Source organism: Cibotium barometz, chromosome 15 (genome assembly GCF_041138505.1).
Source record: "Cibotium barometz isolate CiBa-2024 chromosome 15, ASM4113850v1, whole genome shotgun sequence".
Classification (NCBI taxonomy): Eukaryota; Viridiplantae; Streptophyta; class Polypodiopsida; order Cyatheales; family Cibotiaceae; genus Cibotium; species Cibotium barometz.
The window spans coordinates 59,642,437-59,714,525 of record NC_141060.1 but is presented as its reverse complement, the minus strand read 5'-3'; the positions used below and the strand labels follow the sequence as shown (position 1 = coordinate 59,714,525).

Sequence of the window (72,089 nt, the reverse complement as noted above, 5' to 3'; positions counted from 1 at the left end):
AGAGAGCGATCGAGCACTGTGTAGCGGCACGGCGGCAGAGAGGCGGTAGAGCGGCGACGGCGGCTCCTTCTTCACTACGACGCGGGAATCCTTCAAGGCGGTGGTTGAGCGGTGAGTGACATACCTTTTGCATTCTATTTGAGCTTGCTTCCCTGGTTGTATGCTTGCAGCCATTCGTGGCTCGCATACGGTGTTCGGCAAGTCCCCAGCTAAACGACCTGTGCGGCAAAAGCGCACATATCCTCATGCCTTATGGGCTCTTACAAGTTCATGTCACGGCTAGTTGGCTTCTTATAAATCTTGTATGAAATGGCTCACTCACACAGGTTCAGTGAGCTATATTAACGACTCACATCCCACGGCTCATGCCTTGTGGGATCATGAAATTTTTAAAAATACAGGCTCGCAGATTTCTAATTTTTATAAAATAGGCATACCTCAGCTTCGAAGTGGGGATTGGTGCCTATGTGAGGCTATGTATGAGCTTCAATGCTCATTATTAAGAAGGATAAGGATATTTCTTACAAATTGATGTTGGTATTGATCGTATGACAAGAAAAACCTTTTAGGACATGGGTAGGTGTGTCTTAAAAGGCAATTTTAATTGATTAGTGTACAATATTACATTCAAATAGCATAGGCTCTTGGCTCACCCTTCGGCTAGGTAGACTCATGTCACATCCTTGTAGACTCACATCTATTGGGCTCACATTTGATTTTTATGGGATTATTGGCTCATGAAGTCCCCTCACACCAAGGGGTGTTTTGGCCTGGCTTTTTCAAGATTTCTTAGACTTGTATGTGGTGTGTTTTAAGGTTCCTTATCCTCATTATGGGTGTTTAAGTGATTAAGTGTCTATGATTTTTTTGGTTGATTTTAGATGCTTTTTGCTACTAATTTCAATAATATATAAACAAAATCAAACGAAATAACATCCACAACCTAATCCCCACATAAGTGAAACTTTAGCTTATATAAACAAAATCAAACAAAATCAAAAGAAATAACATCCACAACCTAATCCCCACATAAGTGAAACTTTAGCTTATATTTTCGAAGTGATAATCACTCCTAATCACACTAGCTAAGCCACTTCTTTGCTCTATAAAAGCAATCTAATCCCCACATAAGTGAAACTTTAGCTTATATTTTCGAAGTGATAATCACTCCTAATCACACTAGCTAAGCCACTTCTTTGCTCTATAAAAGCAATCTAAGCTAGCAAATCACCAATGCCTCTATAGAGCCACTTCTTGGCTCTATAAAACCAATCTAGCAAATCACCAATGCTTCCCTTCTAATCTTACAAATAGAATGCCAAACCTAAAATGAAACAAGACTCAAACAACAAAAACAAAGGCATCCAATACTCCAAAATCGATTATCTTTTGGGGTGTGATCTCCTATTCGATTCTTGCCAATTCATCAGATTTCTCAACAAGCACACAAAGTTTGTCTATAATTGAACCCAACATTATGCAAAATGATGCTTTGTGACGGGGACAAGCATTCAAATACAAAATAAAGACTCAAAATTGTCAAATTTCCTCAAAATGTTCTTAAAACCTCTTTACCTCTTTCCAAAACCTTTTTTGGTGGAAAAGATAGGTTTTATTTCTTTTAAAAAATTTACATCATGCATGTCTTCAATATAATACAAAATCTCGAAAAAGAATTTACTATTCTTCTATTTTTTTCCTTTTCTTAAAAAAATGTACACTATGCATGTTTTCAATACAATAAATAATATTTTGAGAGACTTTTTTTTGTTGTTGTATGAGACAATTAAAACTAAGAGAATTTTTCTTTAGATATGCACATATTAATTATTTTTTCAAAAAAAGCTTAAAAAAACATATTGCAAGTTGTTAAGTTTTATGTCAAGTTCTCGAAGAAACCAAGTTATTTCAATACAAAAAGTGTGGTATATTTTTCAATGTCTAAAAAAGAAAAGAAAAAACGGAGGATTTTTTTAAATGGCTTGGCTTGGCTGGTGGGCTGGAAATAGGGTCCATAACGTGTGGGTACAATCGCCTGCCATATAGGAGTGTTGTGCGGCAAGCCATATAGCCACGAAAGAGTGCGAAAGGCGGGCCCACTGTTCGCATTTGGAATCCGGATAGTGACGAGCCTGCACACCATTGGTTGCGCTTGATCGTCTGCGGATACCTTCTACGCTATTTAAGAGAACAATGCCTCTACACTGCTCAAAAAACCTCCTCCCACCAGCGAGTCTGCGACATCTCTGAGTTCTGGAATGGCTGCCGCCACCGCCGGCCTGTCCTCCGCCGTTTTCAGCGGCCAGCAGCTGCTGAGGCCCGTCAATGAGCTCTCCAGCAAGGTGGGAGCCGGGGAGGCGCGCGTTCAGATGATGGCGCCCAAGAAGGCCTCTACCTCCGGCAGCATCTGGTACGTAATGTATCTGTTTGTGTGCAGCAGAACGTCAGTGCGTGGTTGAAATGTTGCATCTGATCCATTCCTCATCGCATTGCAGGTATGGTCCAGAACGCCCGCTCTACCTGGGGCCCCTCTCCGGCAGCCCGCCTTCGTACCTCACTGGCGAGTTTCCGGGCGACTACGGTTGGGATACGGCCGGTCTGTCGGCTGACCCGGAGACATTCGCCAAGAACCGGGAGCTGGAGGTGATTCACGCCCGTTGGGCAATGTTGGGCGCCTTGGGCTGCGTAACCCCAGAGCTCCTGGCCAAGAACGGCGTGAAGTTTGGCGAGGCCGTGTGGTTCAAGGCCGGCTCGCAGATCTTCTCGGACGGCGGCCTGGATTACCTTGGCAACCCAAGCCTGGTCCATGCGCAGAGCATCCTGGCCATCTGGGCGTGCCAGGTGATCCTTATGGGCGCCGTAGAGGGGTACCGTGTGGCGGGCGGCCCATTGGGGGAGGTGTCCGACCCTATCTATCCGGGCGGCCAGTTTGATCCCCTGGGCTTGGCCGACGATCCCGAGGCCTTTGCTGAGCTGAAGGTGAAGGAGCTGAAGAACGGGCGCCTGGCGATGTTCTCCATGTTCGGCTTCTTCGTTCAGGCCATCGTGACAGGCAAGGGCCCCATTGAGAACCTCTCCGACCATCTGGCGGACCCGACCGTCAACAATGCGTGGGCTTACGCCACCAACTTCGTGCCCGGCAAGTGATTGAGCTTAAATTGAAGTATTGCTCATCTCATTATCGTGTGTGTATAAGTCCCTGCAGACTAGTAACATTCTCTTTTGTTCTTGCGCCTCCTTTGTTCATAAGCCCAACGGTTCTCTTAATTTTTGAAAGGTCGTTTACCCACGTGGAGACACCTCATTCGTTTTACTCCCATGCGAAAGCGAAAATTGATAATGGATGCCGAGACGAATGCCTTGCTAACTGAAATATAGCAAAACATTAATACCACGAAATCGTTTTTATCGCTTATGTTGCTACCCAAATCCTACAACACCAATGCTTCCTCATTAGATCATGTCAAGAAGATGAATAAAGCTTCATCTCCACGAAAAAGGATACTTTCACCATAAAACGCATGTCTAGATTTTCACAGCATATCATTACCTAAATATACAAATTATCCAAAGATGGGTGGGAAAATATTTCCTTACATCTCAAAACTATTATGAGGAAAAAATTTTAATTTGGTGATTTTGCTAACCTAGATAAAACATGAATGTCGAACCTCAAAACTCATAACTCTCCCACAAGAACCTTCATCTAAACATTGTGGATTCTAAAAAACTTGTTGCACACTATGATCTAATTCCAAATGACTTGTTGCACACTATGATCTAGTTCCAAATGACAAGTTACACGCCTCACACATGTATTATCTTGTTCCAAAGAACTTGGTACATGCTCATCATGGAAACTATGAAGGTATTACCAAAGTGTAGTTTCCAAAAAAATTCACAATATCTAGGAAAAGTGCACAAAGGAAGAAACCTCAACATCAATAGTACCAACTCCTTATCCAAAAGGCATTAAGTAGAGGGACTTTTTGGGGAGGAAAGGAAAGAGTAGTCTAGGAGAAAAGCACTCTGGTAAAAGTGCATAAAGGAAGAAACCTGAACATCAATATACTAACTCCTTATCCAAAAGTCATTAAGTAGGATTTTTTGGGGAGGAAAGCAAAGTACACTTTAGGAGAAAAAAAATAGAATCTTTAGAAAGAGCTATGAATGAAAAATGCATATCATTAAGTAGAGGAGCTTTCTAGAAGAAAAGTAGTATCCTTTAACCTTGATCATCATAGAATTCATTCAATCTTGAATTTTCATTGTCACAAAATGATTCTACGAACTTTGGTTAGTGACCGTCAAGTTAAATGTATTGCTACTGAAGAAAAATTTGAACTTAAATTTGCTTCTCCAATCTGTAATCAAAAGCACAAAGAATGTGCAGTTCAAGAGGTTACTCAAAAGCACAAAGAATGTGCAGCGCAAGGGGTTATTCAAAAGCACAAAGAATGTGGAGTTCAAGAGGTTAGTTTCCAATATGTACTCAAAAGCACAAAGAACGTGCAGTGCAAGGGGTTATTCAAAAGCACAAAGAATGTGGAGTTCAAGAGGTTAGTTTCCAATATGTACTCAAAAGCACAAAGAATGTGCAGTTCAAGGGGTTAGTTTTCATATAAATTCTTTACTCAAACTACCCCAAACATATTGGAGTACATATTGCTTCCAATATGTACTCAAAAGCACAAAGAATGTGCAATTCAAGAGGTTAGTTTTCATACAAATTCTTTATTCAAACTACCCCAAACATGGCATGTACATGTTTGTTGTGAAGGGAATTCACCTAGGATGACCTTGCAGTGCAGTACAACGGCGCACCTAGGATGACCTTGCAGCGTAGAACAACAGCCTAAGAAACACCATAGATCAAAGGTCATGAGATTATATCCATGCCATGGGTAGATTTGAGCTTGTATCATTTTGATTTTCATGGACACTTCAATTCTAACATCTATTCTAGGAAGGTTTAGATCAAGGTCAAGCTAAGGCATGTAGGTCAAGCTAAGGCATGGGTTTCAAGTTATAAATATTCAAGCTCCATGAATTCAAGCTGTGAAGACTTAAGCTCCATGGGTTCAAATTGTGAAGATTCCATTTCTAACGATAACTTCTATACTCGTGTAAGAGCTATGTGAATGTAATCATTGGGTGTTCTAAGGTGATAGTTTGTAATGTTTGGTCAGTAGTATACTCAAAACTACTTATCCAAAAGCCACCTAAGGATGATTTCCCTAAGGTCTCATCAAGAATAACATGGAACTCACATCCCATATTTATTCCTTCAATGAGAATAGTGAAATGATTGCAAATATAAATGTACTCCCCAAATTTAAATGTATTTTCTACTAGCATCTATTATAGTAATGTGTCTAAGGTTGATTGAGTTTTTGTCCCAAAGATACCCAAGTTTCTCCCTTATACAAACTTGTGACTAGATTTAACACTAATCCTCATTGGCTTCAAGACTAATTACTGCTTTCTTTTGCTCAGCACTTTTTCCTTTTGGAAAATTTGGAAATTTTTTCCCCTTGTGACTAGATTGAGGCCTAGGGGATGGATTACCTGCAAATGCTTCCTATGACCACACAACAAAGGCCTTTCATGTACACTTAGTCCACCGTCATAGAGGGCAAAGAGTAACCATAGAAGTAGTGCGGAATTTCATTAGACTATCAAGAGTGGGCCATGCGTAGATCAAGCACAATGCCAGAGAGGACAACATTGTTCAGCCCGACCAAGCTAACCAAGCCTCATTGGACAAATGTTAGGTTGCCATACTTAGTTACATTGGCAAAGGCAAATTGCACATATTTCTCTTTTCATAAGACTAACATATTCACTAAGGTTGACCATGGAAGTAGTGCAGAATCCTTAGACTGTCGAGAGTGGCCCATGTCTACATCAAACACAATGCCAAAGAGGCAGAGAGGACAACACTATTCTCGGCTTGACCAAGCTAACCAAGCCTCATTGGACAAATGTTAAAGGCAATTTACACATATTTCTCTTTTTATAACACTAACAAATTCACTAGGATGCTCCTCAAGCTTTACAGAGCCTACAAAGAACAAGATATAGAGGCCATTGTCCAGAACTTTGCAAAACTAGTCTACAGAGAGCTAGAGAAATTGCTTACATTGGAAGGCTAGTACTTGAGTGTAGGTCTTTTGTTAATATTCAGGACTAGGAGCACTCCAACAACTACTTACACCAATGGAAAGACTTTTGCCCACGAAGGGAAAACCCCTACACAAGCCCCACAAGGCATAAAGGCATCAGAGTTAGTAACTCCCCTATGAGGGCAAAAAGACGAAAGGACCAGATGTGCGAGAGATTAGAGAAAATCAACACAACATGAAATGGATGAATGAGTGTATGTACAATGATGAATGTAATCATGTACAAGAGGTCCTTTGATGTGAGGTGACTATGCACTATCTCAGCATCGTGTAGAGAATTGTGTTGTCTTTCTTCCTCTAAATCTAGGAGCTCCTGTATTGTGTGCTCCCGGGATTCCTCCATTGGTAGCTTTTCTTGGATGGCTACTCTCAAACTAGGAACCACAAATTCCATGGGCATTACTACCTCCACCCCGTAAACTAGTTTGAATGGCATTTGCCCCATTGAGACTTTGTAAGATGTGCGGAATGCCCATAGGGTAGCATCTAGCTTCTGGTCCAAATAATATTTGTTGGCATTTATGATCTTCTTCAAAATTTTGGTCAGAACCTTGTTGGTAGATTCTACCTAGCCATTGCATTGTGGGTAATAGGTTGACTTCTTGTCATTGATGAGGTACCTTTCCATCAACCCTTTCATTACCTTGTTCATGAAATGTGTGCCCTAGTCACTGACTATTTCCACTGGCAATCCATGCCTAGCATTAATATCCTTGAAGAGGAACTTCACGACCTCTTTTGCAGAATTGCTTCTGCATTAGTGCACTGCCCACTGTTTTGTCTGAAGCATCTACATATACATGGAATATTTCATTCTAGTCTGGGGTGGTCACCACTCGTGCAATTGACAGCATTCTCTTTAGCCATTGGAATGCTTTTTGACACTTCGGATTCCATTCATACTTTGCATATTTCTTAGTAAGTGCATACAATGGATTGGCCACATGTGCTAAATATTTTAAAAATAAGGCATACCACTTAACCTTACCAAGGAACCTCTCTAGTTGCTTGATGTTCTCTAGAGCAGATATTCTGGATATGGCCTCGCTTTAGCAGGATCAGTGTTCCTGATTTTACTACAAATGTACACTTGGGTTGATTTAGCTTGAGCCTTGTATCCTTGCATCTGTGCAAACACAGCCTCAAATGATAGATGTGCTTTGCCTTATCCCCAAATACACTAAAATCATCCACAAAGGCTTTCATGAAGTCTATTAGGTAATCATAGAAAATCTCTTGCACCATTCTTTGAAAAGTAGAAGGTGCATTTTTTAGGCCGAACATCATGAAAGTCACCACGAAGACACCCCATTCAGTGATGAAGGTTGTTTTCTCCCTGTCTTCTGACACCATTTTTACCTAGTTGTACCCACTGAATCCATCCAAAAATGAGTACATTTCCTTCCCTGCGACCTCATCTAGCAAGGAGTTTGTAAACAGAAGTGGAAAGGGATTCGAGGTAGTTGTGGCATTCAACTTGCGATAGTCCACACAGATTCTGATCTTCATGTTCTGTTAGGGGACTACCACAATTGGGGATATCCAAGCAGCTTTCTCTACTGGCATAATGAAACCTACTCTCAGCAGTGTGTCAATTTCTTCTTTAACTTGTTTGGCCTAGTTAGGGGTCATTCTGTATCTCTGTTGTCTGACTGGTATGGCTCCTTCTCTCTCAAATTGATGCTGTGCTGGAAGAATTTAGGGTCAATGCCCTCCATGTCCTCATACAACCAAGCAAAGACATCTTGGTATTCTGTTAGTAAAGGACACCAACTTTTTCTTGAATTCTTCTTCCAATTCCAGACTAATCTTCACCGGCTTTTCTTCTTTTTCATTTCCCAAGTTCAACTCTTGTAGTCTGTCCATGCTTACTTTTGCGGCATTTCCCTTCTATTTCTCTTTTGCTTCTGAACCCAATCATGGATCTCTTGCATTTCCTCCTCTTGCTCCAAATTCTGGGCCCATTCAACCTCATCCAAGGCTTTCTCCTGCATGGTTTTGCTTAGTTTTGCTCTCCTTTAGCCCTCTGGTTTTGTGGAATTTGAATCTTTTTTCTTCATTTCTTTGCTGCTTCTTCCGCTTTTCCATCTTTTGCTTCCGCGTAGTCCCCCATCACTTCATCTACATGTAACATGGTACAAGGAAACCAAGTCGGGATGTTCGCAAAGTATTATGTCCTCCTCCTCATCATCAAAGCCTTCGGACATATTGAATGTTTCTGCATGAATTGGCCTTTGAGCAAGTTTTACTGAGCCCCTTACACTGGAAAGGTCAACATGGACTTTTTGCTTCCCCTTTCTGATGGAGATTCTGTTTCTACCAGTCCTGCTTCACTTTGTCGTGTCTTAACCAGGGCCTTCCCAATAACACCTAGTAAGACCCGATGTGGTTTTCAATGGTTATGACCACTAGGTTGACCTTGAAGTCTACTTTTTTATTTTCATTTGGATATTTTTGACAATTACCTTAGGAACCACCATTCTATTATGTGCCATTCTTTATGTTGAATGGAATGGGTTTCCATTTGAGACCTAATCCTACTGCAGTTTCCTCCGTAATGACATTTACTCTCTAGATCCACCATCCAATGCTGCATCATTGATGAGCACATTGTTGAGTTGGATTGTGACTTTGGCCACTTCATCGTCTCTAAAAGCTGGGGGTTCCTTAGCTTGCATTATGTTACATTCCATAGTTTCTTCTTTTCGGAGTGTTTCAATTCTTTGCTCAGTCCTTCAATGCTAGCCATCAAGATTTTATTCTTGAATCTCAGGCATAAATCTAGCACTTGTCTCAATAGGACCTGTCTGTCTAGCAGCATTGATACTACATTGATTTGCAACAACCAATCAGCATCCTTCTTGCTTTCTTCCAACATCTTTCATTGTTGAGCTCTTCGGGCATCTTGTGCAGATTCTCGCTTACTTCTGGAAGATCTGCGCGATGACTTCACATGAGCTATCCTCCTTCTGCTTGCCTGGCCTTCTTTCTATTTCCTTAATGGCTTGAATCCTCACCTTCTCTTGCTGGTCCTAGTCCATGGTGAGTCCGAATTATCTACCAGAGTTATCACTATCCCAGATTCATTAGCTTTAGCCCTTGTGACTACCTAGATGTCTTGAACCTCCATCTGTATTTCATCCGACTGCATCATATTGGCACTTGTTTGGTAGATTTTCTTTGAGTTGCATCAATTCCGCCTGTCTTTCTTCATCATGCTTTTTCTTCATGGCACATTCCGCCTTGGTGTGCCTAGGTTGTTGGCAATAGTAGCATATGAATGTGGTAGATCCACTGGCATGTCCTTGGCTTCTTCTTCCTGATGAATTTCTGCGGCCTCTGCTCCCATCCTGGGGGTCTTCTTTTCACTCCTTCCATGTTGTTCACCATGGGAGCTCTATTTTTCAGTTCCATGTACTATGATTATACATGTTATAACAAATGGTGCACATTGGTGACACTGTGCATTCCTCCTTGAGGTGGCCTGCATGTTTGCTTTTGCTCTTTTTCATTTCTTGTCAGCTGCTTCTTTGCCTTCGTGGTTTTCTTCTTTTTGTCCTTCCTTTTCTTCACTTCCACTGGAGTGTCCTGTGCGGTGTCGCTTGAATCATCCTCCTCAATTGTGACACTTTTCCTAGGCTTCCTCTTTTGTCTTCTTTCTTGGCTTCTTTTTTCTACCATTTTGGCCAGCTCAACCAGTTTCTCAAACTCCTCTTCAGTTTCAGCCTGCTTTGTGTTGACGCTGCTGCATGGATGCCCAACTTAAGCCCTTGGACAAACCATTTTGGCCAGCTCAACCAGTTTCTCAAACTCCTCTTCAATTTCAGCTTGCTTTGTGCTAACCGCTACATGGCTGTCTGGCTTAAGGCCTTGGACAAACCAATCTGCAACTATTTGCATTGAGAGTCGGTGTTGTTTTGCCACTCTCAACCTCAAGCTTAGCAGTTTTGTTACATAGGCTTCTACATCCATGTGTTCTTGTTGTCGGGGAGTTCCCTCATTTGGTCACACAGAGTTGAGTTGCTGACTTTATCTTGCAGAATCTCCCCAGAAAAACAGTCATGACCTCTTCATTCATAAGTCTGGAAATAGTTGTCTTGGTATCTTGAAACCCACTCCGTGGCTCTATCTTTGAAGGTGTTCATGAAAGCATCTCTGTGGATTTCACTCTCTGGCTCTTCCACATCATCCTGAGGTCTAGCCACTTTCTAGTATTGCTCAAACTTCCTTACATGCAAATCTGCATCTTCCCCTTTCTCTCCTGAGAACACCAGAAATTTTTTGCTAATGATGCCATGGCTCCCTTGAACCTTTTCTGGGGGTTTTGTTATTGTGGTTGTTCTTCTAGATTTTGTTGCTCCACCCTTCTTGGGCTTCCTGAACCTTGACTGTGCACAGCTTCTAGCTCTTGACACTCGTTTTCTTGGTCCAAATTATTCTTGAACCCTGACACTCCCTCTTGCTCATGTGGTGTTGTAGAAGTTTCTTCACTATGTTCCTGGTTGGAAAGGTGCAAAGATACTCCCAACTATGAGCTTCCTAGAGGGTTTCTTCTTGGAAGGCATTACTTTTCTCCATTCTCAGGTTCACAATCATGTGAAAGGCATGCCTAAATCCATTTTTGCTGGTTGTTGAATTGTGTGGTGAAAGGCTCTCCGCGCGACTTCCCATAAAATTCCCTCCATGTTATGGCTTCCCGCAAACTTGTTTTGGGGATTTATTTCTAGGAAGATTAGTTTGTGCGGAACCATAACTTTCTTTTCTCAGGATTTCCTTAGCTTGAAGATACAAAATGCTACTCAACGGAGATTTTTCCACTTCGCCGCCATGATTTTCCAAAAGGAAAGATTCCCGGCCTAGTTGTGGTGGAGGTTTCCCTTAGTGGGGAGTTTTTCGGCAAAGTTGCAGTAGTGTTCCCCAGCAGGATCGCGCCAGGTGTTTCTCACTGATTTTCCTCTCAGCAAAATGGCAAGACAGTAGAGTTTGGGGTATCATTCCGGTCAAGCAATGCCATAAGAGACATGTAGCCACCCGCCAGAGTTTCTGGATTCGAACACCAACTCTAGAGTGGTCATGGGGACACTCAGAACACAACTCAACTTTGGAACTTTGCACACTCACTCTGCTAAGTCACTCTCTCACTCTGGCACACAACATGTTTCTTAAAACAGAGACACAACATTTCGATTAAACACATTACAGAGAGTACATAGAGATGAAGTGAGTTGCAATATTGCTCTCTTTGATAAATGTAATGCTTCCAGAATCGGTACAAGTTCATCAGTACAAGTTCAGCACAGAGCAACTTCTCGACACAGGACTAAAACCTCTATAACCATAGCATGTTTCATATCACTGGCGAACCATTAGTTATGACTATCAACAGCATGCACTTCTACAACCCTCATCTAGCACTGCTACTCGCCTTGCACCATCCTTTTAAGCTCAGTCTTCTTGATCTTAGCAACAGCTACTCTAGTGGTTACAGCCCGCCCAGTGCCAGGTATATAAATTGACTTTGAGTGTTTGAGACCCTTTGCAGAGGTAGACATGATGCATGTCTCGATCATGGATCAGTTGTGTTTGTGGCGTGAAGAGTCTACCCAAGATGTTGTCATATGCGGCATTACCAAAGTCCATGACTATAAATGTGAGGTGGAATGTCATATCACAGACTTTTACTTTGAGATCATGTGCTAGTCTAAGGGGTTTGGCAGATTTTTGGTCCGCAAGCTTGATCACCAATGTGGTGAGATCAAGGTGTGGTTGGCCCCAGTTTTCCTAGCATGTTCTTGTGAGGATGCTGACGTCAGCACCTCCATCCAGGACACCTTTGACCACATGTCTGTTTTAGAAAATGGGCAAGGCTACGTTGGCGTCATCACCTTCAAAGTAGTGGCCCAACGCATTTACACGATTTTTTGGTGCACCTTTAGGTTGTGGGTTGTGGCGATGTAGTAGTTGAGGATGATGTCATTCGAGGAATCTGTGTTAGCTCCTTCCTCCACCGACGCTTGTAGTTTTGGTTCCATCCAATCCCTTAGGTTATTCCATAAATTTGAACTACCTTTTAACAAGGTGCTAATGGGCATTTGAATTTAGGAGGAAAGGAAGGTTGAGAGGTCGGCTAGGTCGCGTTGATGAGGATCTTCATGAGGTGCGGAGCCTTGATCATCATAAGGTGGACCAGCAATAGTATATGGAAGTTGAATTTGGTCCTTATTTAACGAGGGTGAAGGTCAAGATTTGGTTGCTATAGGAGGATAAAAATACCTCCATAAATTTGGTGTAGGGACCTCGTGAGTCTCTGTCGGACTCTGTGTCACTGTTTGCATAATCGAGTTGTTCAATGTGAACGTGGGATTTGGACTTGGCCACAACCGGAGGATTAGGAGGCACATGTGGGGCAAGAGCTTTGTTTGTCAATTTCATGTTGGTGAACGGATCTTCCTCAGCCTTGAGCATAAGTGGGGGATCCTGCCTTGCTTGGTGTGGAATTTCAAGTTCTATGGGGGACAGCGCGCACTCAGGTACCTGGTCAAAGGTCACAAAAATGGGTGGCAACTCTAGTTGAGCCTATTATTACTCTACCACTGCTTGGGCCCCCTGAAGACATTTCTTCTCAAGGATGGCATTGGAAAATGTGGCTAGCCGTTTTTTTCGTTTGGTGAGTTTTTGGAAGGCTGCATGGGGGAGTGGCAGTTTGGCATGATCATCGCTCCCGCAGGAGGAGGATGTGGTCGTTGTTGAGCTAGTGCGGATGCTAACCTGATCTTCTCCATGGCCGATGTGCTTAGAGCATTGTTTCTTTTGGGATGTGGCCTTCTTTAGCTTAGCCTGCAACCATGTGACGACATTCAATGGGACAGTCGAAATCTTCCCATGTTGAATGCTCAACACGTTGAGGGATGGCATGCCTTTGACTATGGAGTGAGAAACTGATTACAAAGGGCAATCCTTATAGTAATGATTGATTCCACAACTGTGACATTGTGGTGTCATTGTAGGCATTGGCATTCAACCACTCTATGGGGTCCTTGTGGCAGAGGAAACACAAATGAGGTGGTTTCACAAGTGTATCTATAGTGTGTGCATAAGAGGTTTAGGGTCCATGTGAGGCAGTAGCAAAGGGAGATGATGTGTTAGGAGTGCCTCAGGGATGGTAGAGCGCATGGGCTCCATAGGTTTAGCAATGGACCTAGTTTAAATCTTTCCACGAGCAATAGGGTTTGCTTGGAGAGGCAAATGTTAGAATGGAAAGATTGGCACTGGAGAAGGTCTTGGTGGCACTTTGTGTGAGTAGTTAGTTTGGGGTGGTGCCACCAGTAAGGCTTGGGGCCCAGGAGGAGAGGAAGGTAATATTACAAATGAGATTTGGTTTGTCATTGGCGTGGTGGCCAATTGCGTGGAATAGCTTTCTTGCATGTTGTCATCAAGAAAGATCGCCCATTTGCAGGCCTGATCAAAGGTGGAGGGGTCCTTGACCAATATATGGTCGTGGTGGCCAATTGCATGGAATAGCTTTCTTGCATGTTGTCATCAAGAAAGATCGCCCATTTGCAGGCCTGATCAAAGGTGGAGGGGTCCTTGACCAATATATGGTCGTGGAGCCTTGGATTGTGCAAGCCCATGCCGAAACGGTCCATTAAGTGCTTGTCACTCAATTTTTCTCTCTTCACAACGCGAATCAAGGTACTTAATGTGTGCGATGTAGTCGCGTAACATTCCCTCAGGTTTTTGTTCCAATCGGAACAATTAGATAATGGGGCACCATTCGGGCCCGGAGGGTACAAAGCCAAGTACGAAGGCCTCTCTCGGTGCTTTGAAAGCGCCTTTGTGCCAAGAGTCCAAGGATTGGAACCATTGCACTGCCTTGCCTTCAAGGCTAAGTCCAAGGAGATGGACTTTGGTTACATCGTCGAAAATTTCAAATGCCTAATAGATTTCATTAAAGACCTCTATGTGGAATACGGGGTCTCCAACTCCATGGAATTTCGACAAAATTTTGAAAATTTTCAACCAACATAGGTTTTGTATGTGATGTTTGTGGGTGCAAGTGTTGTTACACTCCCCTTCCTAGAGCTTATGCTAAGCTCGGAATGTCAAGTTGTGGCGCAAGGTGAGGTGGTACAAGGGCAACGGATGGGAATAGATCCGTGGATAGAGAAGAAGGTCCGTGAGTGTGCTCGGGGCATCTATCCACGTTAGGGTAAAGACTTGCATGGATTTTGTGAGTGTCTTCAATGTCAAAGAACAAATTTGGAAGCATCACCCAACAAAGAATAAAGATCTTCTAAATGTGGATTGTGCGTTGTTGCTATGTATAGTACCACCTACATGAATACAATGATGTACACCATGTATGTTTTCTTGCACTGTTTCATCTCTATATTGTTGGTTTAATCTATGCATGTATTCTACTTCGTTTCTTCATTTGATCTGTATCCCAATCTCTTTAGTTTCTTGCTACTATACATCTACATGTATATTACCATCTAATAATGTAGTATGTTGGTAAACCATGTATGTTTACTTGCATTGTTTTCGTATGTGCATACTTCGTATGATCTCTATTTGTACCATGTACGTATCTTACTTGGTTGCTCCCTTTGATCATAGTTTAGAAATATATCATGCAACTTTCTATACTACTATTTATGCAAACTATTGTGTTATCTTGCATATTTTACCTACCTTGATGTATCTTTCTATACTAGAATGTATGCATACTATTTATTGTGTATATCTTGCTTGGTTTGGTATCTGCATGTATGCTATATGCATCCACATGTTGACACATCATTGGTTTCTTGTTCTTACATGACATTTTGGTTGTTTAGGACTCAATCATTAAAGGTATGCTTTGGATTGAGCTTACAGGTTTCTTCTTATAGTTGTGTCAAGCAGATCTTTCTCCTTTGGGAGAGCATGGTGGATCTAACTATGTAATAATACAAGAAATTTTTCCCTTATAGGAGGGGCCTCACTTTACCCCTTCTTGCGGTGTATTATCTCCCTCTCCCTCTTTTCCATCTCTGGGTGTATGTGTCAAGTTTCCCTTGGGACGTTGACTTTGAGAGTTGGTATCACTGAAACTCTCAAACTAGGATCCATGATAGCTATCTAGAAATTTTTGTGCAAGTTTCCACAAGGGTAAATTCTATGACATGAGAACCTATTGTGTGCTCTTTGCATTGTTTATATGTGCACTGCACTTCTTTTTATAAATTTAGCTTCAATTTTTTCCCATACAAAACACTACTACCCAAGCACACTAGTTTGTTTGATTGTAGGGACTTGGAAAGAGAGAGAGGTCTACTACAAAAAGCAATCAATTTTTTAGAAAAGCATGCTTCTACGTCTTATCTGGCTTTTAAAAAACAAGATGTGCTATCTTAGCAACCCATGTGCAATATGAAGGTGCTTTTAACATTCCCAAAGAAAAAGGAAAAAATCTTTCGCCACCCAAGTATAGGCACAAGTGAGTGGTCCCTGGATCTTTAGACATTCTGGTCTTGGTTCCCTTCTGATAATATAACATAATTAAACTTATCAAAAGAGCTATATTCTTAAACATGGAAAACAGTTCCAACTATGGAGACCATTGATAGCAACATAATTTTTCAATAAACTTTCTGATAGCAAAAATTAAAGACGGTAGCAATATATTTTTGCAATAACCATTATGGTAAGGGAAAAAAGAAAAGAAACCTTATGCAACATTTATATCTTAATAACGCAATCCAATACACTTATCAGATGAGACAAATATATGAATGGTTCGTTGTTAGCTCACATGTAGCCTGGCTGAACAACAAGCAATAGTTTTACTCAAGTAATTGAAGTGGGCTATTCACATGTATGAGATTGGATTTAAAAGTCCACGGTTTTTGAATACTAGCAAACTTTTAGCAAGCAACTCGGAAAGTTTGAGCATTATATTAGGTATCAACAGTGTTACCTCTAACGTTTTAAACCAACACATTGTTTTACACGATGGCATACGTCTCATTATGGTCTTTGTATTGAGCATGTAGTTAGGAGAGCTCGTTTTCATTTCAAAGAAGATAAATTAATGCACATATCAACTCTGGTTTGATAGGGTGTACATAAAAAGCTATGGATGAAAGTACGCTGTACGCTATGGATGTACGGACAGGGTACTGTTAATGCCACATACAATATGCTTAAAAATAAGATTTATCCACTTCTTACATGTTACAAGTGAGGCATCAATATCTGGAAGTAAGGATGTAGTTGCATTTTAGATTTTACAAGTGAGGAACGGGTAAGGATGTAAACACAGTTTTGACCTCAAAAGTGAGGAAACAAACTATTTGGTGTTCCTTTACAAGTCTGCCAAAAAAAAAACAAAAAAAAAAAGCCTCAAGATTATCATCACTCACTGCATGTCTACAGGCCTATCAAGCTCACATCTACACCCAGACTCCCATATCATTGCTCTCGCTAACCGTGTGCCCAACCATCTAAGTAGCCTCAAGTCCATACCTTCTCCAAGCCCACCTTTGATAATATATCTTAGGTTAGGTGAGAAAAGAAATATACCGTTAAGGCACCTTGTGTGAGCATCTCTTGGCTTTTTTAACAATACAATTGATCAATTATCCAAATCCTGGATGCAACAAACTGGCCGAAACGGCAGCAAATGTAGCAAATCTTTAGCATTACCATGGCTTCAAGATACAAAATCAAGCATAATCAAAACATTCATGAGAGCAGGTGTCAAAAACCTCAGTCAACACCACCATGAATTGAATCTCCTGCCTATCTCATCAATGAGCAGATACAGCATTAAAAGACCAAGTCCTTCCATAGACCAATCAGTCGTCCACACACCTCACTGTCACATTCTGTTCTCTTGAACCTCTTGCAACTTTCATTAGCTGTCCAAAAACTGTGTCTCAAAATAGTCCCAAAATCAGTCCTCACACTCATATCAAAAGGCTCTCCAACATCATAGATGCTCACTAGCAAATAGAAATTGAAACTGCCCTTGCATAAGTGGCTTCAGGAAGGATCATATGCAACGCTAGAAGGCTTTCCTCCCCAAAGACCACAGCATTAGGATGACTTCCACAATCAAGATTTCATAAGTGGCTCAATGAATCATCATAAGCAGGACATCATAAATTAACCTTTCTTGTGCTTCCTGCAAGGTTCTTTAGCTGTTTTGGTTGCTAAGACTTGAATACAGAGAGGCCATCAAGGCAGGCATTGTGAAAAAAGTCCACGATTATACATGTAGTTGAAGGCAAGAAGGTTGGGCATGAAATTCCAATACCAGGCTAAACGTGTAAACTAGCTTCTTAATCCTAATTCGAGTGGCCTACATCATGATCCCTGGTTATGCACTGGAAGTACACTTCAGAAAACATCCTGAGAAGGCGAGGAGGAGGTTCTGATGAGGATAGCCCCACTCCTTTCCTTTCAAGCCTGAAACGGTTGAACAGCAACTTTGCGCACAATTCTCCCATTATATAAAACCAGCCCACAAGACTGGCAAGCACTGTTGCATGTCAAATCCATCCGTCTATAAACCAGGCCACAACAGTGGCAGCAAGGCTCCTTCCATTTCCTTTTCAAACATGTCCTAACATGATATGGTCCAATTAATGACTACCTGCAGTATACATCTGTAGTTCTAACCTGAAACTATTATCATCAAAGATTACAAATGCAGAAAGTTCTGAAGTACTCAGAGTGGATACATCGTGAAGTTCCGTGTGACCAAACTTGGGATGGTGACATTTAAAGCTTCTACACGCATAGGAGAGCCAAGGTCTGTCTTTTCGAATGTGGCTTCAAAATGGGGAAGATCCCATGAGCATTTCTTCAAGCTCCCGGAAGCCTTGATACACAGGTTCTACAAGGCTAGGTGGAAGAGGAAGCCTCCGAACTTCAGTCATATACCTGGCAGGAACACGAGACTAGTCAGCTCTTCCACATACGATCTTGCTTTTCACTACTGATTGCTTTCAGCCCCAAAGGCCATGAATACCTGTTTGCAGCAGTGGTAAGCTTGTCCTTAATTCCCTGATTTGTAGAAGCTATTCGTCCAAAGCTAAGAGCTCCTTTGAAGGCCAAAGCGGTGCCGCCTACAGTGGTACCAAAGGCTGACAAGGACCATTCTCTCATGACAGTGAGAACAGACCGCAGCATGCGAAGCCGCAGTAGTGGAGAGGGTAAAACAGATCCTGTACCAAGAAGGCGATCGTATACCCTCTGCACAAACTCAGCTGCATCTTTGCAGGCAGCAATGAGCGCTCTTGGGATGTCCTCGTCTCCAACTGCTTCTTTCCCAGAAGCTACACGTTCCTGCATTCATTTAACCTTACATAATCCTCACATACTGAACGAAGTTTTCAAACAGAATATACACTGAACATTCCTGGCAAGACCTCAAATGACAGACAATGCTTTCTCATAGTAACACAACTCATGAAACTAGCTTGTGAGAGAAATCATACCTGAGCAGCTTTCTCAAGCTGCAGGCAGAATGTGTCAAGAGGCAGGCTGCCACCATCACCAGGAAAAAACCGAGGGCCAACTCGCCTTAACACAGTACAGGCTTCAGCAACTCCCCCAACAAGTAAAGCCTGATCTATGAGCTTGGTCCATGTATCTTTCATCACATTGTTCTCAGAGTCCCGTGCATAGTTTGAGAAGTGCAAGATTTCTAAGCACACCTGGAATGCAAAACCTTCTTGTAAGAAGCTTTCATACAATTCCTTAGCCAACACAAAAATGTCAAATCTTTTTAGTAAAATAATGTAAATCATCACGACAACTTGAAAAATATAAATAAGAGCCATTCAACATGGGCGATCCAGTGATAGGATGTCACAGGTAGATTTTCCAAAGGTACCAATCGATAGATATTTTCCTGAATCCCTTTGAATGAAAATTCTAGGAGATTCGAAGGCACTGCTGAGACAGGCTGTATGCTAGAGGAAACTGGGGTGCAGTAGACAATTAAGATAAATAACCTTTGTATGCATGGGCTAGATCCAGACCCTTTAAATAGCCCCTTTAGAACAGTAGTGCATGGTAGGTGCTAAAGACCATTTCCCATCCACCGGCCAATATTTAAGTTGTCCTAGACCTTAACCCCCTTGGCATCCATTCAAGCTCAACAACCCAGGGACTGTCCTGAATGTAACTTAAAACCATCAATCGAATTCTTTATATTTGAACTGTTTCTGTTGTGCAGTGAGACAGTCGACTCAAACTCTAAAATCTTGAGCCTCATTGGTTCTTAGATATTCAAGTCATGCAACATCCAGAAGCTCCTCCCATGGGCACTACTAAAAACTTAATCCCTTACTATAAACTACGTTTCAGCTTAAAACTTTCCTTTGTAAACATGTGACACCATTATTGGACCCCTTTGAAGCCATTACAAATATATATATATATATATATATATATATATATATATATATATATATATATATATATATATATATATATATATATATATATATGTATATGTATATGCGTATGTATGTGTATATATGTGTATATGTATATATATATATATATACATGTGTATATATGTGTATATGTATATACATATGTGTGCGTGCACACGTGTGTGTGTGTGTGTGTTTATATACATATACATAGATATAAATAATTATATGTGTACTATGTGTGCACGCGTGTGTATGTGCATGTATGCAAGCGTGTGTTTATTTATATATATATATATACATGAATATAAATAAAAATAAATGTTTAATATTTATATTTAAAATTATATATGTATTTACACACACACATATACATATATATGTTTATGTTTATGTATGTATACATATATGTACATGTATATATATATATATATATATATATATATATATATATATATATATATACATATACATATATATGTATATTTCATTGATCAACAAAGCAGCCAGCCTTATTCAACCATAATACATGATTTACAAGATCTGTTTTTTGTCAAAATAGGCTACCTGTTTACTCTCATCAGATCTATATATATATATATATATATATATATATATATATATATATATATATATATATATATATATATATATATATATATATATATATATATATATATATATATATATATATATATATATACCTAGATGAATCCAAGAACATGCCCAAATTCACCTTTTAGGAATGTGCATGTTATATACTCATGGTAGTCAGCCCACAAGACTCTATAACTATCAACTCCATTATGCATAGTATCGACAGTATATGCATGCAGATTACAACTGAACTTTCTCAAGGCTATACTTTTAACGTGAGCCTGCCACAAAGCTGCAATGCCTTTGTCAATCATTACATACTGCAGAATTTGTGACCACAAGAACATTATGATGAAGAAAATATTGATGCATACAAAGATGTGGAGTAGTGGCATGTTAATTTTGAACAATCTGGATGGTTGAGCATGATGCATCAGACATCAGGTCAGGTAGGAGACCAGCTGATAGTGCTAGAGACATAATACCACATGGAGCAAAGTGCAAAGAGGCTTATCACAAATAATATGCAGCGATGGCCGCAGGGCGCGCGGGGAGGGGGGGGGCTGTAATTTCCTGACACTCAATGGGGAGAAGTGTGGTTGGCTTCGTTAGTCTAGCAGCACAAGGGCAAGAAGATTCTAATGATGCAATATTCAAGCCATAGAGGATAGCCACAGTTCTAGTGGGAGTGTCGTAGACACAGCTCCCTCAAGAAGAGTCCTGAGCCACGAAATCGACCCGTCAATGTTTCAAGTGTGACTCCACCAAGCACATCACAAAATATTGTCCGTATTCCGTCCACGTCAAGACTTACAAAGAAACCAGCGGATGACCAATTCTCGCTTGATCCAACACTTTCCCTTTGTCCAACCGTCCATGAAGAAACAATGCAGGTCGTTCAGTATCCTCCAGTAAGCCACGGGAAGGACACTCCAAAAAAGGACTTGACAAAACTCCGCTATCCAAACCCTAGCCACTAATGCAACAGCTCAGCTGGATCCCAATACCTGCTTGCACCAGCTCCAATGCACCCTTACAGAAGCAAGCAGAACCAAGAGCAGTACTCATAAGAAGTGTTGCACCAAATCTGTATATCCATCAGTATTGCTCGGCACCTATATGCCTAGACCACCCTTTCTCTATAGAACATACTCCAAGTAATACATCTGCTGATACATGGCAGTAAAGACTCCAGTTGTTGTCAGTACAGTCTCCAAAAAACTTGTGCATCGTCAAGACACACCCACACCGGTATATCCTCCCAAGGTGAAGACAAATCCAGTGACATGTCCTCGTGTGATGCCTTCATGACATCAGACCCTGAAGATACTCCATCCAATGCAAATGGAGGGTGAGAAAAGTCCTCCTGTACAAGCCTCCGAAACTGAAGAAACCGCAACTGAGGCCAAAGATTCTACAACTAGAGCAAACGGCAACTATTAAGACACTACCGCAGAGATCTGGCTGGAAACTTCCTCTATTTCACACTCATCGTCCGGAAACCTCCTCCTCAGACGACTCCAACTATAGAATATCCTCCTATCCAAGATCTAGCAAAAGTCCCTCATGTGGAGAACACTCTCGATCTAAACTACCACCACCAATGAAACCCCACATATGGACCACCATGTAACGTGTGGAAGCTTACAAAAAAGGATTATACTTTGACAAATACTTTCAGCCCTTTGTTCATGATGACGAATAGCACATTGTAGAGAAGATAAGAGTGCAGAGAGAGAGAGGAGACACAAATGCCCAAGATTGGGTCCCAAATACCCTCTGAAGGAGGACTCAATTGCCTTGGAAACCTTCCCTTGGCTGGGATAGCATTCAGCCGCAAGGAACTCCCTTGATCTACACTTTCCACCTTGCTTGGCCCCTTGTTGGCTTGTTCTAGACCTTGGTCGTCCGCACTTGCAAAGAGAATAAGATGATTTATGTTCTATGCTGCCCATCACTTATTTATGCCCCGTTTATATACCTAGATGAATCCAAGAACATGCCCAAATTCACCTTTTAGGAACGCGCATGTTATACACTCATGGTAGTCAACCCACAAAACTATAATTATGCCCCATATACGCTAGTCGGTTTGCTCATACTACTGTCAGCTGGGTAAATCAGCATTTATTACGTCGCTTTTCACACACGTGAGCATTTGCTCCTCTTGTTGCTGGCTGACACATTCTAGGCTCGCCGACAGGGCTTCTTGGTGCTCATAGGGCTATCCCGACTCCCATGTCACATGTGCTAAGGGATGGCATCAAGCCTTGGCTTGGCCTTGGTGGCTCTTGGACAAGCCTTCCATGGCTGTCCATGTGACAGACTCCAATAGAGCCCATCTCCTAACCTAGACTAGTGCCCGTGCATCTAGTTGGAAACCTAATAAATGTTAGAATTAGTGCATCTTTGTGTATGTGGGCAAACCCTATTTTTTGGGGATTTTATGTACTTTTTCTTGTTTAGTTGGTCATGGACCTATCAGCCTGTTTTAAAGCAGTCGGCCAGGCCATATACTCACTATATAAGGAGTCCTCCCCATTGCTCACTTCAACCAATCCATTCCTTGCACAAGTTCTTTAAACTCTTGCGAGCTAATTGCCATTGTAAAGCTTCAAGCTAATATAAAAGGTGATCTTGTCCACAAGCTCTCTCTACTCTCTCTTGTTCCTTTGTCACCTCCTAAGGTTTTTAAAACATGTGTCCCCTCTTAACATTTATCCTCCCCCCCCCCCCCCCCCCCCCCCACATGGGGTTATAAAAGGGAAACTTCAAAATAATACCTAGAGTCCTCTAGACCACAAGTGTGCACAATTAATAAATGTCCTACACACTTACCTAGAGTCCTCTAGACCACAAGTGTGCACAATTAATAAATGTCCTGCAAACTGACCACCATGCCCAATGTTCGGATACGCTGTACAAATTTATAGGGTCGTGACATACCCCCCTCTTGAAAAATGGCAAGCGTCATCAATTGCATCCTGGTGATACAGCAAGACACCCAAAGTGGAACCACACTGATAACGAAGGCTACCCAATATAGTAAGATATCAGCCATGTGATCCAACTAAAAGTGAAAAGTACAATATGGCAAGATCAACGTCCCAATCTCTCTGAGCCATACATATGTAGCAACATTCTCTGCAAACCAATGGTGTAGTAATAGTGCAAGTTGTGAACCATACATAACCATAAGCAGATGTATTGTCAGCTGTTAGTATCTTCGGGTGAGACAAAAGCTGCACCAAGCGACCTCTAGATGACATCTAAGCATGTCTGTATCAAGGAAGCGGAAGTGCTACCCCCCTCTTAAGCATCAAGCAATGCTCCAGACCTATGCTCTGCTGAACTTGAATGAGCCGTAGCAAGAGTCGGCTCCAACTCAAAGGCATTAAGATAAAGCTACAATACCTGAGGTGAATCTGCTAAGTCACCCTCCTCTATCCACTTCGCATCCATCGGTGAATAGTTCTTTAACTTCACAAGATAGCGACAGGAAACTTAATCTCATACCTTTCTTTCCTTATGTGCCAATATCTGCTCGGGAATAAGAACCTCATCAAGTTTCTCAACTTCCGGCTAAGCCTCATCTGATACATCCTCCGGAACATCCCCATGGAAAGGTCTAAGTAGACTCACATGAAATGCATTGTGAATCCTCCAATGATCTAGTAGATTCAAACGATAGGCCACCTCACCGATCTTTTCCAATACCTGAAAAGGTCCATAGTAGCGCATGCTCAACTTAGGGAATTCAAGTGCTCTTTACCCTTCATCTTCTTGAGCCTAGCTTTCTCAAATCGCAAAAGAACCCAATCACCCAATGCAAACTCTAATGCACACCTGTGACGGTCTGCTGCCTTCTTTTGCTTTTGTTGAGTTCTTTGGAGTGCCAACTTAACTCTCCTATAAGCTTCATCCATGTTCTCCACATACTAGTCAGCTTGAAAGATCTTATCCTTTGTGTGCAAAATGGGTGGTACCTTCTTCGCTCCTTCAACGATCTCAAAAGGCGCCTTGCCCGTCGAGGTATGGATGGTGTTGTTATAAGCGAACTCCACCAAAGGAAGATACTTTTCCCATTGTTGCTTGTGCTCTGGCACGTAGCATTGGAGAAGATCTAACACTGGAGTTAGCCTCTTCCAACTGCCCATCTATCTGTGGATGAAACAATGATGAAAACTTAAGAGTTGTACCCATGTTGTCAAAAAAGGTCAAAACCCTCTCCAAAATAAACTCGTCATCCGTGGTGGATCACACTCACTAATGATAGACGAAGGCATGCCATGATACTTGAAGATGTTCGCCATGAAAAACTTCACCATGTGATCAACTTTGATCTTGTTACACACGGGAATGAAATGAGCCTGCTTATTGAACCTGCATATGATAGTCCAAATGCCATCATTCCCCGTTTGTGTATCCTCGAAAGATCAAATATAAAATCCATGGCAATGCTCTCCCATGGTCTATCTGGATTCTGGAATAGGTAAAGGCTAAAGTAACCTTGGTGTCTTCTAACGGTCAAACTTCACCTTCTGACATACGATGCATTGCCTAACAAAAGCATCAACTTCTCTTCTCAAGGCCGACCAATAAAAGAAAGCCTCCATTGCCTTTACCGTGGCCTCTACGGTAAAGCATGACTTTCAATCATAACCTTGAGTCGTAGCTGCCTGTTAACACAGTCTACCATGCATCAACAAGAAGCCATCCCTGAGAGTATAATGATCATGCCGCTGAACCTCAGACATCTGATCATAGACCTTGCCAAAATCCTCATCCTGGGCATGCTGCTCTTTCATCTCATTAAGCTCATGATGATAAGCAAGTGAAACTGCTGAGACTAGTGGCTTGCGTGACAAAGCATCTGCCACAACATTCTTTTTGCCTTCCACATATACAATCTGAAAGTGGAACATAGAAAAAAAGTTGGCTCATCTCATATGCTTCTCAGAAAGTTTAGTTTGCGTGAAAAAATAATGCAAGGTCTGATGATCTGTCTGCACAATGAAATCAACCCCGAGCAAATAGTATTTCCATGTAGAAAGAGCATGAATTACAGCCAACATCTCTTTCTCATAGACCTGTAAATGCTTCTCGGCATTCTGTAATATACGACTCTCATAGGCTATCACATGTCTTTCCTGCATGAGAACTGCCCCAATGTTGTTCCTGCATGCATCACACTGGACAACAAAAGCTTTTCGGAGATCTGGTAGTACCAATACGCTGGTAGTACCAATACGGGATCCGAATTAAGCTTTTCTTTAAGCTTTTTTAAGGCTACAATTTCTCGATCAGCCCATCGAAACGGAGTTCCCTTCTTTGTTAAGGCATGAAGGAACAAAGCAATCCAACAAAATACCGTATGTACCGCTTGTAATAGGACATAGTCACATGGGACAGGAAACGGGGACGGGGAACGGGGACGAAAAAGATTGAGAATGGCCATTCCCTGTGACTATAGAGTGACATGGGACGAGAATGGGAACGGGAAGATGCTGCCATCCCCAACATTCCCAAGATTGAAAATGCACATTCCCTGTGACTATGTAATAGGAACACAATCCCAAAAAGCTGCATACATCATGCATGGTCTTCAAATCTCACAAATTGAGAATTGCTCCCACTTTCGAAAGATCCATATGGACTCCATCTTTTGACAGGCAAGAAGTGTATATCTTCCAAGAAGAACTCACTCTTGACCAACTTATGCTTATGGAGTTCTTCAAACACTGTGGCCAAATGCTCCCTATGCTCCTCCTCTGAGCGTGAATGCACAATCATGTCATCAAAGAATGTGCCCACAAACGCTCTCTGAGGCTAGAAAATCATGTCCATCATCTTGTTAAAGGTGGCGGTAGCATTTGTCAAGCCGAAGGGCATGACCAAGAACTCATATAGCCCAAAGGTGGTCCGAAATGTTGTCTTATGCACATCCTCGGATCTAATTCATATTTGATGATACCCACTTTTCGAGTCTATCCGACTAAAGACTATGGAGCCTTATAAGCGGTCCAATATGTCATCAATTCTCGGAATAGGAAATTAATTCTTGATGGTGTTCTTGTTTAGTGCCCTGTAATCTATACACATGTACCAAGAACCATCTTTCTTTTGCACTAAGAACACAGGCGAGCAAAAGGGTGATGAGCTAGGTTGAATCAACCCGTTTTTCAACAACTCTTGTACCTGGCTCATAATTTCCTCTTGTTGGGCTACACTAACACGGTACGGCGGTCTATTTGGTGGAGTACTCCCCAGAATAAGATCAATAGCAAGATCTTCTGGCCTTTCCGGAGGAAGTTCTCCTAGCAATGACTCGGAAAAACAATCCAGTCGTGTCTTTATCTAACATAGACAAATTACATTGAGATTCATCTTTTGCATCCTTTACAAAAACCAAGTATGCGGAAAGATGCTTTTTCATTACTGATGAAATGGCCGAAGCCGATACAATAGGAACAGATTCCCCTTTAAGCTTTACATCCAAAATGTGCTCTTTTCCTCTATGAGTCAAAGTAATCTTCATGTTGTACGTATCCACCACCGCATGTACTCTATGACATCATGGCATACCCAACAAAATATCACACCCATCAAGTGGCATGATATAGAATTTCTCACTATCCACATAACCCTGCACATGAAGCCTCACCTTACCAATAATAGAGGTAACAGATTCTGCATACCCAAGACAAGCCATATTAGCCTCATACAAAGGCCCCATATCCTCTACATGGATCCCCAATCTGCCAGCCAAATCTGGTGAGATAAAGTTGACTCTAGCACCTATGTCAAAGAAAATCAAAGCATTCTAATCTCTAACTTTGCCCCATGCTCTGCACAACTCAATCTCCTCACCACCTGGCTGTTCCCCAACAAGATCAGGAACTAACCCTACAGAAGGCTTTGCTTTCTTAGACTTGGGCTCCCCTTTAGTGTCAGAGTCCTTGTTGGACTTACGCTTGCGACAATTGAAAGACATATGTCCCTCTTCGGCACAGAAAAAGCATTTCTTGGCATCCAACAAAGCCTGCTTCTCCTCAAGAGTTCTCTTGGGCATTGGTAACATCTTACGCCGCTTCTCCACAGGCACTGTTGCATCCCGAGATGCATGCCCTGACTTCTCAGTTTTCTTGCCAGTGCTTTTGCTGCCCTTAAATCCACTTGAAACCCCAATGAGTAATGCATTTGCCGTCATGGCATTCTCTATCATTTGCGACATATTTGTTACTCGAGTCTTAATATAATAGTCACGCACTTCCTTGGGCAACCCACAACAATACTTCTCTACCTGCTTAGACAGTGGCATTGCATGATAAGAAGTAACAGGGAGTAAAGCTTCCCAAAACTTCTTGTTCTAATCCTCAAGATTCTGACATTTCGATGCATCCAACTTATGCCATGCTGTCATTACATCCACCTCAAATGCAGAGCCACACGGAAGAGAACACTTGTTTAAACTGTACCCAAGTAGATGATGCTATGCCTTGCAAAAGAAGAGTGGACCACCACTTCAATGCATTGCTCTTGAGAAAAGTCGCAGCTTTTCTCACTTTTGAGGATTCCGTGTAATTTCCGCCAGAAAAAGCAACATCAAACTGCTGTAAAAACGTAAGAGCCTTGAGCTTGTCTTTGGCCCCACTGAATGTGTCAAATTTCACCGCAGCTCCCCCTTCCTTATAATCCTTCGGCTTACCCATAGGCGTTAGACTATCGTAAGAACGTGGCTTCACAAGATTGCCACCCCCTGCATTCATGCCCATACTAGGGTCAACATTGCCAATTCCCACACCTTGCATACCATGCAATCCTGATGATCCTCCCATGTTTCCAAACATACCACTATGCATACTGGGCTACATGCCCCCATACATGTTTCCTTGCATTCCGGGTTGCATGCCCCCATACATATTCCCTTGCATTCCAAGCTGCATACCACCATACATGTTGCCTTGCATGCCAGGCTGAAAACTAGCTCCAAAATTCTCTGCATTCCCATGCCTCCTTGAGGGTAATCCCCAGTCATAGATTGAAAAACAGAACCACCGCCAAAATAGCCTGGATGCATCGATTGTTGCGGAATAGGTGGCTGCCCGAAAAAGGAACACCATAAGTGTTCTGCATGCTAGAAAACTGTCCAAAAGTAGGATCCTATGGTAAGGCACCACTATTGCCCTGAGGTGGGTCTTAGAACGCACCTTCTTCTTCTTCTTCTTGTCACCATTTGGCCACCCAAATGGTTCACTCTTGCTTTCACACTATGTACATATTGGATTGGTGTCCATGGCTTATGGAATATGCCTATGCAGGTGGTTGACACGTGTCATGCTGTATAGTTGGATATGATATTCCGCTGGGACTTGATGTTATCATGCCCGGAATATTTGGAGGACTTGGCTTTCCGCTGGGACTTGTGCCTTTGTATACATGCCCGGAAACGCCTGGAGGACTTGGCTTTCCGCTGGGACTTGTGCCTTTGTGTACATGCCCGGAAACGCCTGGAGGATTGGCTTTCCACTGGGTCTGGTATCGCATATACTTGCCTGGAAACGCCTGGTCTTATATGGTTTCATGAACGGGAATTGCTCATGCCAATGCTGCATTGCATAGCATCTTTATGTGCTTGCCTGCAAATGAAATTGCATGCTGTTTTCATGCCTGCATGACCTATGTGTAGTTCCGGGCTAGGGGACGCCCGCCCGTGAACCGTGCGTGTGAAACTATCTGCTGACATGGTTGTGTGGCATGTGAACAGGTGGTAAGTATTACCCAATCTAGGCTCAAATAGCCCTTAGGACTTAGCCAATATTTATAAGTGAGTGCGTTCCCATTTCATTAAAGTTTGGGCGCCCAAAAGTCACTTATAAATTATGACCGCTTCCAAGTTCACACTCACTGAAGTCCCGAGGCGGACAAGACTCAATGTCCAGGACCTGATCCTCCCTTTTTACTCATAAATGGGCATCTCCCCATGTCCCTTCACCTGATTGGACCCCAATTCACTTACTTATTAAGAGAAATTCGTGTTTTCTCTTCATGAGGATTTTTGGAGGCTGAAAACTCTGTTTTTCCACCATTTCTCTCCATTTCCAAGCTCTCCATAGCCATACCCAACTTGCTAGGGTGTTTTCCAAGCTTCCAAGAGTGTTTTCAAGTGCTAATCACTCTCCTACTCACTCCCAATGACTGAAATTCAGCAAAACAGCTCTCATTTTTGCTGTAATTTCTGGTCTTTTTGCTGAAATCCCTAATTTCAGCCTTCCTTTCTCAAGTTGAACCATAGGGGAAGCTTTCCCAAGGTTCCCTTCATCCTCTTGAAGACTTTTGTCGCGAAGGATTGCGGCAAATCGAAGATATCAACACTTCTAAAGCTTCCAACGCGAAGGCTTCCGCTTGCAACAACTTCTATGAAGACTGGTAAGCTAATTGGACAATGTGTTGTCATTACTTACTCAGTAGAAGGGCAGGACTCCTTGTTTAGCCGCCCTGTGTAGTATTTCTCTTGTCCTATGTGCTCTTGAAGATGTTGCTACCTTGCTTGGTAGAACATAGAGCCAATGGTAGAGAATATGGGCACTGAAGTCGGGCCGGGCATCAAGGCAGCTCCTTGGTGATCTACATCGACATACCATTGTTTTCTAAATGCTGAATTTCATATGCATTGGCATGGAGGATTTGGCAATGGATGCCCGTGAAGCTATGTATTGAATTTCTCCAATAGTAATACAATTTACTCAAGGGAGGGGTCGGCCGTTCCGGCTCATTGTGTGCCTCTTGTCAATTCAACAATTTACTTCTTGTATTTGAGCAAGTGTCCTTCAAATCTTAGTGTATTTAAGTGTATTGATTAGCATTGTGTTCAACCAAGTTACACTTAGGCTCAGAAGGGGCCCTCATAAATTCAGCAAACTTCTCACTTTGTGTGAGTTGCATAAGCACATCAATTGCCCTTGCCAAACGGGCTTTGAATTGGGCATCATCTTCCTCTTTACTCTGCATATCTTCTGGCTGTGTTACATCCTCTTAACGTGCATCTTTTGCAGCCTGTTCTCCTACAAGTACATCCTTGGATTCAGTCCTCTCAGGAGTGGTCTCTTGCTCTTCCTCATCATCATAGTCATAGTCATCCTCATAGTCTGAAATCTTGCTAAAATTTTCAGCGACGACTTTCCTCGAGACAACCATGAGCTCACCCCCTTGAGAAAGTTGGTTATGGTCACGGCAACGGAACCTTGAAACCAACCTCTGGTAGAAACCAAAATGCGGTAGACTAACAGTCACCCAAACACAGTTGTAATCCAGCAAATAAGACAAATAAAAAGGGAGCTAGAGTGCTTCTACACAAGAAGAATAACGACACCTGTTGGCCCCAAAGCTTGGCGCCCCTTTCGGTATTTCGATATTCAATTCAATAGAAGAGTTTAACTGAATACATCATGACCATTCATGGCTCATACATATGCATGTCCAAACTGCCAATCCTCTGGACCTAGCATAGAGGTTTCACACAGCCATGTGCCTCAAAACACTACACTATTATTCACCTCTAATCAGCCAAGATAGTGTCAAAAGTGCACAGCGGAAAGCGTGAGACATAGGCATAGAGAGAAAGAAAACAAATCTGCATAATGATGAAGAAGCAATGATACAATCAGCCCTGTGCAAGGAGTGGTCCCTGTAGGTGAGGGCATGATGAACAACTACTCCCGTAAGGGAGGACCCGGGCCTGGAAGCCCCTGTCAAGGTGAGTACAAATGAGAAGGAGATTCATGAGGCCCTGCAAACATAGTCAATTTGCCCATGCACGTAGCCAAAAACACAGCCATGAAACAGTTCATGAACCCTTCCTGAAACATTTAATTGTTGCTCTTGTTTCTGCCCTCTCGAGCTGCAAATTCCTCCTCTCACAAGGAACCGAGAGAAGAACCCCCGAACAGCTCTCTAAGTGAAAGAGAGAGAAGCTATGTACTCCTTAGGCTCGCAAGCGTGTGACCAGAGCAACCATCATCCTTGCCTCAATCTCCATCTTTACCAAGATCGAGAGAGAGAGAGAGAGAGAGAGAGAGAGAGAGAGAGAGAGAGAATGAAATGATATATTAACGTCTTCAAAAGGCTAAAATGACCTATGAGACCAAAAAGGTTACAACAATTGGTGGATCTGATACAATGTCTATGTAAGAAAGCTAAAACAACTAAACAACTAACTGAAACTGAAACAACAACTATGGGGAAAAGTAAGGTACTAGGAGCTCCTAATGGATAACATCTGGGAAGGAAAACTCCAGCAACAAAGGTAAGTATCATATACATCACTATCCAAAGATGTCTCTCATCGGTCGATGGCGGATATCCTCAATGTCCTCCATGGTGAGTACTCTGACTCGACGTCTCCCATGCCGTGCTAGTATGGTCCTGATCTTCTGTTGTGGTCTCCGCCGGTGTCGAGATGTGCCTCTCATCTTGGGGCGCCTGGATCGCCCCAGCTCTATAGCCCGATCAATCAGTGTACCTCTCGTGTGGCTATACTCTAGGACTAGCTGCAATGCTTGCTGGCCTGACTGCTCAATCTCTGGTCGAAAGAAGTCTGTAATCTGCCTCTGTAGGTGTCTCTCCCTCTCTGATCCCCTCCCTCTCAAGAGACCCTCTCTATGTCTATGCAGCTCCAGCAAGTATAATCCGAGGCATCTTTGATCCTGGTATCTCATGACTCTGGAAAGTGGTTCGAAACCCTCTCTGAACAGGCAGTGAAAACGACCTCGTATCTCATAATATACTGGACAGTGACATGTAATGTAACTCTGTCTCTGGCTCCATCTGGCACAAATGACAAATCCTGGCCTCAGTTGGTACTCCTCTGAATCTGCCAGTCTCAATCTCTAGCTGGTGTGAGGATGTGCGCATCTGACCAATAGCACACCGTACCCCATGAGAAAGATGAGTATCCATGTAGCTGGGTCTAATCACAAACCCATCCTCCGTGAGCTGGAGAAGATGATGTCTATAGAAAGCCATCTTCGTACCAAGTTCGTGTGTTGGCTGTATCCATGTCCTCCTAGTGTCCAGCTGAGTCAAGTCCTGCCTGATAAGTCTGGTAATCTCTGCCCGTGAGAGAGAGAGAAAGAGAGAGAGAGAGAGAGAGAGAGAGAGAGATAAAAGAAAGGCTTCAGCCTTGTGCCTCCTTCCAAGGGAAAAAAGGCGTGAGAAAATCCTGCACCTGCTCTGTCTGCCTCCTGTAGCCCTCTGTGCGCCTGTGCATGAAAGAACCCTGCAGCCTGCCACTTGCGAAGAGAGAAAGAGAGAAAACAGCCTGCAGTCATGCGCTTCCCCTCTTTCAACCACCTGCAGTTCAATAGCTGGCCGCCTGTATTCGTTTTCTGCAACCAGCCCGCTGGCTTGCCAAGAAGGAGAAAGAGTAATGAGTGCTTACTCTTCTACAGCCGCCTCTCACCACCGAGAGAGAGAGAGAGAGAGAGAGAGAGAGAGAGAGAGAGATCTCGTACTTCCATGGCACACAAAAGAGAAAAACACACCCGGCCCTTATGATGAAAGAGAGAGGGGTTATATAGTGGTTGGCGGCCTCTGTCCAGCAGCGCCACCCCCCCTGTTTCGCCTGCAATCTGCCCAACTGGCTGCCCGACTGGTCGCCAGTTGCTGGCTGTAGCCTAGCCTCCTGGTGCCCTTTTTTGCTGGCTGCAGCCCATAGGCGCAGCCGCCTGCCTGCCTGTACCACATGTACGCAGCAGCCTCACCACCTGTAAACCATGCGCAGCAGGGCCAGCCGCCTGTAGCCCAAGCGCTGCAGCACCCGCCGCCTGTAGACCATGCAGCAGCAGCGCTCAGCTGTAGCCCTTGCACCCAGCACCCGGCACTCGTTGTAGACCACATGGTGACCACCTCTCTAGGGGATGCCAATTATACTCCATGCACCACCCTTCGCCTATTTAAAGAGGCGATTCGCTTTTCTCAAAAATGCCAAAAGCAAGATTAAAAACGCATGCTAAACAATAAAATCCCTTGTCCCCTTTCACACTTGGGCTGGCCACCATATATGGGTTTCCTTTTCATATCCAACTTGATGCCATTCACACTGTCCATCCTATGCCCATGCCCGTGCCCACCTGCTTGTTGTCCAGAGGGAAAAACACAGGGTCGAAACATTCGCTGTACAAATTCACAGGGTCGTGACAGTTGACACTAGTCTCCTACTGGAAGGGGCCTTACCCATAGTGGTCAAAATTGTTTCTCATGTGTGATTGTCCATACCTTTGTACAGCTGATGACGACCGTCTCAAGAACTTCAATACCTCCTCTCATAACACTCTTCCCTGCTTTAGCCATGGTGATGATACCTCTCTCGACTAGAATCATGACGATGCCCACTCTCACAACGTCTCTTTGGATTATAGTCAGCAAGATGTCTGCTTCGTGTGACGGTATTGAGAAGAGTCCTCTCGACGATGGACACGGAACATCCTCACACCAACTGTCATGTCGACTTTTTGGCGAGAGTTGCAACCCTTCACAAGGAGGAAAGGTGGGTGGGACAGAGAGCGGCCTTACACAGGAAATACCAAAAAGAACCCAAATAGAGACTTTTCCCAAACCCGACCTTGTGCACTCTTGAAATCTACGGGCTCTACCATATCCAAGTAGTCAACGCACACTGGTGCTAAAAAAGAAAAAAATTGCAAGTTCACTAGGCTCTGATTATTGATACCAACTGAACAACACTCGTGTCGATGTGCTAGGATTTGAGAGTAAAGTGCAATGGTATCAACACACGGAGCGCACATAAGATTCCTAAAACTACTGCTCTTCTATTATGTACAAGAAACCGTTTACAACTGAATTCCTGCAAATACTGGAGAGATGGCTGAGTGAAACAACAACTGCAGCCCTGTGAATTGCTGAATACTTCTGGCTAGCACTTCCCCTACAAAGAGACGCTATGTGAACTCCATTGCTAAGAAATGCAGATGATTATGACGATTTGCCCAAGCACATATATATGCATCCTAGGTGGTGGTCCACTTGCTAAAAGGCTGTCAGCCTGTTCACGTCATCAGTGCCACATCATCACCTGCCATGTGGACCTACGCCTGCCCATGCAGCTGCGTCTTGCATGCACTTGATGTCCAGGTGTACACAGTATGGTCCCTTTAATGATTCGGCCTATTGGACCAGGGATCCAACTGCTGTCCAAACTGCATATGCTCTGCCCGACATGCCCACAACCTGCCCAGCCTGCCCTGTGTGTCCAGCTGCCTGTTTGGGCTGTGTGGACTGGCTGTCAGTGCTAGTTCCAACTGCTGTCCAAACTGCATATGCTCTGCCCGACATGCCCACAACCTGCCCACATGGCTGCCCAGCCTGCCCTGTGTGTCCAGCTGCCTATTTGGCCTGTGTGGACTGGCTGTCAGTGCTAGTTCCAACTACATGATGGAGGTGGATCACAACTCAAGATATGAACATGCCCACATACTAGCAATCCATCCTAGAAGATTTTGGCAACACATACAGGATGTCATGGAAGATTCATCATCTTCTGAGATACCGGCTTGTGCCAAGGTGCACCTGCACCAAATGCCAAGTGAATGGGAACTTGGGCTCATGCACGACCGATTCTTTCTCCCTAACATTTTTGAGGGGATGAAACTTGCCAACAAAAGGCAGCTGACACACTAAGTATGCGCTCCAAATTGTCAATGGGCAAAGCAAATCAATCGTGCCGTTTATAAAAGGCTTTCTACAGGATTGGCAGGATCATTGGGTAAAACCTCTCTATAAAGGGGGGTTTTGAAAATAATGCTTTCTGTACTTTTAAGATATTTACATGAGTATGCAGAATGCTACCAGCCTTTACTAGAAGATAAGCTGTCAGATTTAGACAAAGGAGGGGATGTCACAATCCTTCTTTGCTGAAACGGTGAGTGAATCAGGGCTTCCCACCACTTTGATTGCCCTCTGTGTAGATAAACAGCGAGCAGGAAATAATGACTATGACATTAAGGAATCAATGGCTGCAAGTTGGGCACTTTACACTCTCCTTACTCATGTATGCAGACGGTGTGGTTCTTTTTGCATTTGCCTTGTATATCCAAAGCTGGTGCCTTGGGTCAATATCCTTAAAATGATGAACAAGTGATGTATGCCTAGTCGAGCAGTCATAGTGCTGATTCAACAGACGTTCGCACTATTTCAAATGCATTTAGATTTGCGGAGAGGATATCCAGCCTTTTAGGTTTGGCACAGGAATTTACTTCTCATGCTTCGTGGGTAGAAAGACAGATCTTGAATCACTTAAGGGCAGTTGGCTATGCTCAGTGCTCATTGCCTCATATATTTCATGAGGGACATTTGTCATTCAGACTCGTGGGCACACCCATGCTCACACACACATTGGGGTATCCGATTCTAATAATCAATTGAAAGCAGCCACTGTCCATACCCACACGCATGCTGGAATATCCAATTTTGATGATCAATCGAAAGAAATTCAGGTTACAGACATGTAGTGAAAGAACTCCTACTTACCTCCCACATTTCAAAAGGGACTGCATAATCATTGTAAAGCTGTGATATACTCTTTAGATCTTGCCCAAGATCCTCTAACTTTTCCTTGGCGGCAACAAAGAAAGCCTCTTCTGCAAGATGCTTCTTGCTGGGAAATGAATCCTTCATACTCCTGTCATCTGAAATATTCCCCTGAGCTGCTTTACTTTTCACAATCAGAAGCTCCAGCTCTTCTTTGATCTTGATCTGGAATCTTAGTACAGCAAGCTTCCCTTCCAGCAGCTCCAATAAACCACCATCAGCAACATCAGCACCAGAGCTCATTGTCCCGACTCCTATGGTTGCACTCCTTGCTTGCAAAACAGCACTACTGAGGTACTGAAATCTATTCATTCACCAGAAAAAGGTCTTCTTAAATAAGAAATCTCAAGAGTCACAACCTTGGTTACCTTCAGATGGGCAAGGGAAAGGGGGGGGGGGGGGGGGGGGGGGGGGGGGCGCAGGGTGGGTAAAAGTAGCTACCTCTGTTCTAGAGACAAAAGTCCACCTCCGTCTACCTGCCTTCTCTCTGCCAATCGCAAAAGCACGTGGGCAGCAAGAACATGTTGCCTGTGATGAACATAATAGCGTGCTAAAAGCTCCAGATATTTAGCCTGTTCTGCTGTTACTGGTTGCCTGGAATGGTTAACAGAAGGTGGCGCAGATGGCATTGCAAGCTTCTTTCCACCTGAACCTGTCTGGAAGCATTTTGCATTTCTATTAATGAGAATTTTACTTCAGCATTTTTTAAAAAAAGAAAAATAAAAAAGAACAAGGAACTATAATCAGTATCTTCATGTCCTAACTTCATACACTAAAAGGAAAGCTAAGAGTAATATACAACATGCTCAGTCTGAGTACCCTCTTTCCACCTGAACCTGTCTGGAAGCATTTTGCATTTCTCTTAATGAGAATTTTACTTCAGCATTTTTTTTTTTTAAAGAAAAGAAAAAAGAAGGAACTATAATCAGTATCTTCATGTCCTAACTTCATACACTAAAAGGAAAGCTAAGAGTAATATACAACATGCTAAGTCTGAGTACCCTTAATAGCATCTATACACCCACCTCTCCCTAAGTAGTGAAGCTGGCAATAATCTCCCATGCTGAATCACTTGCTAAGCCTGGGCCCTGAAGACCTGAAGAGAGAAATGGTTTTGGAACAAAGTCGTCTCAAGACCCACGTGCCAATAAAGAACACAATATGCACACAATCCTTCATAGATCAACTCTGGTCTTTAGAAGGCTCTATGTCTCTTTTGGAGATCCTGATAAGGTCTTTGTCTCTATTTCTTAGAAGGTTAATTTCTCTCATCATGAGAAGATATTCATTTCTCTCTTCATACAGAAAATTCTTAGAAGGTTATTTTCCTCTCTTCATCATGAGGATCTCATGACTTCCGTTTTCTCTTCATGAGGCCCATATAACAAGCCTTATGTCTCTTCACAAGGCCCTTCGGAGGTATTTATGTCAATATTATAAGGTCCTCTTAAGTGTTCAAATTAGTACATCCTTTGAGGATTTTGAATTGGTCCTTCTATGGTTTCATGTCTCTCTTTAAAGAGGTCCATAGAAGGTTCATGTATCTCTTTGATTTCTCTCTTTGAGGGGTTCTTCAGAGGTTGACTCTCTCTTTTTGAGATGTCCTTAGGAGGTCCACACCTCTCTTCCTCATGCGGTCCTTATAGATTGTCCACACATCTCCTATCTCTCTCTTTGACAGGTTCATTTACGGTTCACAAATTTCTCTTTACAGCTGCTTAGGAGGTTCACACCTTGTGAGGCTCTTCACGATGTTCATTTCTATCTTCATTACCACCCCAGAAGTACCTTCTTAGGAGTTTTCTATTCTCACTTTAACTGCTTATTTGATTCAATTAAAGAGGCCCATTTTACCCCAATAAAAATTTGAAAATTTTTCGCATACCAAAGTAACACTAAATTAAAGGAAAACACCATACAAGTGCATGAAACATGAAATATGGTCCATCATTAAGGATCTATAGCAAATGGTGACATGTTTGGCAGTGAGCTAAACCTCCCTAAGCCATCTACAAAGGCCACTATTCAGTCTTGATACCAGAATACCATGCTGCTCAACCATGGCTACTAAGTAAATGAGATGGTCAAAGCCCAGATATTACAGGGTAATACCCAGGAACAGGCCCAGCTTCCAAGTCCATCTGAAACCGTCTAGGCACCTGCTTGGGTAGTGTCCCAAAAGTAACTCGACTTTACCCTATGCATTATCCGATATGGAAATATTGGTGCATACAAGCAGGTAGCCTATTTGGTGGTGTACCAAACCTTCCTAAGCCGTCTACATACTACAGAGGCTACCATCCAGTTTTCATACCAGAATACTGTGATGCTCAACCATGGGTCCTAAGTAAATGAAATGGTCAAAGCCCGGGTATTACACAATCAGGGTGGTCCAATGATATATCTCCCCCCCTCCCGGGTGGGATCTCCCTGTCCACCCAAAGCTGAACAATACACAAGATTCCACCACAATCTCTGAAAATAGATGTCTGTATAACAGCTCTCATCTAAAAAGCTACTGAAAGCAAACTGCATCAAACGAAAGACTTCCTTTACAGTAAACGTGAACTAGCTTAAAGAAGAACATTACTGAAATGAGCCAAAGAGCAGGTTTCCAGCATACCTTCAGTATTTGCCTGCTACCAGCATTCTGTAAGAATGGAACCAAGTCTGGGCCTGCAAGTTCCAGCAGCTCAGACTCCAAACCAATCTCAATCATTGTTTGATAAAGGAACTCGTGAAAGGCTCGATCGGGCCACCTTACACTCAGCTGAATTATCTGCCTTGTATACTTGTCTCGTAAAGCCACGTCTGAAACTGGATGCTGCAAAGATCCAAACCCTGACCGGAGACCCCTTTGGGCACCTTCATCTTTTAGATGCCTTAAAGCATTCCCAACTATTTCATAACATTGTTGGCGAGCTAGAATGGCCATTTCACGCCTATTCTCATCAATATGATCGTTAAAGGCATCTTCGTTTGGATCCAACGCCTTTGCTTTACGTAGTGGCAACTCAACAACTGCCTCATAAAACCTGTTTCAAATAACTTTTCAGATAGGCACTAATACATAATGCATAACCACAATTACAGTTTAGCTAAGATGATTAAGAAGGGCAATTGTAAAGCTTCTTTTTACCCCTATGAAAAAAGACTTACTTTTTCAACCTTATAATTCACTCTATAAAGCTTCATTTTCAGAGCCATTGGGAACATCCGACAAAAAGTCCCAGCCTAAAGTTGTGAGTGTAGAGTGCAGGCCAGTCATGCGCAATGGCCTAGCCTCATATTGGGCTCAAAAAATGTATGGCTTCTCGTATAGCCGTTACTGATATTATACTTCATACAACCTCAGGTAGCCTTAGTAAATATCCATCTGCTGACGATATCAAAATTATGCATTCACACCTGACGGCCAACCCTCCTACACAAAGATTCATTGAAACTCTGCTTTCTTCTTTCATGTAACGGATGCATCAGCTTTTGTAGCTGCCGACAAAGAAAGAAAGTAATATTAACATCTATGAAAGGCCCCAAGGGTCTATGAGATACAATGGTACTATGGATAAACCAAGCCATGGAAAACTGAAAGAAAAGGTGAATAGAAAACATCTAACACTAGCGTATGTACAAACTGATCTGATGGCAGAGGGAATCTCAGGCCTCTGTGGTGGGAGCTTCCACACAGCTTGTCCCACTAGGCATAGTTGCAAAGGAACGCATTTCATTCATTTTTTTATGAAACAAAACGTTTCAAAAACGTTTCTTTCGAATGAAACATGTTTCTTTCCCTCCCACTTGTTATCAGTATAATTTGGGCGTTTTTTACCCAAGAGGCTAGTGATGAGGATATCGAGGATGTTGAGGATTGAGTGCCCAGACTCCGAATTGAGGACTCTAGTCTTTGGGACTATCAGGCTCCTCTAGTTTGTCATGCATCTATCAACATGCTTTACTTTGTGTATTTCAAACTTCAATTTTCTTTTTTTGTATTAACTCAAGATTCAGACTTTTTGTGATCACTTTGAGTGCTCAGTGGACTCTCGCCTGCTTTATATATTGTTTCTTGAGTTTTGAGCAATTGCCATTATTGATGTTGCCAATTTATTTATGCCAATTGGTCGATTGGATGCCCATTGTAATTGGGTCACCTTGAATCTTTAGTTTTAACTTGTAAACATGTTTTAATGTGTAAACAATGCCTGTTTAATATTCTTTTGCAGGCAAGGCAACATATTTTTTGCATATTATAAACTTATATATAATTTATGGAGCCTGTAACCCCCCTTCTTGAAATGTCTAGGATTTGAAAGAAACGTTTTGGATTACTTATAGCTCCTACACGGTGAGGACACATTCAGATGGAGAGCCCTCCATACCCTCAAGAAGGTATAGGCTAAGCTAAGTACCAATACCACGATCAAGCCTCCCTTTAGGAATAGACAAACGTTGGACCACATGGGAATGCCAACACTGGACCTTGACATTGGTAAAACAAGGTGAGGAGAGAGCGATAAAAATTAACGAAAACCTCTCCAACTTAACTAGGATAAATGTAACTCACCCTAGTTGTCTCACAGAGAGACAAAGAGAGAGAGAGAGAGAGAGAGAGAGAGAGTAGGCCACAAAGCAGATATGTGGAGAAGATGTAATTGTTGGAGAATGCACAGGCGGAAGCATAAACCAAACAAGAGAGAGAGTAGAGAGAGCTTGTGGACAAGATCACCTTTTATAATAGCAAACAGCTTTACAACAGCAATAGCTAGCAAGAGATGTTGAACAATGTGCAAGGGATTGGATGGTGAAGTGAATAATGGGGAGACTTCTTATATAGTGAATATGGGAACTAGTCGACAGCCACTAGGAGCTGTCCGATTGCTCCACGACCAACTACACATGAGAAAAATAGATAAATGCCCATAAAAATAGGCTTTGCCCAAATACACTAAGATGCACAAATTCTAACACCCCCTCTGCAGCTCAGTGTGTGCAAGAGTCTGAAGAAGATAAGTTGATGAAGATGCAACCATGGACCCTCTAGCACTGCGAATATTGGAATCACGTTGGAGAGAGCACCCACCAACCTATTTCCTCGAAACAAAATGCTGCTACAAACAACAAGGAACCTTGCTTAGCTACGAATTTCCACACAAGTGTGCAATGAACTCCAAGAATAGATGATGAGCTGCTGGACACACCGCGCCCATAATCCCTAATAGTGGACTGAAAACACATCACGTCCCAAAAGCCTCGACCAATGAACTCAGAATAGATCCAGTCCATAATTTCTAATACACCAAAGATAACCATGTCCTGCTAGATGTCTAATGCTTGGAACTCCGAATCATGATTCTCATACACCAATAAGTGGAGCTGCAATCAGCCCCCTCTCCCACCCATTCCACGAATCTCCTCCGGCTAGAAGCACATGGAAGGGATTACATGTATACTAGAGAAGTACACCATCTAGGTCCTCCTGAGCCAGAAGCACCCTAGGAGCCCTAGATGTGTTACTAGAGAAATCTGTATCACTATCGTTTGTCGTGTCTTTGCTCTTATTCTGAGATGAAGACTTGCCCTTGGTCTTGTCCTTCTTCTTGGACAAACAATCCTTGGACAGAGGTCCTCTCTTTCCACAAGATAAAGAGCAACTCTAACCTTTCTTCTAAACTGAAGTAAGTGCCTGATCAGAACTACTAAGAGACACCTTTATCTTACCCTAAGAAACGAAGACAGACTCTTCCTCCAAGAGTAGATCATCAAAATCCAACTGAGTGGTTGTGACCTGGCACCACAAGGCTTGAGAAACCACATCATACTCCGAGGGAAGCTTGGTGAGGATAAGTGCAACAAGCTGCGCAAAGGACAAAGTAGCATCCATTGCGAGTAACTAGTCATGGATAACCTTGGCCTTCATGAGAAACAATTGCATAGAACTGCCTGCAAGAACTAACAAACCGTAGAGTTGTCCTTGCAAAGTAACTGCCCTCATTGACAAATCTCAAGCAAAGAGATCGTCCAATTTAGACGTACCTTATGAGCATTGGTGAGAGTTTGCACGGTCGGTGAGACCTCCTCTGTGATGGTCCGCACAAGCACTGATTGCGCCTTCGAATCGCAATTCTCCCGATCTTGTAGTTCCGCAAGGAATTCATCCTCTTGATCCTGAGTCCACCTCCTACAGCTCTAAGGACGGTAGGGCTTCTTCTCATTGCCCTGAACAATCTCCCACAAATCCTTGTGGATGAACCAAATCCACATTTGCAGCTTCCAATGAGCATAGTTGGGTCTATTCAACTTGTCATCCTTGTTCGTACAAGGGGGAGTCATATCCACATCAACAAAGTACACAAATCTCAACTCTCCAAAACTCCTCTCAAGTGCTTTCCAACGAAGCGAGGCACCAGGCCAATCAGCCCCCTCTCAAACCTGAGAGAGAAAGAGGCTAGATAGCAACAAAACAATCCTAGAACCATCAAGAACCTCCTACCGGAAGGGCAGGGACTCGTCCAGGAAGAAGAAGATGTAGAGCCACTTGTCTGGCAACACCTCATGCAAGAAACTCACCACCAATAGATGCTGAAGCAGTAAACGCAGCCAAAAAACTTCACAACCTGACTCTGGGGAGCAAACCGCAGCCTTGAGGGCTGGCCGACAGTAAGAAGATGGTGGCTGGACCAGAAAACGCAGCAAGGTACAGAAATGCAGCCACTGTAGAAGGCTGATCTGCAGCCAGGAGAAGCTATGGAAGCAAAAAACGCACAGCACAGTTGAGGAAATCGGCAAGCAGATTGCAGAAATGATGGAGCAGCCTGAAGCTAAGCTAATGATACCATGTTGGAGAATGCAAAGGCGGAAGCATAAACTGAACGAGAGAGAGTAGAGAGAGCTTGTGGACAAGACCACCTTTTATAATAGCAAACAGCTTTACAATGGCAATAACCAGCAAGAGATGTTGAACGATGTGCAAGGGATTGGATGGTGAAGTGAATAATGGGGAGACTCCTTATATAGTGAGTATGGGAACTAGTCGTCAACCCCTAGGAGCTGGCCGACCAACTCACTGAGATGCACAAATTCTAACAGTAATCACCACCAAATTGCAAGGTATACTGTGGGAGCCTTTTAGGATGTTTTTATCCTCTACTAATATTACTTGTTCTCGGTTTGCATACACGATGAACGGTTAAGCGTTGCTGTTGAGCATGTAACAACATACCTGATTTCCTCAAGCCTCCGACATACATGTTGAAAAGCTAAGCATTGCTGCTGAGTATGTAGCAACATACCTGATTTCCTCAAACCTCTGACAAACACTAAGAAGATCTGCTGATTCTGGAACTTTTCCAAGTAGCGCTAGGGCCTCTCTTGCCAACCTTTCTCTCTGCTCTTCATCCACTGACTCCCTAGCCTTCTTCAGAGACTCCACCGCTTGGTAAAATGTGTAATCGGTTTCCTGATAAAAGCTTGGGCATCCGTCCCTCAGTTTTATGCTGATATCGTCCACTGTGCCTTGACCATCCAGCCCTACGTAATACTGCCTTGGCACATGAAATTGATGTTAACAAGTCATAAACTTCCAGTAGCAGTAGCAGTTTATAGCATGCTGGATAAAAGAATTGCCCTCAACTTTTCTAGAAAGAAGATTACCTCCATCAATGCTGCTACAAGACGAGTAGCAATCTGTTCTCCCTCCTCTGAGCACACTAGCTGGTGAAAAGTAAGATGAACCAGCTTGCGGCGCATGTTGCCATCAAAAACCTGCACTAACCGTGCCACATGATGCTGAGAAAGCAGTTGCAGGAGTAAAAGTGCCTCACCAGACCTTCGAAGAAGCCTCCGAATAAGCTCCATACTCCTCACCTTCACATAACAAAGACTGAAAAAAGTTCAACCCTTCAAGTGTACTAGAAACCAACTCAGGCACAGTTAACAAATCACTCAAAGAGTATTTAAGAAAAAGTAAAGTCCAACTTTGTGTTGCAAACAATGCACACCTCCATGACTGACAGTTCTACAGAACTGTACGGGACCCTCTGCCTCTTATGTGTAGATGCCTGAGTGCTTGTTCCCCGAGGTGCATCAAATAGGTTCTTGGAAACTGAATTCAAATTGCCACTGCCAAAAAAATCAGGCAGGTCTCCGACTCCAAAAATCCGTCCATACTGTCCTCTTCGTTGGTTTCTCCTTGCTCTGAGAAACTGTTCTAGTGCCCTTAATTTATCTTCCAAGGCCTGCATTGCTTCTATAGATAGCCTGCAAACAACAATGCCGCCGTCCTTATCCTCAAAACTTGATTCACCCTTCAGCACCATGACAGGGAGCTCCCAAATCGGCCATAGCAACCTTGCCGTACACAAACAAAGACCTTCATGAGCTCCAGAGTAGATCGGTATGGCTTCTTGCACAACTTGCCCCATGTTGAACCCCATGGCTGATGAGGCAACGGGACTCGTAGTGGCGGCACTTCCCTGCATCTGAGGTACACCAACTAGCCTGGGATCTTCAAAAGCTTCAGCAGCCCTCTCAACAACAGCTGATGTCATTGTTTTTCCTTCTGTCGGCATAAGTCTTGCTGCAAGAAGCAGACACATAGCAGCAGCCTCACCAGCTCCATATCGTTGAAAAAAATCTTCCAGCAAAGAATGTGACATCTTATTATCCAGAATTTTTTGCAACAAATCAACGGGTCTGTTAAATACAACTTCCGTCAATCCCATATTAGTGAAGATGACAGACCTCCTCCTAGGCACAGCATGCTGTACTGCAAGCTCTCCACGAGCCCAAAGCCTCTTTGCTCTGGTCATCTCCCCTTCCACACTGTTATCGTCACATGCCTCCCAAACAGCAGCTTCAACTGTTGTTATATACTCTGGTGGTGGAAGAACATCAGTAATGGCAAGGGTCCTTCCATCAACACCTAAGACAGAGACGGTCTCTCTCAAAGCCAGGAAATTTCTCCCTGTTGAAGCAGAGCTCAGAGCCAAACCCCCTAATGGAGTTGTCAAGTCTCTTGTTGCCAGCAACAACCTTGACATGTTTGCTGGAGACGAATCAGAAAGTAGAAGAAAGCCACTGGAATAACAAGCAGCCTCTACCTTTAGAACAAGGCTTTCAGGTTGAGGACTACCACTTAATGCTAGGCTACCAAAAGTGATAACTCCACCAGCCCCGACTGAAGGAGCAGGTCTGCTCATAACTAGCTTTAATGTGCCTGGCCTCTGTGAACCACTGGTAGAGCCATTGAGCCCTCTGCTTCCAACCGAAGAGGAGGTAGACAGGTACATCCTCCGACCATCAGAGGTAACAGCCACCAGATGCAAAAACTTAGATTCTGCTGAAGATACAGTAGAGATTGAAACTATTGGAGATTTGTGTACACGAGATGGAGCTCGTCTTCCAGACACGCGCCCGCTTCCGAAACGTCCATCCCTTTGATCACCTAAATTCCGCTCCTCTGCAACTTTTCTTAGTGAATTGTCCCCACTTTTCCCAAGATCAAAAACCTGTATCTTTGACTCATGAGTACGTGAGTAGAGAATGTTTCTCTCATCATCGATGACCATCTCCACCACTGGGTCTACAGTTCCAAAGGTAAACGAGTTGGGTAAGACCCACCTAATGCACATCCAACATTGCATTTTTGTGTCAAATCACATGTACATGGTAAAATTATTATAAAATTACAGTTGACATGTTTGCAAAGTTGATATCTAATAGATTGATCCACACCGAGAGAAGAAGGCCAGTAGGGCAGGGGGTTTGCAACAAAGCCTCTTTCAGAACCTGAAAACTGCTGTCAGCAAGGAGTGGTGGACCATTTGGCTAGAGCAGATGCAATTTGATGAGAATTTCCCTCACAATCACATGAAGTCATACTGAACTTGTCAGGCTCTTTGCTCAATCCATCAGATGGACATTCTGGCTCATCTTTTACAAATAGTGGTATGTTTTGACTTAAAAACAAATAGTGGTCTGTTTTGCAGAGCCTTTGACTTAAAATTAACACTTTGTTTGAAATCAAAACAGACCACTATTAGAGAAGGGGAGTAAAAACTACACCTTGACAAAAGGCTGCTCAGGCCACCAGTATGACAAACTTTTCGGCATCTACTTTTCCAACCTGCACCCGAACTGTAAAGTAGCTCATATATATGACCATCTCGGCCTGCAAGGAAAATGCGCCCTCGATCTGTGCTCTGTATGCAGGTCATAGTAACCCCATCTGAAGGAATTGTATAGTCATGGAGAGGTTGCATTGATAGCTCAGCATAGGGATCCAAACCATCCCCACTTCCAGAACAGCATACACCAAGCAAAACAATCTGTAAAATGTGTACCAAATTTTAATGTAGAAGATATCCGTTGCCAATACATAGCACCAAAGTCACACAGTCATGCTTTAGAAAAGCCATATCCAAGTCCACCAATGCACACATGTAAAACTCACCTCAACTGGTGTGGCCAATATCAAAAGATGATGAATGGCCTCCACAAATATGCCAGACTTAGCTTTGGCAAGCCCAACTGCACATATAGCTTGTTCCTCTCCATTATACTCCGGGCATAGTCCATCCCTGGCACATAAAACATCTAACCATTAACACCCTTCAACCCCTGGCAAGACCAGAATAAGAAACACAATAGTAAACATAATCTAGGACGTGCTACAGATTTTAACAGCATACACCTCACCACTTATCAAATCTCCAGAGAAACAGGCTGTTGTCAACAGTTGCCCATGCTCGCCGGATGCTTGGGAAAATGCCACATAAGGCCGTTCCCTGCCCCCCAGCTGCATTGTATCTCTCAATCAGCACTGGAGGCAGCTCTCTGTTGCTTGTCACATCGATGAATGATGGCCACTGTTTTGCAATCATAGCACAAAAATATCAAAATTCTAAAGATAGCAGGACAACCCATTGTAATTAAGGTTCTATGGCATCACCATTTTGAAGTTACCGTAAATGCTGTAAAACAGCCAGCAGGTTGAAACATTCACTATAGTCTCAGCCAATCAAGAAGACCCACCACGACCTTCATCGAAGCTCAAAGCAACAGCACCCTGAGAACTTTTTACGGTAATCCCAAGGCTTGCATCAGCTAAAACACTTCTGTAATTATTCTAGGTTCTTCTGCATTATGAGATTCAATTTTATTATAAGAATAAATGAGGGCACTATGGCCTTCACATAAAGAGGCAGGCCAACCTACTGGCTAAGAGACAAGAGTAAAGGCCGCCACATATATCTGCTGCACCAAAGCAAGCAAGCCCCAAAGCGCAATGCTGGCCACCCCCTCTTCCTCTTCAATTTTTGAAAGAGGCTCTGGACAGTTTTCAGCTGAGGAAGGTAACCCTCTTCCTTTGGCTGGTCATCACCGGTCGCTCTTTTTTGAGACCCAGCAGCATTGCCTTTGAGATTGCCCAAACACGCAACAGGTTCGGTAGCACAACCTAGGGCTTTGGGATGTAGCATACTTTAGAATCATTCATCTCCTCAGCAATGAATCCGGAGACATGACTCTTTAGACTCCACAAACTTTCCCATGTGGCCTCGACCTCATACCATCCCTTCTACTTGATCACATACTCGTAATAAACGATATCCCCGAACCATCGAATACACTAATCCACAACCACCTCATGTTCCAAAGGAAAATACTTGGTCATGTCCTCAAGATTCGGAATCTTCTCCAATAGAACAATCTCATCATCCTCACCCAAACGTTCTTTCAAATAACAATTGTGAAACACTACATGAATCCACAAAGTCCTGGAGGCAGTGCGGACTGGTAGGCTACATCACTTATCTTTTTTGTGATCAAGTAAGAGCCACAACACCTAGTAGACAACTCATAATGTTTATCCATAGTTGTCACGGTACGAAAATACGATATCGTACAATACGACACCGTACGGGAATTTTTGGTACAAAATGAAATTTTCGGATACCGTACGATAAAATACGGTGTTTTTTTTTTACACTTACAACCTATGGAGCTTCAAGCTTGAATGTGAGGGAAGGTTGGGAGGGGAGGAGTCTACAGTGCTTGAGGAACCAAAACATGGATATGTGTCTCTCCCAGTTGGATCTCCCAATTGTCTCCAAAAAAGAACCTGGATGGATAATGCAATACCAAAGGTCTCCCAATGTAGCATTTATGACTAAGGGACCGCCCTTGCACAAATACGAGCAGTGCATCTAGGGTGATAGGTTTAGGGACTCCTTTCTAGATCAAAATGGCCATGTCCAAATCTTCTCCCTCGTACATAACTTGAGAATCTAACTGTCTAGCCTACCTATACCAAGGATGTCCAAGTGATGTAGCAAGATTCTCTCATCCTACCAATCAAGTGTACACTACCAGTCTACCTTGCCAGATTTTTTAGGTCTCTCAACAACCCCATATGGAATACTAAGTGGACACAAAAGTTGTGACGTATTGCGAGCATTTGGGATCTTCGTTAAGTAGGGTTTCTATATTTTTTTAAAACATTTGGAATTTTTTTTCCAAAAAAAAAATAGGAGAAAAAAAAAACTAAACTAAACTAAACTCGTATCGTACGATATCGTACCGTACAAACCATACGATATGAATGAGTTCGTACCGGTACGAGAAACAACTATGTGTTTACTGATCCTCACAGTCTTTGAGTCCTTTAAAACTTTAAGGTAATGGGTTTACCTTCTTGTAAGAATCTCAAGTTCTCCTTTGGTAAGCTTAAAACTAGGCTTGATCCTGGGCACTCTTTACACTTTCACATGCTATCTCAAGTATATTGTTCGGTAGAGAGGGGAGCAGCAACAGCAACACTCACACACACACACACACACACAAGCAAGTACACAATCATGTTAGCTTGTGAGAGAAAAAGCACCTAACACAATAATGTTAGTTGTGACAAAATGAAAGTACAATAACATGATAAGGTAACACACATGCCAAGTGCACAGTGGAGTGACCGTCAGCACTGTTGAAGCCATCCGTTAAGTTAAACAGAAGGAGATGTCACGTGCATCCCGCACTTGGATGCCACGTGAAGATATCTGATACAAGGTGCACAAGCTGGAGTGGAAATTGGTCCCATGTGAGCCCGAGCCCGAGCCCGACCCCGAGATGAGTCAACCAGGGTTCCACTCTAAGTGTCCAAGGTCAGGTGTACAAGTCCCGTACATGGTCTTGGTCATGTGCATTTTCCTACACATGAAGTAGTGCCGGCACGTACTGTGAGTCTCCATCTGGAACGATGTCAGGTGTCCTGAGTGTTTGGTTTGCAAGCAGATGCCAAGCATCTGTCTAGAAGCATGTAGTTGCATGTAGAAGAGGGGCAGCCCTTAGGGCTAGCCCTTTATGTATCTCTTGAATGGGCAAGGGGTAGGCCATAGGCCACCCCAAGGGCCCAAGAGGCCTGTGGCCAGTGGCCACCAGCCAAGGAGTGGCTGTGGCCCAGTCGGCCAGCCCGTTTGGCAGCCTGTCAGCCAGCTTTGGAGGCTCAGCCAGCCAGCCAACCTACCTTAGAGGCCAGCCCAACCAAGCGGCCAAGGCATATGGGCTGTCCAGTAGCCAGCACAGACCTGGACAGTCAGCAGCAGGCGACCAACAGCATGGTGTGAATGCGCATGATTTATTTAAAGGTAATAAATCAGGTCATGGGAGTTTTTTCCAGCAGGCCGACTGCTGTAGGAGCAAACCGACCAGCATAGTAGAGGGGCTATAAGGAGCAAAGCATAGAAATCATTCAAGCATCTCATAATTCACAAACGATTGCTGTATTCCAAGGGCCAAGACAGTCGAGGGGGGTGCTACAGCCAAAGTGAAGCGTGCAGGTCAAGAACAGTGGAGGGGAGTGCTACAGCCAAAGTGAAGAGTGCAGGTCAAGAAGAGATCATCAGATCTACAGATTTGTGTTATTGTACATCATTCGTCGCGAAAGATTGCTGAATTCTGAACATTGAAGTTACCGATTCTATCCACCGAGCTTCCACATGGTACAAGTTGCTATGCTGCTTATTAGTGTACTAATAATAATCAAAAAGGGCACACCATTTGTCCAGCCAACTATCATTACAGACCTCTTGAATCTTCACTCTCTTTCCTCTCACCAAAAAAGGACTCCGGAAGAAAAAGGCAACCACATAGGGAGTCCACTTGTCATTGTTGACAAACCGTAAGGCTTCTACTCCTTGGTTGCACAAAAAGATCAAGGACAGTTGAGTAACTGTTGCACAAAGGTTGCCGAAACCAATGTATTTGTCATGTGCATCCACTGTACTAGAGTCTAGGATGCCACGTCGACATTCAATACACCAAGGCACCTTTTCAATGGGCATTGTGCATGTTGTCCCCCCTTTTTCATGCAAACCCACGTTAGTTCTCAGTTAAGAGCCTCCACTACCACTCATGTGTCAGTATCAGGACTTCGAAACTCTTGAGATGGATTACCAAAAGGAAGCGGTGGTTTAACGAGTTGCATATACACACACCCAATCAACCACAGTTCCACATTTCTTGAGCAAAGGCAATGTACTTAGCGAAAAAAAGCATGCACACTCTATTCTTACAAACAAAAAATAATATGCATACATTGCCAAAAAAGGCATCTTTACCCTTGCAAACCATGGCACCAGCTCTATCCACACCACTTTTCCCAACCTCTCGTGCTTTATCTATGCCCTCAACGCCCATCTCAACCCCTATAAGGTATCTACGTCTATTTCTTTTAAAAAAAGAGTCATATGGCTATGTACCCACATGCAGATTCAATTCTTACAAGCAGCAAAAACCTTTGGAGGTGATCCTACCACGTTGGTCAAAAAGCATACAAAAAAACACTTTCCACGATGTTAACCATTCCTCCAAAGCTCTCAACCAACAAATCTAGGCTCTCATACCATAATAAAGTCCCTAATCTAGAAGGATGTTTGTGGTTAGCTTTCTAACTGAGGAACATGAGCACCCAACCATCTAGCTCACCACCCAACCTCGAAAGCTCTCAACCTACAGATCTAGGCTCTCATACCATAATAAAGTCCCCAAATCTACAAGAACATTCGTGGTTAGCTTTCTAACTAAGGAACATGAGCAACCAAGCATCTAGCTCACCACCCAACCAAAGGCATTTAGAGATACAGTTCACACATGCAATTGTCAAAGTCACGCAACAGCAACACGCACACCACCCTAGAGCACTGAGCAACGTCGGTGGCAGGGCTCCCATCTCCTAGCTGTTGCTCCCCTCCAAAAACCCGGCCGGAGAAGATATCTATGACAAGATGCCACCACACCCTATATATGGCTCTTCAACTTCCCATCCTCTTGCATATGGGATAATCCACCACAACTTCTAGTCATGCAATAACCCGAGAGTAGCTACGAGAATTTCCACCTCCAACACCCTGCTTCAATTCGAGCACCTCAATCAAACAGAGGTTAGGACCGCCCAAGACCACACAGGCCGAGCTCTGATACCATGTCAAAGTCACGCAACAGCAACACGCACACCACCCTAGGACACTGAGCAACATCAATGGCTGAGCACCCATCTCCTAGCTGTTGCTCCCTCCCAAAAACCCGGCCAGAGGAGATATCTATGACAAGGTGCCACCACACCCTATATATGGCTCTTCGACTTCCCATGCTCTTGCATATGGGATAATCCACCACAACTTCTAGTCATGCAATAACCCGAGAGTAGCTACAAGAATTGCCACCTCCAATAGCAATAAGCCCTCACGTCCCATACCAACACACCCCCTCAGGCGTTATTGTAAGGTCTCCATAGACCACGCCCAAGGATCACCTCACCTAGAACCGAAACCATAGTCAGGTTTCATAGACAGCAATGTGAGGTCTCTACAAACCACGCCCAAGGATCATCTTACCTAGAATCGAGACCCTAATGAGGTTTCATAGACCCGACATCATACGCATCACATGATCACCATAGATTGTGGCTAGCAACTCACCATCCAGCAGTAGAGTCCTCTGCACTCACTGCCACAAACCTGAGATCTCATTGCCGCAAGCCTACTTGTTAACAATGGCCCCCACCTGCTGGCGTCCCATACCACTAGGCTGAACCACCCACCTTGCACCTCCACGACCATGAGGTCTTGCACACCCCTAGTAGCCCTCATGTCTATCACATGGACACAACTCATAAGTGCCCCATCACTTATATAGCAATAAGCTAGATGTTATTGGCCCTTACTTTATTTATAAGTTTTCTTGCTTTATTTATAAGCTTTTAGACATTATTAGCCCCAGGGTATTAATTATAAGCTCTTGGCCAATCTAGACTCATCTTACTAGCGCCCTTAACCCTCCAGGTCCCCACACCCCATCTAAGCCCTAACCCTAACCTAGGTTGGTTCATGTCCCTAGCCCTCACCCTCGGGCTGTCAGAAGGTAACAGAATAGTCCCTGCTAGGCCACGAGTTTAGAACTAGTATGCATGTACCTTCTCCCTAATTTCTCGGGATTTATATTCTTAATTCTGTCTTATCCATGGACATGGGTGTTGGACACTACATGTAGCCATGGTATGTTTATGGTTAAGCTTCCCATGTATGTGTGCCAACTGTATCTACGAGACCCTGGCTGCAAAGAAACATGTTAGGCATTTGATGGATCTTGGGAAACCAAATGCAATACATAAGGCTATGGACATTTGATGGATTTTGGAGAGCCAAATGGCATAGCCTTTGTAAATTTCAAGTAGATGTAAATAGATGGGGTTTCTTCCAAAATATGTGTTTAGATGCATACATTTGTGTGCATGGCTATTTGTGTCTACTATTTTGTTTGCCTGGACAATGCCTGGATTTCATTGCATGTGAAGCTCATGGATTTGGGGACGCCTGGATTGCACCCATGGGCTAGTATACTACATAATCTATTTTCAATTAACTTGTAATAATGGATTTGTACAAGAATAGCACATATTTGAAGGCAGCCCACTCTTATGCGGGTTAACTATCTCCATGCATGCATGGCAGTTCAATTATTTATGGTTGATGATTTTCTTCTCCATGATGGGAAACCCCCATGCATGCGACATGCAAACTTTTATGGCTACATGCATGCAACATGCAATGCTTTATCCTCTCATGCACCTATAAATATGGCATGCAAGCTCACTTTTCTCAAAAGTAAACATGCAAGCTCACTTTTCTCCAAAGGAAGTCATGCAAGTTAGTTAACTCAAAAGAAAAGTATGCAAAGTAAGCCTTTCTACAACTTTTATCTACTTGAGTTGCTCTTTTCCATGTAGCCACTCATGTTAATCCAAAAGTCATGCACAAATCATTCTCTACCACAATTTTTCATGGGCAACTCCCTCCATCCCTTTTTTGTTCTAGGCGCCTCCTTCTAGACTGATTTCAGCTCTATAAATACTGATTTTCAGCCCCAATTCAGCACACTAATTAGCCTTTGTGCATTTCTCTACCCAATGCACATATTGGATAGTATTTTCCCAACCATATTCTAGAGTTTTCTCTCTCCAAAAACACTTAGAAGCTGGCTGAATTCTGATTTTCAGAATAGAAGTTCTCCATTCAAGCTTGCAAAGACGACTTTTCGCAAAGATTGAAGTTGTGGAAGAATAGAAGTTCTCCAATCAAGAAGAAGACGACTTTTCGCAAAGACGACTTTTCGCAAAGATTGAAGCTGTGGAAGAATCATTTTAGTTCCGGTTGCTGCTAACTCTATGCGGGAGAACCCTTGGGAAGTGCTAGGCATTTCCTAAGGCTGATTTTTAGCCACTAGATGGTTGATTTTTAGCCACTAGATGGTTGATTTTATTGTAGTTAGGTTTCCATTCTCTTCGAGATTGCTCGGCATTCTTGGAGAGGGGTGTTGGGCATCATATTGCTAGCTTGTAGCTGGGCTACTTGTAGGCAAGTATAGCATTTTGTGAATCATTTTCATGCACAATTATTTTGGCAGAGACAGTGGTGTATGGCTGGGCTAGGGCAACCATTTCATGTGCTTGTGAAACTCTTCCTCCCTTAAGGCAATACAAAACCTTCAAGGGGGTGGGGGTGGGGGGACCAGCCCATCTTCTAATCCCTAGTGCTATGTAATTTCTTTTCAGTATTTCCAACTCGTATAATCAATTGCCATGTACTTTTTAAGACAGAGATGTATGGGCATGGCAATGATCAGAGGATGGTAATTTTGTGATTTAAGTGTTAAATTCTGCATAACCACGTGCCCATTTGTGACAATGCACTCCCCCTAACCGAATCCACTTATAAAGTCCCTCTTATAATCTAGGAGCACTAATCGACCATTGCCTCTAATTCATACTAGCCTGGGGTTAGACAGGCTAGGGCTTCTTGATATTATACTTCCTACGCACATCCCCACTACCTCATCAATCCGACAATCCGCTTATGCTATCCTGCTCCAACTTACTTAAGAACAAACAATCACAAAGAAAAGTTTTGCCAAAGAATACAAGAACATGAGAAAAATTTGGAAATTCCAAGTTCAAGTGATACTACTAACAAGAAACTTAGCAACTTATAATTTAAATCAAGAATAGAGAGATACTAGGAGACTCTTAGTAAGCCAAGCACTATTTATTGAAAGAATGTGCACAAGCGGAAGCAATGAACATGAGAGAGAGAGAGAGAGAGAGAGAGAGAGAGAGAGAGAAAGATTGCAAGCAAGAACTGAGCTTTATTAGCTTGAGGTTACAGAGTACAAGAGCCAGCAAATAGGGCATAAATAATATGATGGAATGAATAAGGGAGCAACTCTTATATACTAGTGAAGGAAGCAATCGGTTGTAGGAAAACAGGCCGACAGCTCCACGACACCAGAAAAGATGCAATATTTTAACACCCCCTCTGCATCTTGAAGTGTGCAAAAAAGTCAGAAGAAAACTGATGACGAAGGTGCAACCATGGACACCTCAACATGGCCAGTATTGAGTACACCTCGGAAAATGCACATGTCAGCTTGTTGTCTTTGGAAAACATAATGCCACTGTAAAGAGCAAAAGAGAATCTGCTTGGCTCCAAACTCAAAGTAGAACTGTGAACACATCACATCCAATAGCCTCGAACAAATGAACATGAAACACATCCTGTCCATAGTCTCTGCTAACCAATAGTTCTGGAACTCATCCGAACCATGAAGAAAACTTGGTTGATCCTCGAACTCATCCGGACCATCAAGTGAACTTGCCTGTCTTTATACCTGGACCTCCGACACACGGGTCCCATGCTCCAGATTTAATATAAGAGAGCTTTTGAAAGCTCCCTCACCCATCCACAAGCTGTTTTTGGAAGACAGCACGCGAGGGATGCCCTTAGGATCATAGCAAGACACCAGTCATGTTCTCTCCAGACTGTAAAGCCTTGGGAGAGCTAGGGTTGTCACTAGACGAGTCTGTGTCAGTGTCATGTGACTTGTCTTTGCCTTCTTGGAAGACTTTCCCTTGTCCTTGGCTTTGCCTTTGTCCTTTGACTGACAATCCTTTGACAAGTGGCCTTTCTTCCCACACTTGTAACACCGACTCCGAACTTTCTTTTGCACTGTCGAGAGTGCCTGATCAGGTCCAATAGACGATGAAACTTTCAATTTCCCTTGAGAAACTAGGATGGATTCTTCTTCCAAGAGGAGAGTACACAGATCATCAAACTCGAGGGAACGTGTTGTGATCTGAACCCGCAAAGCTCGGGAAACCATGTCATAATCTGCAAGAAGCCTGATGAGGAGGAGAGCAGCTAACTGAGAAGAGGTCAAGGCAATACCCATTGCCAGTAATTGGTCATGAATTACCTTAACCTTCATCACAAATGTCTGCATGGAAGTCCTTGCTGTAAACTCCAAAGAAAAGAGCTGACCCAATAGGTTGACGAACCGCAATGTAGAGTCCCATGCATATAGGTCTGTCAGCTTTCTCCAAACAGAAGCAGCACAATCCAATGTTTGCACGGCGGGGGAGACCTCTTGTGAGATGGCTCGTACAAGTGCAGAGTGAGCTTTTGAGTCTTGATTCTCCCAAGCTGAAAGTTCGGTGAGAAAGGTATCCTCCTGGTCCTGAGTCCACTTCCTAGAGCTGGTAGGGCGTTCGGGCTTTCATTCATGGCCCTGAACAATCTCCCAAAGACCCTTGTGTGTGAACCAGACCTTCATCTGTAGCTTCCAGTGATCATAGTTTGTACCACTGAGCTTGTCCTCCTTGTTCGTGCAGGGGGGGACCCATGTCTGCCTCAAAGAAGCTATGTCTCAAGCAACCGCTGTAGCTAAGCAATCCACGTGCTCTCTCAAGCACCTTTCCACAGGATCCAACTAGGGACTAATAGCCCCCTCTGAAGATGCAAGCTGGACAGCAACAAAGGTAACCCAAAAAAAACACACCACCAGGAACCTCCTACCCGAAGAGGGAGGGGATCTTGGAGGGAGAAGAGTTGATGTGCCACTTGTCTGATGCACTTGTTGCTGAATCTGCAGGTAGATCTCCTCCACTTGCCTCTGTAGAAGAAAACGCAGCCTGGGGACTGGCCGCCAGCAGTTGGAGAGCTTGTAGAGAAAAAACACAGCTAAGAGAGAGAAACGCAGCCACTGTTTTGAAGGATCTAGAATCTACAGCCCGGAGAGTCTAGGGAAGCTTGGATGGCACTCTGACTATCACAATGCAACAATGGAATATCCCCTGTATAACCCAAATCAACCACTAACCGAGATAGCCATAATGCTTCCTTGCAAGCCTCTGTGGCTGCAATATACTCGGCCTCTGTAGTAGATAAGGCAGTGCACTTTTGCATCCTGGATATCCATGACACAGCACCTCCTGTGAATGTAAACACATAACCGGTAGTAGACTTCCGGTTATCTAGATGACCGGCATAATCCAAATCCGTGTAACCATGCACTAATGCATCCTATTTGCCAAAACAAATGCACATATCCTGTGTGCCCTTCAGGTATCTCATGACACCTTTCACTGCTTCCCAATGCTTCTTGCCAGGTTTGGCCATGTATCTAGAAACCACTCCCACTGCAAATGCAATGTCCGGCCTAGTAGCAACCATGGCATACATGAGACTGCCACAAGTTGAAGCATACGGAATCTTGGCCATATCAGCCCTGTCACTATCCGACTGTGGACTGTCCATAGCACTGAGTTTCACATATGGAGGCAAAGGAGTACTAGTCTTCTTCCCCCCGTCCATATTGAACCTCTGCAAAACTTTGCCAATGTATTTCTTCTGAGACAAATACAACACATGCTGATTTCTGTCCCGAAGTATCCGCATACCCAAAATGTGATTTGCATCACCCAAATCCTTCATATCAAAGGTTTGATGCAGCCTCTTCTTCAAGGCATCCATCTCTTTACGAGATTTCCCGGCAATCAACATATCATCAACATACAAGATGAGGATCAATAGACTACCATCCAAAGCTTTCTTGGTGTATAAGCAGTGATCTATGTCACTTCTCCTGAAATCTTGGGATTTCATGAATGTATCAAATTTATGATACCATTCCCTTGGTGCCTGTTTGAGCCCATAAAGACTCTTTTTCAGCTTGCATACAAGCTTCTCCTTTCCGTTCACTGCATAACCCTCTGGCTATTGCATATATATCTCCTCATGGAGATCACCGTGAAGAAAAGCAGTCTTCACATCCATCTGAATCAAGTCCAGATCATCATGAGCAACCAAAGCTAATACAGCTCTAAGTGTGCTCATTTTGACCACTGGAGAGAAGATCTCATCAAAGTCCACACCATATTCTTGCTTGAAGCCCTTAGCCACTAACTTGGCTTTGTATCTTGGCTTTGCATCAGGTGCAACTTTGAGCCTGTAAACCCATTTGCATGGAAAAACCTTCTTGCCTGTAGGCAAATACACCAACTTCCATGTTCCATTTTTGAGCAGAGAATCCATCTCTGACTTCATGGCACGCTCCCAAAGAGCCTTGTCTGCCCTCTGTAAAGCCTCCTTATAACATGAGGGCTCCCCACAGTCAGTGAGCATCAAGTAGTCAACCCCTGGAACAAACCTGTCAGGGACTCTGGAGGGTCTTGTGGACCTCCGTACCCAATGACCATCATTTGCAGGTTGCTGTCCAGCCTGCATATCACCCATTGGTGGCTCCTGTTCCATGCCATAAGGCTAAAAGATCATGCCCGGTATCTCCTCTAACTGTGGGATATCCATAGGGATATCTTCTGGATATCTTCTGCCATCTCTGGCTGTCCATTTGGACCATTTTCAGCACCATTTAAGGGCTGGTTTTGCTGCTGTAATGGCTGATTTACAGCCCTTGGATGTTGTCCATGATGTCCATCATCATCAAAGATGACTCTGCCAGGCTCCTGTTGCCTTGCAGACTCCTTATACATGCATGTTTCATCAAAAATGACATCATTGCTGCGTATAATCTTTCTATTCACTGGATCCCAAAGTCTGTACCCCATTTCACCTCTGTCACCATATCCTAGGAATATGCATTTGTGAGACTTGGGGTCAAGTTTGGTGCATATTTCCATCGTATGTGCACGTACGCAACGCAACCAAACACTCTCAAGTGCTTGGAGGCTTCCCTGTCCATACTTCCTCTGGCACTTTCCCACCAAGCCTCGTGTTAGGTGACCTGTTTATAAGATGAACGGCTATCATAACAGCTTCAACCCGAAAACCATGAGGTAACGCAGCATGTGACAACATAGAACGGACCTTCTCTTGAATGGTTCTGTTCATCCTCTCTGCTGTCCCGTTTTGTGGAGGGTCATAAGGAGTAGAGAGCTCCCTCTTGATGCCTTTAGCATCACAAAAGTCCTAAAACTGTTTGGACATATACTCTCCACCATTGTCGGAACGCAAAGCCTTTAGTGTTTTGCCAGTTTGGTTCTCAACAAGAGCAACAAACTTCTCAAACACTGAGAATGTATCACTCTTCAAACGAAGAGGATAAACCCACACCTTGCGTGTGGCATCATCAATAAAGGACACACAATATTTTGCCCCTCCCAAAGAAAGCTGAGGCATCTCACATACATCTGTATGCACAAGCTCTAACTGAGCATCTTTCTGTCCAAGAGCTTTCTTGTGGGGGCACTGGAGTTGCCTGCCATATATACAATGCTCACAAAACTGAAAACTTGAGAACTTTAGAGAAGGCAAGTAACCAAAACGAGACAATTGCTCCATTCCTTTGACACTCATGTGTCCCAACCGGCTATGCCACATAGAAATTTCTGGCAACTCAATTGCATTTACATTAGCATGGTGACAAACACCTGCATGCATGAAGTAAAGAGTGTCCACCTTAGAGCCTCTGGCAACAACCAGTGAGCCCTTACTAATCTTCCACTTTCCGCGACCAAATGTGGTAACATAATCAGCATCATCAAGCTGTCCAGTAGAAAGCAGGTTCTTCTTGATCTCAGGCACATGCCTGACATCATGGAGCATAAGCTGTGAGCCATCTGAAAACACAAGCCTCACATCACCTCTGCCAAGAATCTTGCATGCATGGTTGTCACCCAAATAAACTACTCCTTCATTGCCAGCAGTATACCTGACAAACAAGTCTGCAACCTGTGACATGAAAGGAGGCACCTGAATCAATGATCCATGAGTGCATACCATGACCATCTCCTGCAAGAAGTGAATGGACATCAAGTGAAGACGTGAATAGGACTTCATCCTCACTGTCACCTGCATGTGACACATTGACTTCAATCTTGACTCCAGTTTTGTCCTTTGGCTTTGCTTCTTTGGCTTCATCTTTGTCTTTGTCTTTGCCTTTGTCCTTTTCCTTTTGATCATTCTTCCATTTGTAGCATTGCTTTTTGAAGTGTCCCTTCTTGCCACAATAATGGCATTCCAAGTCCTTTTTGGAGCGGGACTTGCTCCTTCCCCGTTCTTGGCTTTTAAATCTTTGCTGGGATCTCCCACGTGCATTCATTGCATTGGACTTTCCAACAGAATTGTTCTTCCTGTTCATCTCTTCTTGAAGAAGAGCACCCTCCACATCTGCATATGACAGCATAGCATTTGAATTGCTAGTGGCTGTCTTGAATGTGTCCCAACTCTCTAACAAAGTGCATAAGAGAAAGGTGGCTTTGAACTCATCGTCCATTGCCAACTTTTGATTGATTACCTGGCTGACAACACCATTAAACTCATTTAGATGGGCTGCCATAGACGCCCCTTCCTTCATTTGAAGACCTATGAGTTTCTTCAACCAATACACTTTGCTTGAGGCACTTTGCTGGGCATACAAGTGCTGCAATCTTTGCCACATTCCCCAAACTGTCTTCTCTTCACGAATGCTGAAAAGTAAAGAGTCTGACACAGACAACATGATAGTAGATCTTGCCAGCTCATCCATATCTTCCCATTCTTCAGCAGTAAGAGAAGCGGGCATTACACCCCTTTCTTTGATGGGCTTATGCTACTTCTTCTGGAGCAACACATTATAGCACTGGGTTTGCCAAATGTCATAATTATGTGAGCCTTCAAGCTTCTTGATGTGAAGCAATGAAGAGCTCTCACCTGTGGTTGCCATAGCAATATGCAACCTGTCACAGTCAATGCCTGACTCCCTGCAAGATGTGCAAAACACTGCACCAAAGCACACAAAGTGCTCACAGTTGTTCTCCCAAAGTTTATCTCCCACTGCGGAAGCACAAATGCAACTCTACTCCCACTGTATGTGATTAAATCACCAAAATCTGGTTGCTGCAGATTTAGGACAGCACCTTAAATGTGCTCTGTTGCCCTTCCAAAGTACTATACAACAATACCAAGTGCTCACCAATGATGTACCAAATCTGTACCGGCAAGTACAACAACTGAAATTGAGCCTTTTCCTCACTCAAATCAATGTGCAGCCATGCCAAAACTTGTACAAAGTTGTACCAAATCTGTACCAGCAAGTACAACAGCAATAAATGCTCTCCTAGCTGTCCAAATGAGTGAAAATCAGACTTTTACAGTCCCCACCACTGCATACAACAGTCCCGAACAGAAATTGGGCAAAGGCCCCTTGACTGCAAGTGGATTTCTGGGGATTCAAGGCATAAAAGTCTTGCCTGCTGCTTTGCCAAGCTCAACAAGCATAAAATCTTGAAAAGCCCCTTGATTCAAGATCAATTTCTGATCATACATGGTACATTAACGCACATGAAGACATCCAGAGTCTTCACAGTGCTTCCCCCTGGCCACATATACATCCAGTACATAAAAGCCCCTTGATTTACAGGCACATTGAGTGCTTGACAGGCATCAATACATTGCCCAAAGCATCAAATGCCAGTGCCTGCATGCAAATCAACCCAATCGGCACAAAAGCCGTTTGATCTGCACTCCAATTTCTTGCAATTTTGGCCCGAATGTGAGATTTCTCACATCATACAGCATGTATGAATGCCCAATGGCACAATTACATCAAAAGCCCCAAATTTTGAGATCCAATTTCTTGCAAATTGGCCCTGAATGTGACCAATGTCACCCAATTTTGCCAATTTTGCTCAAAATTTGAGCAATTTGGCACCTGTACCTGCTCAATTGATGATTGTACCTGCTCAATTGCAAATCCTTAAAAAAAAAAATTGAAGCATGTACCTCTGAAATCAGCTAATTTCTGTTGCAAAAAAAAGGGGGGGCTTCAAATTTGCTGCTTCGTGGTGATGATGCAGCTGCTGTATTAGTGCAGAAAAGCGATAGCTGAGGAGCTCTGGCACACACTGGTTGTCCCACATACGGCGCCAAGGGCACACACTGGTTCAACGCAGGGACACACAGTGTTGCCCAACGCTTCTTCTCCAGGCAGAAACAGGCGTGCAGGAAGCTGTGAAATGTCCCTTCGGTCCAGTTGTGACATGCACACCTCCCTGCAATCCGACTCTGAGGGGCAAGCGAACTAATCGACGTGAGCGTGGCGAATACACGGCAGGTGACTGTTTTTCGAAGCGTCGTGGGGGACTGAGTTGTGCTATCGAGTCGGCGACGATGGAACGAAGCCTCTCCCGCACGTCGCCCGACTCCTCCAGTTGCGTCCAATAAGTACGTGTCTCCCGACACGTCCACCACCGACTACGCTTCCACTCCCGACACGCTCACAGACTCTACTCCCGGCTGTTGAACGACGACAGCGGTTGGCTGCACACTTGCGCCGCCATCATATAGTCGCTACCCAACGTACACACAGACTGCGCCCAGCACGTTGACTCCTTGCGCTTCAACGACCTGCTGTCTCAACGACCACACACAGTGCTCTTCTACAGTCGATTTCCAACGTTGCAGTTCTGCCCGTGGCTCTTCCTCTGCTCATGCCAAACTCAAGGCTCCATAGCCGAGCTTCTTCTTCGCGATGAAGACGACTCCGCACACCCGCACACACACGGACACAACCGTGCCTCTGATACCAGTTGAATGGGAGAATTAGGATTTCATGTGGGAGACATACACAGAGAAGAAGGGAGAGAGAGAGAGAGAGAGAGAGAGAGAGAGAGAGAGAGAGAGAGAGAGACATGTGGGGATAAGTCAACTCAATGTATGAGTGTGTAACTCCCCTATCACACATGTATATTTGCACTAGTACACATAGTGCACTTAGTACATTAAAAGTACTAAGTGTACTATGTACTATAACTTATGGGCTTGTACACACTATAAGGGTGGACATAACGCCTTTACCCCAACACCATACATGTGTCCATTCCTGTACCTTCTGCCTTCATGTGACCTATCTCCTGGAGAAACCCAAAAACATGTTTCTTCGAGAAACCTACGACCTGTTTCCACATGAAACCCTTAGGCCTTTTTCCCTTTGAAACTTTTGTCCTGTTTCCATACAGAACCATTCATGGCACCATTCAACAACAGCGCCAACAACGGCATACATCTAGTTACCTGTTCCCTCATGAAACATCTGGAAACATAGAGATGCCCATAACTGTAGGTCCCTTTGTTCCTTTCTAGCAAGAAGAAAACAATCTGCTCCATGAGCATGCAGCCATGCGAGCTTGCTTCACTCCCATGCCAAGAAACACATTCAAGTGACCTGTACTTGCAACCAGAAACCCAAGTACATAGCTGAATTTGCAGCCAAGCAAAAACAGCCCATAAACAGTCCCAAAACAACCGTGTTGCAAGAAGAATTAGCACCATGTGCACCTCTGTAGTCTTGGCCACGTGTAGTCCAAAGCTGTACTTCTCTGCAGCCCAGCCAGCCGCCTAGAGAGAGAAGGAAAACATGCAACTGTAGCCGGCCAGTTACTAGGTGGAAAAACATCTGCTATGCAGCCCCTGTGCACTGCCTGCCCAACCAACGTGCAGTCCAGCCTGCTCTCTGATCACCCTTCATGCGGTTCAGCCCAAAAACAGCCCATAAACAGTCCCAAAACAACCCTGTTGCAAGAAGGATTACCACCATGTGCACCTCTGTAGTCCTGGCCACGTGTAGTCCAAAGCTGTACTTCTCTGCAGCCCAGCCAGCCGCCTAGAGAGAGAAGGAAAACATGCAACTGTAGCCGGCCAGTTACTAGGTGGAAAAACATCTGCTGTGCAACCCCTGTGCACTGCCTGCCCAACCAACGTGCAATCCAGCCTGCTCTCTGATCACCCTTCGTGCGGTTCAGCCCACTTGTATGCTGCGCCTGCACCTTTCCGTACAGGACAGCACCTACAGCTGCCCGCACAGTAGCAGCCTGTACTTGGTTGCCACGCAGCCAACCTTCACGCAACCACAGTCAGCCTGAAGCGCAGCCCTGAAGCACACCTTGAAGCATAGCTCGCCAGCCCTGTTTTCTCCCAAAAAGCACATGCGACCCATGCTGCAGCTCGACTCCCTCTAAGATAAGCATAAAGGCCACGATTATCCCCTAAAAAGGGTTCTTTTATTTTTAAAGGCTTTTAAACCTTTGTCCCCTCCAAAACCCTTTGTCCGCATGGGTTATGAGAGAAGACTTTAATCACTTGGCCCCCTTCACACTTGTGGTTGTCCACACATGGGCTTCCTTTTTCAACTCCAAACTGATGCCATTCACACTGTCCACCATGTCCCCGTGCACACCTGCATACTGTCCAGAGAAAAACATAGGGTCATGACAGCAGAAATAATATGATGGAATGAATAAGGGAGCAACTCTTATATACTAGTGAAGGAAGCAGTCGGCAGTAGGAAAACAGGCCGACAGCTCCACGACACCAGAAAAGATGCAATATTTTAACATTTATGTCCTCATCAACACCAAAGCATAAGTTGCTCACTCGCTTACAAAAGAGTTCAGACTCAATGGACCCAATGTTGACCTCAGCCCATTTGCATTGCTTTTCACCACCTAGCACAATTTTTTTTATGTTTCCAATCCCCCCCCCTTTCTCTCTCCCTCCCCATTTCCCCCTTTCATGCTGCCCAGCTCCTCTCTAGTGTTGCCCTTGTTTTCCATGTGTAGCTGCTCCAAGCTGTAACTACCCACATGAGGCTGCCAAAAGCCCACCATGGTCCTTTTGTAGTGTGTTCATGTCCCACTAGAAGCCCACCCTACGCCAAGCCGCCAATGGCCAACATGCTGCCCAACCACCCCCTCCTATGGTGCCTTGGAGATTGGGGGACATCTTATGTGTCTCCATATTTACTTTCCTCTCCCACCCCCTTTTTCACCTCTCTAGTAGCCCACCCTAAACCAAGCAGCCACCAATGGCCAACATGCTGCCTACAAGTGACTCTAGCAAGATCCATTAACTTTTCCCCTAGCCATTCACATTGCACCTCAAAGGTATCCATTGCACCTCAAAGGTACATGGATAAGGAGGAGCATGCATCCATAGCACACAAATGGTGGTTGGGAAGAGTTTCAGCAAACATATGACACATAATAAAATTGACAACCCAATGATCTACGTAAAACTTCGTTGGTCTTGTGAACATTAAAAATACTCAACCATCTAATGAGATATTCAGTTGTTGAAAATTGAACTCGACTTATAAACACATTTCATCGATGCAAGAGTATCTTACATCTCTCAAGGAGAGGATATAAAAATCACTTTTTTACAATACTTTCATACCTCCAATCAAGAACTCGATGATCCTGAATCAAATTCACGAGTTAAAACACCAAGAAAGCACCTACATACCACCTAAATTATACAGAGCCAATGGGCTCTTATTGAAGTGGTGTCTACTCTGATCGGAGATGACTAAGGCAAAAAAGGACACCAACCATGACAGATATTAGCGGTTTTCTTCTCAGACAGCTATCAACGCCGCAGACATCGGAGTCCTCTCCATTTCGTGGGGAGATTCACCTAGAAAGTCATTGTCGATGTGCCCAATTTCCGGGTTTGGAACCTTTTGTTAAGAAACCTAATATGGGATTGATCATGGTGTTGTGCAACGTAGATTAAGCATAAACTATGGTGGGTTATACCACACCAATAAAGCCATAACTAGAGAGAGAGAGAGAGAGTAGCACACTCAACAATACTCGATTGCATAGGTTATTATGAACCATACAAATGAATGGCTTCTAATATAGATAGCCATTGACCCAATCACGCCATTGACCCAATTACCTTTATACATCATCATGCCATGTGGCAATCTCTATCCCACATCTTCTTGTGTGACTCACAAATCACATGCCACATAATATCCCATAAGGTGTGTTCCCACACAAACATAAACCGAGCTTACGTATGTCAATATCCCCTCTTAAGCAAGGTGTATCTCACTCACCCATACACAAATTTAGCATTGCGATATAATGTTGAAATGCTCTCTATCAACACTCCCCCTCAATGCTAAATTGGAGTGTCATCTCAAATGCGGCTAGTCACTCCTATGCCACACCAACATGTGTTAAAATATGTGCACATGTCTAGCCAACTTAGACACCAAGTCCATTTTCGACACCAAGTCCATTTTCGACACCAAATTGCCCAAGCAGAACCACCCCACGTGTACCCCATCTTGTGCACACCAACACACCACATCAACAATCCATTGAGATCCATGATCTTGGGTAAGACACCCATGTGAAGCCAATTGCTTGCACATCCATCTCGAAATCCATCGAGACATCCATATGCATACATCTACTTGTTTTGAGCTTCTTGGTGAGCTCAGGTACGGTTGCCCTCATACCATGGATACAGATGATTTACAAACCATTTTGGCTGTTGCCAGGCACGATACCCATCCATAAATTGATCATAATCCACGACATTTTATTTTATTTTATTTTATTTTTTTAACGATATTTACCTGACTTTTTCAAGGCTAAAGGAGAGTATGTATGTGTGATACAACCTTAATTCTAAGGTTTTAAAAAACCTTCTCAAGAAGTGATTTTTTTTTAAATAAAAATAAAAACTGCTAGCTCATTGAATGCATTGTGCGGTGTCATGCTATTTTTGCAACCCATCCAGATTCCAGCTACATGCCCAAACGGTTCACACTACCCCTGGCTCAACTATTCAACTCCAACACTAATTGGACCACTGACTCATCTTCACCACGGCTCTATGAAGCTCGTTTTCTGTAGCTCCCATGGCAACCTTCCAATCTGGAGCATCTAATGCTTTACCCGTTCATTTTCATGATGCCACACTTCACCTCCTCTAGCTACTGTCCACTTTGCTCATGCCTTTTCTATAATATTAACTTGGTGCCACACTGCTATATGATGAAGGAGCTGGCTTTGACAACCTAGTCGCCATAGATTCTAACCACAAGACCTTAGTGATGGGAGTCGCAACCATTCTTGGTGCTACCGAAACCCTTCTTGTGGGTGGCCTCAATGATGAGCGAGAGGATCAACAACATGCGCCTGTTGTTGGACGAACGCTACTGCAGTTTCTCAACGAAATAACTGCTCCAACAGCTTCTTTCCAGCCTTCTTGCCATAGCGACTGTGTCATCTATCGCCTTCCTCAGCGTTCACACCTCATATTGACAGCTATTGCTAATGATGCTTGTCTCTCTTTCTTTACTGTGCTAATATTTCCTACGAATGCCTCTTTGGTAGCTCTAGCCTTTTTGTGAGGTCGCATTGCTTGCCAACGACTACATGAAGTTACCAACGCTCCCGTTGCTTTGATGGACAGATTTGTTAGCTCTATCTTTGGCTTACCCAACAACTCCATCTGCTACTCAAGGCTCCTCATCTTCTCTACGACCCTTGTCTATTCCATATGGCCGCCCTCTTCTTGCAAGTTTCTATAGCGACTTCCATTGTCATGGCTTCTACCAACCGAGCTTGTCCTCCAATGCTATAATGCCTACTACCTGGTTCTTCTCTCCTTTGTTCTCATTGTCCTTATAGTCGTAGCCTCTGCTTCCATCAGCACTTGGCAAGGATTTGCTTCCCTTGCAAATTGCTCGCAGGCTTTCCATAACCTGCCTCTCAACCTTCTCTCAAAATTCAACTTGGCCATCAGCATGGCCACAATACCAACAATGAGCTCCATATGTAGCTACATTTGCTGCAATTGCTTTGCCTCTATATGACCTATAATTGTAGCTTGCAACCTTGCTACCACAATCTCGACATTGAGTTCTCAAATTGCATGCTTTTCATCATTGCATTCAATCAAACAAGGGTGCTTCAACCTGTATTGGTTTCTGTTCAAAAACCTATGGTCCAGTAAAGCTGAAAACCTCTTGTTTACAACATGTTTGCTCCCCATATGATCAAAACATAAGTGCATCTATCCTCTTGATGCACGTCGCATGGACTCCAAATTGAGACAATAATTGCATGTCCATTACATGGACAAGTCTCCACCTTCATAACCTTGCCAAATTGCAAGGAACCAAGGAATGAAACCACATCTCCCTTCACAATAGCAAAACTTCACAAAAAGAAACAGATCTTCTTGAGACGTTTGTCTCTCTTTGTTGATGACACCATTCTCCAAAATCTCTACGTTGCTGAAAATCTTCATTTTCAGCTTCCATGGGCAGCTTCAAATCTCCAAATGCAAGATTCTCTTCTTGCAACTCCATTGACATCTTCATACTCTCTCAAATGGTTGAAAATCAGACTTCTAATATAGATAGCTATTGACCCAATCTCCTTTACACATCGTCATGCCATGTGGCAATCTCTATCCCACATCTTCTTGTGTGACTCATAAATCACATCCCACATAATATCTCACTTCACCCATAAGGTGTGTTTCCACACAAACATAAACCAAGATTACATATTTCAATACCTTTAACGCCATGGCAGCATGAGATGGCTGGTACATATAACCAAGGTGCAAGTGACCTCTCACACCAAGTGTTGAGGAGGAAGCCAAACCTAGTTCTACAACATTATCTGAAAGTCTAAGAGGAGCACTCAATCGACCACCACAACCCATGTCAATTAGTGAAAGGGCAGCAAGCATGCACCATGCCATTCCCACATGTATAGGAGCCTTCAATCTTGCTACACGACTTTATGATGTATGCCCATGCACAGCATATGGCATATTGAGTTAAAAAGTTTACGGCTCTCTCTTATGCTGTGTAACTGGCCTTGCTTTAGGAACATATGATCTTTATTGCAAGCTCCAAGGGTTTATTTGAGTGTCCTAGCCAGCGAGGTCATAAAGAGGATAGACCATTTTGGTACTCCTCCTCTGCTAGAGGTGCACTGAGAAGGATTTATTGCTGAGAAGTATACGAGCTCACACAAACAGGATTTTCCAATATCATGAAGCCTGGTGAGAAAAATGCATCTACACAAGGGCACACACTAGGTAGAAATATGGCAGGTAGATGCAAAAACAGAAAAAAATTAACTCGAGTTGAGTAGGCAAATGAATGCTTTTACAGGGATGATCTAGACATTCCAGAGGCATAGAAAAAAATGCACCAGTTCTCTGTGTATAGGGGGTGTCAAACCCTAAAAATCTATGCGTAGAAACTGCAGATGCAGAAAAACCCTAGACGGGAAGCAGAAAGTACCTCTTTAGGAGGGGAAGAGTAAGGGTTGCTGGAGTAACGGGCACCGTCGAGGGCGTCGTAGAGGTCAGGGGAGGCGAGGTCCCGCGAGATGGTCTCTGTGATGAGGCGCCCTGCGGCTGCAACATCGGGACCGATGGTTTCGTCTTCCCAGCTCATTTTCGCAGACGATGGCTCTTTTCTCTGTGTAAGCACGAGGATGCTACTGTGATCGAAGCAGAAAAAGAGTGCCTGCACGGGCACACTCAATGGGGCTCATGCGCTACAGTGTGATGTGTAGTGCCTTTTTTCAATCTCTCTCTCACACGCGCGCGCACACACAAAGTATGTTCCCGCTCTGCGTGTTCAAGGAGCATAGGAAGATTCGTGTAATGGAAGTGGGGCCCTACCCCTCCGAGGCTGCCCTAATCACGAAGGCCTTAATTTTTGGTGGCCTATATTTTTATATTTTTGGTGCCCTGTTCGCTCTTTTTCAATTAATTATTTAATTGATTTTTGGTGTGCTTTATTAATTTATTGAGGAAACCTTACACACACGAAGGTTTTAAACCTTAGTGTCTCAACATAGCCGCCACCTCCTCTCCCCCTCCTCGTTACCCTCTCCCCCTCCTCATTACACTAAGCCTCCGCCTCCCCCTCCTCCATCGCCCCCTCCCCCCTCCTCATTGTCCTCCCCTCCCATGGTCCTCCTCCTTCCACTACCTTCCACTGATGCCAACACTGCTTGCTCTCATCAACTACCCTTAGCATCTTGACCTCAGAAACAAAGACATCAGCCAGGCCCCTCTCCTGCATCATTACCTAGTTGCTCCTTTCCCTACAGGAGAAGAGAGGAGAAGGCATCAAGGGGGGGAGACATACAATAAGTGAGCAGAGATAGTAAGAGATGGCAGCCTTTTTTTCTCTCTCTCTTTTCAAAAAAAAGGTTAGGTGTTAAAAACACATGCCAGCTTTCACATCACCACAAATGCAAAATCTTCTCGGATCTTATATTTTTAAAGGTTGAACTTCAAAGCACACTTTTGAAAACTCTAAGGTCTATAGATATTTTAAAAAAACATGAACAATTTAATACAAAAAGGAGATGTTGGTGCCCTAATCACGAAGGCTTCACGTTACAATGCCGGAACCTCCTCAAGATCGAACCATGGAGAGAGAGAGAGAGAGAGAGAGAGAGAGAGAGAGAGAGAGAGAGAGAGAGAGAGAGTCTTGGAGCCTATAAAAACAAACTAATACAATCTATGTACAATATCAAAAGGAGATGAAAGCGTCCCCTAGGATTGTGGATTAAAAAATGAAACTAAAATCTGTTTTTTGAGCACACATGACATGGTGAGTGTTTGTTTAAGGATGTTATCTTACCCAAGTCCTCGTGTTTTTTCCATTTTGTGGGAAGTGTCCAACTTTTATTACAAGGTGACGCCATCTGTCGCTCCCAATAAGTCTCGAACTCAAGTCAATGCCATACCCAAGTCCTCTTGTGCTAGGGCTACAAATTCACTCACTCGACTTTTCAAAGGTAGCTCACAACCTCATCCTTCGAGGGGCCATGGGGTAAATCATGGATGCATCCATGGAGCATACCCATAATCCTTGTGTGTGCTCTACGTGGTCTCCTAGATGTGGTTCAACGAATCTTAGGTCTATGGGATGATCGAGATGTCCTAAGACAAACAAGTCCATGGGTGCTTTTTGCAGCTACATGTCAAGGTGGTGATGTGGACTCCCCATGGCAAGGGTCTCCCAAGGTGTGCTTGGTTTATGTGTCCTCATCAATATGGTTCTCCAACTGCACATTGTTTTGCATTTTTTTTAAATGATATGTTGAGTTCTTGGCCATAGTCCTCTCACTCCTTTGCGTTCTCCCTATGTATCTTTATCTCATGCAAGAAAAATACACCACATCTTTGGTTCTCTAACTCCATGACTCTATGAAGGGGATCGAGAAGACTTGTATAGTTGGCACCCCCTAAATGTTCAAATCTTTCATAAGCTTGCACATTTCTAATAGCTCTCTCACAGGTCTTTGCGAAAGCCCTCTTGCATCTTTTTCATGGACATGGCACCATTTGACAAAGCCTTCCATGATACAACCCATGACTGATAAAGAACTTCTCAACACCATCCCTAAAAAATTTTGAAACATGCACCAATTCTTAACTATCAAGAAACCCCATACAAGATGAAAAAAAAAGAAAGCTCAAAATGAAAAGCATTGGTGATGAGCATTATGGATATGTTTTGGTAGATGATTGGGTGATCGATTATTTTAACATTAAAATTTATTGGTCAACTTAATTGAGCAAAATTCAATGTATGCCAAATTCATAAATTTTTCGTACATTTCCTCGTTCCCTTTTGCGTCTTCCTGGTACTCCGTCATCTTCTCCTTTTCTCTTTGCCTTTTTCCATAATTTCTCTTCTATTATAACTAGGAGCTCCATGCCCTAAATCTATCTTACTTTTTGTCCACTCTCCTAATGTTTATGGCCTTAATTCCATTGAATTATTTTTGCCTCTTCTTCAAGGTTCTCTCTTCTCTAGGGTACTATCTCCTACATTGATTATCCCTGTCTCTTTTTCCTTCAATCTATTTTTCTCTTGTCTCTTTTTTCTCTCCTTCTCTCCCTTCTTTCTCTTCTTGTCATTAGAAGAAAAAGAGAAACAGGAAGAAGAAAAGGGCTTATCAGCTTCTCCTCCTCCTCCTCCTCTTTCTTTCTAGAAAACAGGCAATTATAAAGCCTAATGTTTGAAAATGACTACTATATAGTAGTGATGATTACTATTATAGCATGTGACTACTATATAGCAATCTCTATTTCTTTGCTTGAAAATATGGAATATAGGTGTTTATGTAAGACACAATCATGAGTAAACACCAATATGAAGAACTTTAAAAAAAAACTAATATAAAAAATCAACACAAGTTTAAACACCATGAGCGATGATAGAGAGATGTTTTTAATATTAATGAAGGTAGATCTATGTAGACAATAATGTAGGGAGATTCTCAATCCTAAAGATGAATGGCCTTCTAAACACTCTAAAGATGAATGGCCTTCTAAACACTCTAACTAAGATTGTGCACTCTAATCACTTCTCCTTACTCTTATATCAAATTGGATTACAATGGGTATATGAGTGGCCTTCTAAACACTCTAACTAAGATTGTGCACTCTAATCACTTCTCCTTACTCTTATATAAAATTGGATTACAATGGGTATATGAGTGGCCTTCTAAACACTCTAACTAAGATTGTGCAGTCTAATCACTTCTCCCTACTCTTATATCAAATTGGATTACAATGGGTATATATAATAAAATTAT

General features: G+C 43.4%; 2 protein-coding genes across 3 annotated transcripts; one reads left to right on the top strand and one right to left on the bottom strand.

Moving 5' to 3' along the window:
* Positions 1–2,203: 2,203 nt before the first annotated feature.
* Positions 2,204–3,235, top strand: LOC147631499 (chlorophyll a-b binding protein type 1 member F3, chloroplastic-like). Its single transcript, XM_086809891.1, has 2 exons — positions 2,204–2,410; positions 2,496–3,235. Exons 1-2 carry the CDS (start codon positions 2,259–2,261, stop codon positions 3,145–3,147), a joined length of 804 nt encoding a protein of 267 aa, XP_086666017.1. The 5' UTR covers positions 2,204–2,258; the 3' UTR covers positions 3,148–3,235.
* A 14,073-nt stretch (positions 3,236–17,308) lies between these two features.
* Positions 17,309–69,177, bottom strand: NUP155 (nucleoporin 155). Of its 2 annotated transcripts, none has more exons than XM_086809889.1 (13): positions 68,765–69,177; positions 46,517–46,686; positions 46,272–46,398; positions 45,884–46,146; positions 43,819–45,439; positions 43,472–43,684; positions 43,111–43,358; positions 38,445–38,856; positions 36,263–36,477; positions 35,762–36,125; positions 18,674–18,892; positions 18,205–18,521; positions 17,309–18,116 (listed from the first exon to the last, which is right to left on the bottom strand). In XM_086809889.1, exons 1-13 carry the CDS (start codon positions 68,918–68,920, stop codon positions 18,008–18,010), a joined length of 4,434 nt encoding a protein of 1,477 aa, XP_086666015.1. In that variant the 5' UTR covers positions 68,921–69,177; the 3' UTR covers positions 17,309–18,007. The 2 variants fall into 2 exon arrangements, with proteins under 2 accessions (XP_086666015.1, XP_086666016.1); XM_086809890.1 differs by having other exon boundaries at positions 43,819–45,401; positions 68,765–68,922.
* Between the last annotated feature and the right edge of the window lie 2,912 nt (positions 69,178–72,089).

Excerpts from the sequence above, each read along its gene's own strand:
- LOC147631499 (XM_086809891.1), top strand. The coding sequence starts at position 2,259 with ATGGCTGCCGCCACCGCCGGCCTGTCCTCCGCCGTTTTCAGCGGCCAG. Across the intron at positions 2,411-2,495 it reads TCTACCTCCGGCAGCATCTG|GTATGGTCCAGAACGCCCGC; the intron begins GTACGTAATGTA and ends ATCGCATTGCAG.
- NUP155 (XM_086809889.1), bottom strand. The coding sequence starts at position 68,920 with ATGAGCTGGGAAGACGAAACCATCGGTCCCGATGTTGCAGCCGCAGGG. Across the intron at positions 45,440-45,883 it reads CTGAGCAGCCTTTTGTCAAG|GTGGGTCTTACCCAACTCGT; the intron begins GTGTAGTTTTTA and ends GATGTGCATTAG. Across the intron at positions 36,126-36,262 it reads CTTTTGTCTCTAGAACAGAG|ATTTCAGTACCTCAGTAGTG; the intron begins GTAGCTACTTTT and ends GTGAATGAATAG.